Source organism: Aethina tumida, chromosome 1 (genome assembly GCF_024364675.1).
Source record: "Aethina tumida isolate Nest 87 chromosome 1, icAetTumi1.1, whole genome shotgun sequence".
NCBI lineage: Eukaryota > Metazoa > Arthropoda > Insecta > Coleoptera > Nitidulidae > Aethina > Aethina tumida.
The window spans coordinates 11083042-11155130 of record NC_065435.1 but is presented as its reverse complement, the minus strand read 5'-3'; the positions used below and the strand labels follow the sequence as shown (position 1 = coordinate 11155130).

General features: G+C 30.4%; 3 protein-coding genes across 13 annotated transcripts in view; 1 reads left to right on the top strand and 2 right to left on the bottom strand.

The window, feature by feature from the left end:
- LOC109608783 (delta(24)-sterol reductase-like) overlaps positions 1 to 8276 on the bottom strand; it is a 10803-nt gene extending 2527 nt beyond the window's left edge. Inside the window, exons 1-4 of the mRNA XM_020025332.2 lie at positions 8019 to 8276; positions 7574 to 7729; positions 1437 to 1928; positions 862 to 1382 (exon numbers count right to left, since the gene is read on the bottom strand). Of these exons, the coding sequence (XP_019880891.2) occupies positions 862 to 1382; positions 1437 to 1928; positions 7574 to 7729; positions 8019 to 8204 (1355 nt within the window). The 5' untranslated portion in view covers positions 8205 to 8276. The remainder of the gene's footprint in view (positions 1 to 861; positions 1383 to 1436; positions 1929 to 7573; positions 7730 to 8018) is intronic.
- A 12079-nt stretch (positions 8277 to 20355) lies between these two features.
- On the top strand, positions 20356 to 34646 carry LOC109608782 (uncharacterized). Of its 7 annotated transcripts, XR_007548871.1 has the most exons (13): positions 20356 to 20589; positions 25820 to 25973; positions 26376 to 26497; positions 29311 to 29445; positions 29739 to 29943; positions 29998 to 30230; positions 30768 to 31038; positions 31091 to 31264; positions 31316 to 31447; positions 31785 to 31946; positions 32368 to 32592; positions 32649 to 32872; positions 32935 to 34646. XR_007548871.1 is itself a non-coding variant. In XM_049970779.1 (12 exons), exons 1-12 carry the CDS (start codon positions 20533 to 20535, stop codon positions 32771 to 32773), a joined length of 1977 nt encoding a protein of 658 aa, XP_049826736.1. In that variant the 5' UTR covers positions 20356 to 20532; the 3' UTR covers positions 32774 to 34646. The 7 variants fall into 7 exon arrangements, 6 of the variants coding, with proteins under 6 accessions (XP_049826736.1, XP_049826735.1, XP_049826734.1 ...); XM_049970779.1 differs by having other exon boundaries at positions 26394 to 26497; positions 32649 to 34646; XM_049970778.1 differs by having other exon boundaries at positions 31091 to 31249; positions 32649 to 34646.
- A 1548-nt stretch (positions 34647 to 36194) lies between these two features.
- Positions 36195 to 46579, bottom strand: LOC109608815 (F-BAR domain only protein 2). Of its 5 annotated transcripts, none has more exons than XM_049967370.1 (14): positions 46312 to 46579; positions 46147 to 46238; positions 45878 to 46094; positions 45362 to 45815; positions 43001 to 43177; positions 42630 to 42731; positions 40297 to 40393; positions 40078 to 40241; positions 39657 to 40016; positions 37389 to 37695; positions 37183 to 37338; positions 37001 to 37133; positions 36740 to 36942; positions 36195 to 36689 (listed from the first exon to the last, which is right to left on the bottom strand). In XM_049967370.1, exons 1-14 carry the CDS (start codon positions 46339 to 46341, stop codon positions 36350 to 36352), a joined length of 2832 nt encoding a protein of 943 aa, XP_049823327.1. In that variant the 5' UTR covers positions 46342 to 46579; the 3' UTR covers positions 36195 to 36349. The 5 variants fall into 5 exon arrangements, with proteins under 5 accessions (XP_049823327.1, XP_049823330.1, XP_049823332.1 ...); XM_049967373.1 differs by having other exon boundaries at positions 37389 to 37716; positions 39807 to 40016; XM_049967375.1 differs by having other exon boundaries at positions 39807 to 40016.
- Between the last annotated feature and the right edge of the window lie 25510 nt (positions 46580 to 72089).

The window sequence follows — 72089 nt, the reverse complement described above, 5'->3', positions numbered from 1 at the left end:
TAAAAGACTCAAGCAAGAAGAAAATTGGGTATTGTCAAACACCTAACTTTGTTAACCTCACTTAATTTATGTGGGATCCATTTTTCCAACGTTTTGATGAAATTCACTCTTTCTAGTGGCTGAATCATAATAGTTTAATGACTGATCAGTTTCCTATCGTCTTGCAAGATAATTTTGCACGAAATATTGCTTAATTTCTTCATTTATACAGGTTTCAGGACGAGTTTTCATCTTCAAAATATTCATACAATTTTTAATTTTTGAATTTATAAAGCAATTTGAAGGAATTATAGCACTTGAATACACTATTTTTAACCCAAAAAATGATTTAAACACAATGAAGGAATAAATAAATAGTATTGTTAGAAATAGCTTAAAAAGCTTACTTAATTTCTTTGTTGGTACAAGATTCAGGATGACCTTGACGTTGTTCATCTTCAATTCATTCATTAAACCGACGAAACCAAAATAAAGCAAGTTATAAGACTTGAATACATTGCTTTTAATCCAAAAAAGTTGTTATATATGTGTTTATTCAAATAAATTATGGATCAAAAATGTAAATTACTTCTGTCAGTTTCTTCAATTTGAACTCTGAAATCTGTTTTCTAATTCATAATCACTCCTTCATATCAATATTCATTCTTCATCAATGCTTCCAAATCGTTTGATTATCGTTTTGATTAGCTTGTTTATACAAGTTTCAGGATGACATTGATGTTGTTCATCTTCAATTCATTCATTAAAGCCAAAATGAAGCAAGTTATAATACACCACTTTTAACCCAAAAAATGTTTATATGCAGTCTTTATTCAAATAAATCATTCCAGTATCTAATATTGAACTTAAAAGAATACTCACCCATTGCATTTCCTGACAAACTCTTCAATGCGTCTGGTGGTCTTCCTCGGTTCAAAGTCTTCCACTTTTGGCACTCCATAAACCCCAATATCTACGTACAACTCATCCGATTCCCCCTTAGGATGAACCATTCCAGGATTCGATGGCAAGTTGAAGGGACAAAGCCAAATCGGATAGAACTGTACGGTGTCATGGAATATTTCTATGCTTTCCTTGAAATTCTTAATTGGCACCAACATGTCCTGGATGATGTGATGGTTTTCGTACAGTCTTTTGGTGGCAGCCGTTTGGGTGAGCTTCAGTAACGACACTTTCGGAGGCACCATCCAGCCAAACAAGTACCTAAAGATAACGTTGTTGCCGAAGGGGATGATCTCCTGCAGTTCCCAGAATATAGATCTGGTGTGTCTGTGATAGTAGTCCCTCAGGGGTAAATATTCGGTGAAGGTCTTGTCCTTTTCTAGGGCTTGTCGGACGTGCACGAAGAACCAGGGCTTGTACCACTTCCCCAACTCATTCAACTGGAAGGAAGTTAGTTGTGATGTATTTGTAAGATTTGAAATTTTATTAGTTACCTTCTCTTGTTCCACTTCGTCAGTCTGATTCCCTGTCATTACAACAGCCTCATCTTTGGCGTACAACAAACATTCAACAAACTCGTTCTCCTTAACGTTCCTACTGGCAGTCTCGAACTCTTTGGCAATATTATCCAAACCCCTGACAGGTTTGTAGGTCAGTTTGCAATACTTCTTGGCCGGAATTAACTGTATATCGACGGCAGTCAATATGCCCAACGTGCCATACGACCAGGGCACCGAATAAAACAAATCCGTGTTGGTTTCCGGCGTGCATTTCACCACACTTCCATCGCTTAATACGAGCTCGTAACCAACGCAAATGTGCTGGAATAGGCCGTGTCTGTGGGAAGAGCTCTCAATCCCTGTACCCATAACAAGGCCGCCGACTGTAAGGTCGTCTATTTCAGGAAGTACAGGAATTGTCCAGCCCAGGGGGTTTAGTGTTGCCGTTAATTGGCCCATAGTTACCAGGGGTTCGACTCTCACTATCTGAAATTGGATATATTATGGGAACTTTTTCCAGATTTCTTGTTTTTATCCTTTGCTTTTTATTCACGTATAATGGTGAATTATAATTTAACGATACTTTTACTTTAAAATTTGTTGTTGTAAATTTGACCTTTTTAATATGAATTAATGTATGATAAAAAAACTGATAGTACTACGAAATATAAGATATCACTTTTATTGATTGTTTATATCAATTCTGGAAGACTATAATTTAAATATTTTCAGTAGTTTTAGCCACGTTAACTAGTTCAATTTTAAAAATAAGAAATTATAGTTCATATTTTTACTAAATCAAGAGTTTAGGAAAATATTTATTTGTGTTTGGCGTTAAATTATCAGATTTAATCTAAAAATAGTTATACCAGACATTTTCTTCTACTTAAATATGTATGTGTATTCAAAAAATTCATTTCATTTATTTACAGTAAAAAATGTCAAGGTTACGTATATATTCAAAATTATTTAAATTTGAATATTTTGTCTACGTTTTTATAATATAAATATAAAATAATATTTATTTATTTTTATTGTTAAAAAGTGTTTATAATAATATAACATATAGTTCTTTTTGTAAATCAAAAAATATCATTGTTCATAAATATATGTTAATTTGGAAAATGTTTTTATATTATATATTAAAAATTAAATAGTTATTATAGTTTCACACTAACCTAACCTAATTAATGGAAATATTTATTAAAAATGTTATGTAAAGTTGGTAAAAGTAATAAAAAAATTATTGATAAATACTATTAAAACATTAAAGAGGATTTTAAATTTAGTTAATAAATAAATATTAAATTTTATGTCCAATTTAAATGTTGTTTTTATATTCACATATTTATTATATATATTATATAATTTTTTCGTAAGTAAAGCTATAAAAATAGGGAAATTAATTAATTAATTAATTAATGAAAACATTTAGTACATATTGAAAATTATATAAAAATTAACTAATAATATATAAATTACTCTTGTATATAATTAAGAACATAATATTAGTACTAGTTTTGCATATCTACTAACTGTAAAATTCAATTAAATTAATTTGTCACAGGAGATATTAATTAATAAACATTGACATTTCTTAATTCATTATCATAATTCAAATACTGTTTTTGTTAATTACTTGTTACTAATTGTTTAAATTATACAGTTAAAATAAAGTTAACATTGGATACAGTTTTTAAGCATATTATCAAAGTTTTAGTAATAAAAACATCTAATAAACTTTATCTTAAGTTAATTAATGTAATAATATTTTGTGCTTAAATATTTAAAATACTCAGTATTTATAAGATGTATCAATATTGTCTAGAATTAAAATATTTTAAATTAATTTTCTAGTTAACAAAAATATATTTTATCTAAAATATCTTTTCGTCATTTATAACAATATAATTATTATCAACACTTCATGTAATTTATAATAAAACAATAGGTACTTTTAAAATTATTAAAGTGAGGCTTTAAGTATGAAGACAGGCAGATTAAAGTAATTCTCAAAATTGTTGTTGTAGATAATTAACTATTCCATAATGTTCATTTTAAATACATTATACCATTCCTAAATCCACACGTTTTGCTGAGAGATTATCTCTTATCAATATTTACTATTCAATTTTGTTAATTAGTATAAAAATTACTTCTGTTTATCTGAGTTATTCAATGACGTCTATTTTTTCCTAAACCTATATATTTATTTTTTAAAATAATAAAAATTATTTTCTCATAAATAGTATATGAAAAGTATTTAGACAGAAATTTATTAAAAATTTAAATAATATAATAATTAATAACAAAATTTGACAAAAATATATTGACAATTTAAAAATTGTTTAAATAAAATAATTAATTAATTTGACAATTTTTACACATATCGAAGATTCTGTAATGAAAACTTTTATCCTAAATATCAATTTTAATTTTTTTTTAAATTAATATAATTAATATTTTATAGTCAAATAGTTAAATGCTCAATATTTATGAAATGTATTAATGTTGTTTAGAACTAAAATATTTTAAATTAATTTTGTAGTTTATATATATTATATTATATTATTATTTAAATATATTTTATTTAATATAATAATTTAAATTTAGTCGAGCAATAATTCTCAAAATTATTTAGATAATCATTTTATTATTTCTAAATGCACATGTTGTGTTGAGAAATTATCTCTTATCAATATTTAATTGCTATTCAAAACAATTTATACAAATTATACCTTCGTATTTCTAATAAACTGTCTGGTTTTAATTAATGCAAAAATTTATGCAAAACGTTGGCATTTTATAAACATTATCAAAGTCTGAATAATGAACACTTTTAATACTTTTATCCTATATATTTCCGTTTTAAAATTATATAAAATACATTAATGTAATATTTTATGGTAAATAATTAAAATACACACACAATATTTATATTAATATTTAGATTTAATTTTCCCCCAATCAATTAAATAAATGTTTTTTACTTTAGGAAAATATATTTTATCTAATATACTTTATATAATATTATTTATAATAAAAATATTATTAACATTTTATTTATGTACTCAATAGGTATTTTTAAAATCATTAAAGTGGGGCTTTAAAGTCTGGCAGCAAACAATTACAACAATAATTCTTAAAATTGTTTAGATAATTAACAATTATTTCATTTTAATTACATCATGTTATTCCTAAATCTATACGTTTTGTTCAGATATTATTTCTTATCAACACTTATTTACTGTTTAGTACAATTTATACAAACTATAACATTGTTAATTAATTGCAAATATGTTGCTTAATTTTTTTTGTTGGTACAAGTTTCATCTGATCTTGATTTTGTTCATTCTCAATACATTTATTGCCCCTTTTTTACCGACAAAACCAAAAATGATACTATACAATATAAGAAAAATAAATAGCGTAGTTAGAAAGAGCTTAAAAAAGCTTTCAAATAATGTATACAGTTTAGTACAAAAATATTCAATATATGTTTAAATAAATCATGAACATCAGTAAATTACAATTTGCAGTAAAAATATATTTTTGATAAAATTGTTGTTTTTTCCCTTCATTCAGTTACTTCAATTTCAATTCTAAATATAAGAAAAATATTTATAATGAAAATATTATTATTATTATCAACATTTTATTTATGTAATTTATAATAAATAACTCAATGGGTACTTTTAAATTCATTAAAGTGGGGCTTTAAATTTAAAGTCTGTCAGCAAACAATAAGTTTAGAGTAATTCTTTAAATAATTTAGATAATTAACGATTATTTCATTTCATTTTAATTACATTTTATTATTCCTAATTCCATACGTTTTGTTGAGAGATTATCTCTTATCAACATTTATTTACTATTTAATATAATTTATACAAACTATAACTTAACTGTTAATTAACTGGCGGAAAATTTTAGCAGTTAAGTCAAAGTATTTCTATTTAATATAATATTTGTAAAATTTATTGTCAATAACATTTGAGTATAAATATTTACTCTATGTAAACAGTATGAATTCCTTTCGAGTAAATCACTAATATATCAGTAATTAAAAATTTTATTGTATTAGACGTTATATTAATGCAATTTAATATTATAATTCAGAAATATTTATAATAAACTGTCTGATTTTAATTAACACAAAACATTGTCTTATTATAATTATTAATTTTGTAGAAATTACTTGTACTCTTTTAGCCGGAATTATCTATTTTTCAAAAGGTTCCTAATTTAGAACAAAACAATGGGTACTTTGGAAATTAATAAAAATATTCGGGCTTAAACAATAAATAAAGATTTGTGGAGTATCACTTAAAATTTTAATTTAGCAATTATCTTTTCGTCAAATATGTACTCAAATAAATCATGAACATCAGTAAATTACATTTGGGAGAGCCTAATATATTTTCAGTTTCTTCAATTTCAACTCTAAATATACAAATAATATTTATAATGAAAATATTATTATTATCAACATAAAATGATTAAAGTGGAGCTTTAAATTTAAAGTCTGTCAGCAAACAATAAGTTTAAGGTAATTCTTAAAATTATTTAGATAATTAACGATTATTTCATTTCATTTTAATTACATTTTATTATTCCTAATTCCATACGTTTTGTTGAGAGATTATCTCTTATCAACATTTATTTACTATTCAATATAATTTATACAAATTATAACTTTGTTAATTAACTGACGGAATATTTTAGCAGTTAAGTCAAAGTATTTCTATTTAATTTAATATTTGTAAAATTTTTAGTCAATAACATTTGAGTATAAATATTTACTCTATATAAACAGTATGAATTCCTTTCGAGTAAGTCACTAATATATCATTAATTAAAAATTCTATTGTATTAGACGTTATATTAATGCAATTTAATATTATAATTCAGAAATATTTATAATAAACTGTCTGATTTTAATTAACACAAAACATTGTCTTATTATAATTATTAATTTTGTAGAAATTATTTGTACTCTTTTAGCCGGAATTATCTATTTTTTAAAAGGTTCCTAATTTAGAACAAAACAATGGGTACTTTGGAAATTAATAAAAATATTCGGGCTTAAACAATAAATAAAGATTTGTGGAGTATCACTTAAAATTTTAATTTAGCAATTATCTTTTCGTCAAATATGTGCTTAAATAAATCATGAACATCAGTAAATTACATTTGAGAGTACCTAATATATTTTCAGTTTCTTCAATTCCAACTCTAAATATACAAATAATATTTATAATGAAAATATTATTATTATCAACATAAAATGATTAAAGTGGAGCTTTAAATTTAAAGTCTGTCAGCAAACAATAAGTTTAGGGTAATTCTTTAAATAATTTAGATAATTAACAATTATTTCATTTCATTTTAATTACATTTTATTATTCCTAATTCCATACATTTTGTTGAGAGATTATCTCTTATCAACATTTATTTACTATTCAATATAATTTATATAAACTATAACTTAACTGTTAATTAACTGACGGAAAATTTTAGCAGTTAAGTCAAAATATTTCTATTTAATATAATATTTGTAAAATTTATAGTCAATAACATTTGAGTATAAATATTTACTCTATATAAACAGTATGAATTCCTTTCGAGTAAATTACTAGTTAAAAATTATATTGTATTAGACGTTATATTAATTCAATTTAATATTATAATTCAGAAATATTTATTTATAATAAACTGTATGGTTTTAATTAACACAAAACATTGTCTTATTATAATAATTAATTTTGTAGAAATTATTTGTACTCTTTTGGCCAGAAATATCTATTTTTCAAAAGGTTCCTAATTTAGAATAAAACAATAGGTACTTTGAAAATTAATAAAAATATTCGGACAATAAATAAAGATTTGCGGGATATCACTCAAAATTTTAATTTAGCAATTATCTTTTTTATCTGTGTAATTTTTATGATTTACGCATTCGCTTCATTATTTGATAATGACACAGTTAATTTACGATACCAAATAATAAATCAATTTATTGATTTTATTGAAAGTTAAGATTGTGCAACGAAATTCTTTGGTCGCTTGAGGCTGTATCTGTAGTGAGTTGTCTTTAGAGTTAACATACATACAACTAGTTTTTTATTTACCTTTTTCTCGGTATCGACATTCAGGACGTCGACTAAATTCACTTCTATTTTGGTGAACGTTTTTTTATAGAGTGGAGATCTGAAAGACATAGTCTGCCATCCAGGCCTGGCAGTGCACATTTTTGTCCTCCTCCCATTGTCATTCCATTCGCGTATCTGCAACGCAAGACGAACAAAAAAAAGAAGGAATCAATTTAAAAGTACTCTATGAATAAAACAGTAGGTTCGGTTATTTTTAAGTCGTCGAAAAGGCAATAATCCGTTAAATGAAGTAACACCGAGCCGATGCGATAAAACACGCCAAAACAAATCCCATGCCCGACCAACGCACGACGTACAAGAAGCGTCCGCGTGCGAACGGATGCGGACGCGGACGGTTTTTGTGTGCACGTCGAAAATGTGGCAAATTACCGTAATTCTCGAACGTATCGCAAAATGGACGTACCTGCTTTTGCACGTGTCTGACTTTGGCGTCGTGCTGTTTGGGTGCGCTGCTCAATTTGAAGATCACCCAGTTCCTCAAGTACAGCCAACAGTCGAAGAGGAACGACGCCGGCAAAAGGAACAGACACACGAACACCCATCTGTAGTTTATCAATATGTGTTCGACGATTTGATCGAGCCCGCTCATTTTTATTGTTGTTTATTGTTCGATGTGGACCTTGGAACGGAGCGTACGACCGGCCATAGAAATGTTAGGACTGACTAGTCAGTCGGTTGATAAGTACATAATTTGATCTTAGTCTCCGTGCTACTGACCTGCGCGTTTTAAATAATTCATCCACTCAAGCAATTATCATTTTGGACGACGTTGACTCGGTTTGGCTTTCGTTATGATAATTTTTTTAAGGACGGAAGTACTGACAATTTTTTAGCTACTTTTTAGGTACGGTGATATTTTGTGAAGCTAACAAAAACAGTTAATTATACAATTAAAGGAACGTTCTAAATCCTATAAATAGATGTAATAAACAACTCTAACAAAAATAAACGACTTGGAAGCATTAATGGAGGAGAAAACCTACAAAATTTTATCAAAAATATATTATGGACAGTCAATTATAATTTACTTTCTTAGTTCATGATATATCTGACCACATTTTTATCTGTGTATTTTAACTTTTTTGTACTAAACTGTACATATTATTTGAAAGCTTTTTAAGCTCTTTCTAACTGTGTTGTTTATTTCTTCTACACTGTATATTAAATCATTTTTTGGGTAAAACATTATATATCCAAGTGCAAATTTTCTTTATGACTTTAAAAATCAAAGTTGTACGTTTTCGGTTTTGTAGATTTAAAAGGGACAGACAATAAATGCATTGAAGATGAACGAAGTCGAGTTATCCCGAAACGTGTACCACCGAAAAAATTATGCAAAATCTTTGCATAGTGGCTTTGTTTAACAAAAAACAAATGATTTAAAAGCATTGATGGAGAAAAAAATATGATGCATTTTGATGTGGAAGACTAATTATGAATTATAAAACAGATTTTGGAGTTGAAATTGAAGAAACTGAATGAAAGACAAAACATACAACAATTTTAGCAAAAATTTATTAGGGTCAGCCAATTGTAACTTACTTTCTTAGTTCATGATATATTTGAGCACATTTTTGTATGTGTATTTTAACATTTTTGTACTAAACTGTACATATTATTTGAAAGCTTTTTAAGCTCTTTCTAACTGTGTTGTTTATTTCTTCTACACTGTATATTAAATCATTTTTTGGGTAAAACATTATGTATCCAAGTGCAAATTTTCTTTATGACTTTAAAAATCAAAGTTGTACGTTTTCGGTTTTGTAGATTTAAAAGGGACAGACAATAAATGCATTGAAGATGAACGAAGTCGAGTTATCCCGAAACGTGTACCAACGAAAAAATTATGCAAAATCTTTGCATAGTGGCTTTGTTTAACAAAAAACAAACGATTTAAAAGCATTGATGGAGGAAAAAATATGATGCATTTTGATGTGGAAGACTGATTATGAATTATAAAACAGATTTTGGAGTTGAAATTGAAGAAACTGAATGAAAGACAAAACATACAACAATTTTATCAAAAATATATTAGGGACAGTCAATTATAATTTACTTTCTTAGTTCATGATATATTTGAGTACATTTCTATATGTGTATTTTAACATTTTTCTACTAAACTGTATATATTATTTGAAAGCTTTTTAAGCTCTTTCTAACTGTGTTGTTTATTTCTTCTACATTGTATATTAAATCATTTTTTGGGTAAAACTTTATGTATCCAAGTGCAAATTTTCTTTATGACTTTAAAAATCAAAGTTGTACGTTTTCGGTTTTGTAGATTTAAAAGGGACAGACAATAAATGCATTGAAGATGAATGAAGTCGAGTTATCCCGAAACGTGTACCACCGAAAAAATTATGCAAAATCTTTGCATAGTGGCTTTGTTTAACAAAAAACAAATGATTTAAAAGCATTGATGGAGGAAAAAATATGATGCATTTTGATGTGGAAGACTAATTATGAATTATAAAACAGATTTAAGAGTTGAAATTGAAGAAACTGAATGAAAGACAAAACATACAACAATTTTATCAAAAATATATTAGGGACAGTCAATTATAATTTACTTTCTTAGTTCATGATATATTTGAGTACATTTTTATAAGTGTATTTTAACATTTTTGTACTAAACTGTATATATTATTTGAAAGCTTTTTAAGCTCTTTCTAACTGTGTTGTTTATTTCTTCTACACTGTATATTAAATCATTTTTTGGGTAAAACATTATGTATCCAAGTGCAAATTTTCTTTATGACTTTAAAAATCAAAGTTGTACGTTTTCGGTTTTGTAGATTTAAAAGGGACAGACAATAAATGCATTGAAGATGAACGAAGTCGAGTTATCCCGAAACGTGTACCAACGAAAAAATTATGCAAAATCTTTGCATAATGGCTTTGTTTAACAAAAAACAAACGATTTAAAAGCATTGATGAAGGAAAAAATATGATGCATTTTGATGTGGAAGACTAATTATGAATTATAAAACAGATTTAGGAGTTGAAATTGAAGAAACTGAATGAAAGACAAAACATACAACAATTTTATCAAAAATATATTAGGGACAGTCAATTATAATTTACTTTCTTAGTTCATGATATATTTGAGTACATTTTTATAAGTGTATTTTAACATTTTTGTACTAAACTGTATATATTATTTGAAAGCTTTTTAAGCTCTTTCTAACTGTGTTGTTTATTTCTTCTACACTGTATATTAAATCACTTTTTGGGTAAAACATTATATATCCAAGTGCAAATTTTATTTATGACTTTAAAAATCAAAGTTGTACGTTTTCGGTTTTGTAGATTTAAAAGGGACAGACAATAAATGCATTGAAGATGAACGAAGTCGAGTTATCCCGAAACGTGTACCACCGAAAAAATTATGCAAAATCTTTGCATAGTGGCTTTGTTTAACAAAAAACAAACGATTTAAAAACATTGATGGAGGAAAAAATATGATGCATTTTGATGTGGAAGACTGATTATGAATTATAAAACTGATTTTGGAGTTGAAATTGAAGAAACTGAATGAAAGACAAAACATACAACAATTTTATCAAAAATATATTAGGGACAGTCAATTATAATTTACTTTCTTAGTTCATGATATATTTGAGTACATTTCTATATGTGTATTTTAACATTTTTATACTAAACTGTATATATTATTTGAAAGCTTTTTAAGCTCTTTCTAACTGTGTTGTTTATTTCTTCTACACTGTATATTAAATCATTTTTTGGGTAAAACATTATATATCCAAGTGCAAATTTTCTTTATGACTTTAAAAATCAAAGTTGTACGTTTTCGGTTTTGTAGATTTAAAAGGGACAGTCAATAAATGCATTGAAGATGAACGAAGTCGAGTTATCCCGAAACGTGTACCAACGAAAAAATTATGTAAAATCTTTGCATAGTGGCTTTGTTTAACAAAAAACAAACGATTTAAAAGCATTGATGGAGGAAAAAATATGATGCATTTTGATGTGGAAGACTGATTATGAATTATAAAACTGATTTTGGAGTTGAAATTGAAGAAACTGAATGAAAGACAAAACATACAACAATTTTATCAAAAATATATTAGGGACAGTCAATTATAATTTACTTTCTTAGTTCATGATATATTTGAGTCCATTTCTATATGTGTATTATACTAAACTGTATATATTATTTGAAAGCTTTTTAAGCTCTTTCTAACTGTGTTGTTTATTTCTTCTACACTGTATATTAAATCATTTTTTGGGTTAAACATTATGTATCCAAGTGCAAATTTTCTTTATGACTTTAAAAATCAAAGTTGTACGTTTTCGGTTTTGTAGATTTAAAAGGGACAGACAATAAATGCATTGAAGATGAACGAAGTCGAGTTATCCCGAAACGTGTACCACCGAAAAAATTATGCAAAATCTTTGCATAGTGGCTTTGTTTAACAAAAAACAAATGATTTAAAAGCATTGATGGAGGAAAAAATATGATGCATTTTGATGTGGAAGACTAATTATGAATTATAAAACAGATTTTGGAGTTGAAATCGAAGAAACTGAATGAAGGAAAAAACATACAACAATTTTATCAAAAATTTATTAGGGTCAGCCAATTGTAACTTATTTTCTTAGTTCATGATATTTGAGCACATTTTTGTATGTGTATTTTAACATTTTTGTACTAAACTGTATATATTATTTGAAAGCTTTTTAAGCTCTTTCTAACTGTGTTGTTTATTTCTTCTACACTGTATATTAAATCATTTTTTGGGTTAAACATTATGTATCCAAGTGCAAATTTTCTTTATGACTTTAAAAATCAAAGTTGTACGTTTTCGGTTTTGTAGATTTAAAAGGGACAGACAATAAATGCATTGAAGATGAACGAAGTCGAGTTATACCGAAACGTGTACCACCGAAAAAATTATGCAAAATCTTTGCATAGTGGCTTTGTTTAACAAAAAACAAATGATTTAAAAGCATTGATGGAGGAAAAAATATGATGCATTTTGATGTGGAAGACTGATTATGAATTATAAAACTGATTTTGGAGTTGAAATTGAAGAAACTGAATGAAAGACAAAACATACAACAATTTTATCAAAAATATATTAGGGACAGTCAATTATAATTTACTTTCTTAGTTCATGATATATTTGAGTCCATTTCTATATGTGTATTATACTAAACTGTATATATTATTTGAAAGCTTTTTAAGCTCTTTCTAACTGTGTTGTTTATTTCTTCTACACTGTATATTAAATCATTTTTTGGGTAAAACATTATGTATCCAAGTGCAAATTTTCTTTATGACTTTTAAAATCAAAGTTGTACGATTTCGGTTTTGTAGATTTAAAAGGGACAGACAATAAATGCATTGAAGATGAACGAAGTCGAGTTATCCTGAAACGTGTACCAACGAAAAAATTATGCAAAATCTTTGCATAGTGGCTTTGTTTAACAAAAAACAAACGATTCAAAAGCATTGATGGAGGAAAAAATATGATGTATTTTGATGTGGAAGACTGATTATGAATTAGAAAACAGATTTTAGAGTTGAAAATGAAGAAACTGAATGAAAGAAAAAACATACAATTTTATCAAAAATATATTAGGTTGTAATTGTGTAAATGTAATTTACTTCTTTAATTCACGATTTATTTGAAAACCTTTTTATATTGTTTTTTAACATTTTTGTGCTAAATTGTCTAAATTATTTGAAGCTTTTTTAACTATGCTATTTATTTTTCCTACAGAAGTACTGGATGTACGTTTACAACTTTTCAACTATTTTTTATGTACGGTAAGATTATAAAAAGTAAAACCATTATACAATTAAAGAAAGGTTCTAACAAAAAAAAAATGATTTAGAAGCAATTATGGAGGAAAAATATGATGAATTTTGGCGTGGAAGAATGATTATGTATTAGAAAACAGAATTTAGGGATGAAATTGAAGAAACTGAATGAATTTTATCATTCCTTGATCATGATTTTATTGGGGACATTTTTATATTGTATTTTAACATTTTTGTATTAAAGAGTGTATATATTTGAAAGCTTTTTTCAGCACTTTTTATAACTATGCTATTTATTTTTTCCTATATTGCATTTAAAGCATTTTCTGTGATCTAATTCGTGCTAATTTGTTCAAAAATCAAAGTTACACGAATGGATTGAAGATGAGCAAGTCTGTACCAACGAAGAAATTAAACAATATCTCGTTAAATATCCTCTTATAACATTGGAAATTGATTAAACTAAAGTCTCATCAAAAGGTTAAACAAATGGGTTCCACATAAATTAAGTGAGGTTAACAAAGTTAGACGTTTAATAATTGCCAATTCTCTCCCTGCCTTTAAGATGAAGTCAAAATTGAGGATGATATTTTCTTCCATAAATCGTTATTTTTTGAATTAGGTCATAGAACAAATGGTGATTGTTTCAAAGAAAAACGAACATTCTAAATTTAAAATACAATCAAATATTGTCAATAAGGCTGAACAATTTTTCATAACAAAAAAATTATACGAATAAAATTATTGTTTATTCTGTCACTCATTATTTATTAGATTATTAGTTGATTAATGTGACAACATTGTTTATTGTTGCCTCATATTTCTCCGTACAATGTAGACATATGATATAAAAAACAAATTTAAATTTCATTGTTTTTCTTTGAATTTCTATTGACTAAACAAGCAGTAAAACAAATCTACATATTCACCAGGGACAACATTGCAATCACAAATCAATTTATAATTTTAAATTGAGTTAATAACATTTGATGATCACTTTTTTCCATATTGTTACAGTGGTGTAGATTTTTGGAGGGTATCCTCTTTTTCTCGCCCTAATTTTAACAACATTGAATATTTTTTAAAAGTATTAAGCTTTTCATATTATTTGCACAATTTAGAAGAAAAAATGTTCTCTTGATTAATATTGATTATCGCAGCCTTTTTTAAAATATTTCAGCTTTAATGTTTGAAGAACATTAAATCTGAAATATCTGTAAAACGGCTGTGATAATCAAAATTAATGAAAAGTACATTATTTTCCAAATTGTGAAAAGAATATTAAAAGCTTAATAGTTTAAAAAACTATTCAGAGGTGTAGAAAATATGACCCCAATATCAAAGCCACTGTAATAATATGGAAAAGTCTATTAAACTGAATTGTAGGCACACATTTTAGTATAATACATATAAATTTAAACACTATTTGACAAAAAGTTACATAAATACAAGAAAGAAACAATTTTTAAAATTTAAATTTGGGGGTTCTGTTTTCTCAAGGGGAAACTTTAGAAAACAATTATTTAGATTTTCTTCACTATTATACGTGTCCTAAGTGCTCCATTTTACAAAAACTCTGTATATTAAATGTGGACCAAAACTCGAGATAAAATTAAGCCATCACATTGGCATATAATCAGCTGTCTGAGGATAAATCAATCGAGTTAATTTGCAGTTAAATTCCTTTAAGCATTAGGAAGTGAATTCTGATTGAAATTATCTACAAAACAACAGAACGTTAAGATAACGTCAGTCTCCAGTTAGTCGATAATGTTATCAGGTACTGATAATCTGTACCATAAATGCAGATAGTTTTGCACCTGTAAATTTAATAAGCCATAAATACACACAGGTACTATTAAGATATTAATTATAGATTTGAATTCGTCACGCAAACTAGTCACTAGTTACCGTGGACTGTTAATAAAAACTGTGATCAATCAATAAGTTTTTCTCTGGACAAAAATAGATTGAATTAATAATAATCATTTCTAATATTTTGGGGGATCGATAATGAGAACGTGTGATAGTGGTCAATTATGAATCACAAAAAATTGTTATTAAATTTCAAAATTAATAACACCGTTCCAAATTTTGGGTACACACCATCATGGAACTAAAGAAAAATGTCTTAATGGAGTTTGATTTTGTTCGTGTATTAAAAGTGACTTCTCAAAGCAATTATAAATGTATCCTGCGGTATTTACATAAGAAATAACGCTAAATCTACCATAATTATAGGCAAGTGATAAAATTAACATCGTTGAAAAACTACTTTAATTAAATGTAATGACGTGTTGCTATTAATGGTTAATAACGGACAATTATAATTTATATTGTTCCATATTGCTGTCAAGAAGTTTCTGAACAATTTTAAAATCTTGAAGAAATTTTTATTATGATTTATTTGAAGATAAAATTCAGCAGTTTCTTCACTTTAATTTTATTCAAATGTTAAAACTGGAATATCTCAAAAACGGCTGTGTTAATCAAAATTAATCAAGAGCACCTTTTTTCTTCTAATTTGAGCAAAAATATAAAAAGCTTAATAGTTTTGAAAAATAATCAGTGGCGTAGAAAATAGGGCGAGAAAAAGAGGAGAAACACCCAGAATCTACGTTACTGTATCATTATGGATATAGTTTATTATACTGAATTGTAGGCGTATATTTTAGGATAATACATACCAAATTTAAACACGATTGGACTAAGGATGATGGAAATATGAGAAAAAAATAATTACTGAAATTAAATTAAATTTGAGGGGCTGCATTTTCTTCAGGAGTAAAAATTATTAAAAAATTGAACGTGTATTAATTGCCAAACCACTTATTTTAAAAACAAATAAAATAATTGGTCTAATTTATTTCTATGTTCAACGAAATAAAAAAATTTATTATACCATTAAGTTGCTTACGCCAAATAAAAGCTTTTAAAATTTAATTTTTAATATCTACGTTAAACAAAATTGGAAAATAATTACGCCAGTTTATTTAAAATTCAGTAAAATAAGGTAATTTATTAAAATCGTATTTAAATCAATTTTATGACAAAAAGTAATAAAAGTGTTGAGTTGATGTAAAAGCAAATTACTTCCTTCCTCTTCAAGAAATTGAGGAAAACTGAAACGGAATGAATTATGTATAAATACATAACATTCTTTACTTTTTTGCAATCTTCTGCAATGCTGGAAAATGCTAAATTTAAAAAGTAATGTAAAACAACGACTAACTTCCTGACGTTTATGTAAATTTGGACCTAATTTCGTATCAAGAGGGATAAAAACTTTTCCCTTGAGTTTTTCCGATAAGCAACAATTTAATTAGTGAAAAGTAATTATCTATAAGTTAATTGAATAATCAATATTAGTTATCAATAAAAAAATATTTCAAATATTTAGTTAAACATTAATTATTAATTTAAATTACTTTTACGGTAAACGTGGCGTTTAAATATGTAAAGTGAATTTAATTAAATTTTGTAATCCCAATTTGATGGCAATAAAGAACAAAATTTGCATAATGGCTTCATGTAAAAGCGAATATCTTCCTTCCGTGTCGAGGAATTCAGGAAAACCGTTCCATCTTAACTCACACTTTCTTTTTTGTTTTGGTGTGTTCTATAATACTGGAAAATATTTTTAAATTTAAAAAGTAATATGAACCTTAGTTATTCTATCCTTATTTAGGTATATTTAATCAAATATTGTTTGACCTAATTTTTTATCAGAAAGGAAATTTTCACTTTAATATTATCGACAAGGTATACTTTAATTTTCTTAATTTAAGTTATTTTCAGTAACTGCAAATGAATTACAATACTTCTTGTTTATACTTATAATTAGGAGAAACCTTTTAGTTAATGAGACTTCTGAAAGTTGATATTGGAGTAATTTAATAAACTTATTTTTATATCATACGAGTTGATTACATTGAATAAATATTTTATTAAAATTAAATTTACACTCAACATATCAAGGTAAATAAATTTAGAAAACTATAATTGAAGTAACTGATTTCCTAACTCACAAAGTATTTGATTTCGTATAAATTAAATTTGTTTTTAGTAAATAAATTAAAGTTGAGTAAGGTTGAGTGGTTGGTCTCGTTCAAGTAAAAAGTAAATCTGTTCAGTTTTAAAAGCAATGGAAATCTAATTTTAGTTTACTTAATTAAATCTTGTTTATATCAATTTGACAGCTAAATAGAATTGAAGAAAATTGATGAACAAACAGGTTATTCTTTTCTGCATTCAAGTCTTCTGTTAAATTGGGAAATATTTCTAAATATAAGTGATCACAATCAATGTGAGTATAAAAAATAAAAAAAAAAAACATGTTTAATGTGAAATCAGAAGACTTCCCTTCTTAAGAAATTGAAGAAAACAGGTCCAACTTATGAATAGGTAATTTTCTATTTTAAATCCTTCTGTAATATTGGAAAATACTTCTAAATTTGAAAAATATTTGGTAAGCTATTTAATCTAAAGAATTTAGGTAAATTGAATCAAATTTAGCTTGATTTATATTGAATAAACAAAAATGTGTAAATAAAATACCATATCTGTGTTGTTTTACTCAATTTGATAGTAAAAAAAGTAAAAAATGAATAGATGTTTAATGCAAAATCAAAAAACCTTTCTTTTTAAGAAATTGAAGAAAACAGGTCCAACTTATGAATAGGCAATTCTTTTCTACTTTAAATTCTTCTGTAATACTGGAAAATACTTGTAAATTTGAAAAATATTGAGCAAACCATTTAATCTAAGTGAATTTAGGTAAATTGACACAAATTTAGCTTAATTTATATTGAATAAACAAAAATGTGTAAATAAAATACTATATCTGTGTTGTTTTACTCAATTTGATAGTAAAAAAAGTAAAAAATGAATAGATGTTTAATGTAAAATCAAAAAACCTTTCTTCTTAAAAAATTGAAGAAAAGAGGCCCAACTTATGAATAGGCAAATCTTTTCTACTTTAAATTTTTCTGGAATACTGAAAAATACTTCTAAATGTGAAAAATATTGAGTAAACTATTTAATCTAAGTGAATTTAGGTAAATTGGCTCAAATTTATCTTGATTTATATTGAATCAACGAAAATGTGTAAATAAAAAAGAATATCTGTGTTGTTTTACTCAATTTTATAGTAAAAAATGAATAGGTGTTTAATGCAAAATTAAAAAACCTTTCTTCTTAAGAAATTGAAGAAAACAGGCCCATCTTATGAATAGGCAAATCTTTTCTACTTTAAATTCTTCTGCAATACTGGAAAATACTTATAAATTTGAAAAATATTGAGCAAACTATTTAATCTAAGTGAATTTAGATAAATTGACTCAAATTTATCTTGATTTATATTGAATCAACGAAAATGTGTAATATATCTGTCTTATTAAACTCAATTTAATAGTAACAAAGTAAAAATAGAATAGATATTCAATATAAAATCAGAAGACTTTCCTTCTTAAGAAATTGAAAAACCAGGTTAAACTTATGCAATTCTTTGTAATACTGGAAAATAATTCTAAATATGAAAGGTAATGTACAGACCATCTAATTTCTGTAAATTTAGATAAATTGAATCAAATTTAGCTTGATTTATATTGAATCAATGAGAATGTGTAAATAAAATACTATATAACATATAAGTCTTGTTTTGTACAATTTGATAGTAAAAAGAATAAAAATTTAATAGATGTTTATGTAAAATCAGAAGATCTTTCTTCTTAAGAAAGTGAATAGTCAATTCTTTTCCACTTTAAACTCTTCTGTGAAACTGGAAAATACTTCTAAATATGAAAAGTAATATGCAAACGATTTAATTTCTGTGAATTTAGATAAATTGAATTAAATTTAGCTTTATTTATATTGAATCAACGAAAATTTGTAAAAAAGTAAAATTGAAATAAATCTTTAATGTAAAATCAGAAGACATTTCTTCTTAAGAAATTGAAGAACACATATCCCACTGACATATGAGTAGGTTATTCCTTTCTACTTTAAACCCTTCTGTAATACTGAAAAATACTTCTAAATATCAAAAGGAATGTACAAATCGTGTAATCTATGGGAATTTAGATAAATTTAATCAAATCTAGTCTGATTATTATCAACAAGAATGTGAAAGCAAAATAGTATATATAAATTTTGTTTAATTTAAGTTGATGAAGCTTTTCTTATTAAGGAATTAAAGAAAGCAACTGTGACTGATGAACCGGTAATTTTTATCTTCTTCAAGCTCCTCCATAATAGTGGAAAATACGACTAAATATGAAAAGCAATATACAAACCGTTTATTATATATTATTATGTCCTGCTTGTTTCTGTTATTTAAAGAACATGAAATCTAAATGAAGAATCATGAAGTTAGTTAACCAAAACTAACAACGTGAAAACAGTTCTATTTAATGGGAAGACAATTTCATGGTTGAAAATGAAGTTTTCCTGTAAAACAGGCAATAATAAACCAGTGTTGGTATTTATAAATTTTAATTTCCTCATAATTAAACCCCGCATTAATATTAATTGGGCATCTTCACGGTGCATAGAGGAGAATCCCGTAGCGCAAAAGGAAAAAAACCTGAAGACTGCGACGCGAAGAAAAAAAAATCACGCAACGCATAGGAATATTGTTAATGGACCATCCCGGCCATTTGTTACACTTGCACAGACAAACAGAATTCGATGAACTAGTTTTTCAAAGTAACTGTGTATACGATCTAACCCAACATAATACAGGTTACGCAATGTGGATGGCGCCTTGCTAGCGACGACGGCCGGCTGGGGGATGAAAAAGGAGGAAAAACGACCGAAAGGGGAAAATTGAACGTGTGTATATGGAACAAGTGGCGCATAGCTAAGAGACAGGCGCCGCGTTATTGATTTTCGGCCGAGAGTCGGTTTCGGAATCACTGTACAGTGAATTGTCTTGCAAGGTGGGGCACGGGCATGGTACACACGAAGCGAATATTTTGACTTCGTTGTAACCAGTTACGTTGCTCCAGTATCGGCAAAAATCCGCCTACACCCGCAGCGCAAGACTCGCTGTCCGACCGCCGAAACCTCCTCCGTATATGGCTCCCCAGCCCAGTCGAAACTCTTAAGTGTACCAACTATTCACATCCTGATGATTGGCTCATTTTGGAATTTGTGCAGAGCTTGTCCAAGCATGCCAGTGGATAAGGTAATTTCCGCTTTAATTCACACCTCTCTCTACGTTGTAATCACCCTACTTTCATTTTTTTTATTTCATCCGTATTACGTACCACGGAACGTTCCTACCTAATCATATACACCTCTATGTTAGGATTGCTGGTTGTGTTACTGTTATGTTTTTTATTTTTTTACGTAACGAGTAATTGGTCGTATTATTTAATCCATTTTAGTTGGTGGTTTGCGAATTATCTTATCTTATATCACACCCATTGAGTGCCGGTAACCTAACCCCGATTTTCTAAAGCTTCCTGCCCGTCCGGCGCCCAACCAGGACAACCAGGAAACGGAAGTCAAGCCTCAAACGTGCCAATAATACTTTATGTATCAGTTTATCGCAAATTCCAGCAAAAAAAAATCAATATCACCATAAATTTATCTTTTCTTCTGCCCAGTTTTTTAATCACCAGGTGGATTACGGGCTAAATTGTATCGATTCACACTCGCAACACCCCCATGTAGATTATTCCTTATGAATGACGTACAAATTGATCGATATCGTTTTATTTGCTTAGCACCAAAGTGCCAAAGGCACCATCGTACTAATTGCCAGGACGTAATCAAAAGTTCACGACCCTAAAACAAAAAAATAATCGTTTTGCATTTACATTTCGTCCCAAAATCGATATTTGCTGTTGCAAGCTTTATGTAAATTGTCTGTAGTGTTTAGTCACCGTTTAATTTTAACCCCCCGGTTTTGTTTTATTTTGGTAGTTTTGGAGAGATCCGTACTTTTTGACCAAAACCAACGTTTATATGCACAATTTAATTTTAATTGCACACGTTAATGAGTTGTATAATTAACTAAAGTGCCAATTATTGTAATGAATAGAAACGTTTTAAAAAATGTTAAATTATTGTGCAAATTAGCCCTCTAATTATAAAAATATAACTGTGTATCATACATAAAATGAAAACAACTAAAAATTGTTTGTGGCTCACACAAAGCTTTGACTTTAGTTGTTTTTAATATTAAATAACCTTTAATTAAAAGCAGCAACATCTACCCGTATTTTTAAAATCATAATTTATATAAATGAATACTCTTTTAGTAAAAATAAAACGGTTAAGGCCCAGCTTAGATCGATTTAGCTAAGCTTATCTTAGTACAAAGGTGCTACGTCTGGGTTCTATCATATGCGCCATTTTAAATCGATTTTTTGTTGTAAATCTAAATATCAATTAACTGGCTTAAAATTTAATTGGCTAAGGTTTAATAAAGATGGATTAGCTAAGCTTATCTTAGTACAACGGTGCTTCGTTCGGGTGCTACCATATGCGCCATCTTCTAATCGATTTTGTGTTGTAAATTTAAAAGAACTTAACAAATATTAATTAACTAGCTTAAAATTTGAATCTGTTAGTAATTAAACTTTAGTTCTATGCTAATGAAACAAAGATTAGATTTTAGATAAAGTAAATTGATCACCTTATAAAAAAGTCTTGATAACTATCACAGTTCGTTTAAATTTGTGATTTTATTCCTTGACCAATTTGTTATAAAAGTATTTACCTATGTTCCAGATATTCTCTTGATAAAATTAAAACTATTTGACGAACACGCTTCTTCGTGTCAGTGATGATTAAATTAATCGATAAATAAATTAAAATGACCTAATTATAATTATCAAATTGATAGATTTTTTTTGAAAAGTATGAATTCAGTGATTAACTTAAAATAAATCGTTTTAACTAACTTTATCTTAGCACCAAGGTGCTACGTTAGGGTGCTAACGAATACGCCATTTTTAAATTGATTTTTTGTTATAAATTTAAAACAACTTAGTTAATATCAATTAATCGTCATAGAATCTTAATTTTTTAGTACTTATTCCTTTCATTTTCTGTGGAACAAATTTATAGGTATATAATTTTTACAAAAAAAAAAAAATATTAAAAAAAAAAATTAATAATGCAGTTTAAGTTTGTAGTTTTATTCCTTGACAAATTTATAATAAGTTATTTACTATTTTCCAGATATTTTGACTATTTACCAAATATGCTTATTCATGTTAGCGGTAATGAAACTAATTAACAAATAAATATTTCTCTTAAAAATCGACAAAAGGACACGAACTTTATGATAATTGCATTTAAATTGTTTGTCGTTTATTGAAAAATGTGAATTTAACTATTTATTATTTTAAATAACTAGTTTATTTAACAATTAATTAAAATCAGACGTGTTAATTAAAAAAAATGGCAAAATTGTAAATGATAATTTATATTAATTAATATACCTCTTTATGAATAGAAGGAATTTAGTGGTTAGAACTCGAAATAAATCGTTTTAGTTAATCTTATCTTAGCACCAAGGTGCTACGTTAGGGTGCTAACATATACGTCATTTTTAAATTGATTTTTGTTTTAAATTTAAAATAACTTAGCAAATATCAATTTATTGTCATATAATCTTAATTTTTTAGTAATTATTCCTATCATTTTCTATGGAAAAAATACTTATAGGTATAAAATATATACAAAAAAATTATAAAAAACTTATTGCTATGCTGCTTAATAATGCTTTTAAGTTTGTAGTTTTATTTCTTGACAAAATTATGACAAATTATTTTCCAGATATTTTGATAAAATAAAAGCTATTTAGCAAACATGCTTATTCATGTCAGATTCGTGATAATGCAACTAATTAACTAACAAATATTCTTTTTAAAAATCGACAAAAGCAGACGAACTTTATGATAATTGCATATAAAATTGTTTGCAGTTTATTGAAAAATGTAAATTTAACTATTTCTTATCTTAAATATCTGATCTATTAAACAATTAATTAAAAGCAGTGACATCTGTTTATTAAATTAAATTAAAAAATGGCAAAATTGTAAATGATAATTTATATTAATTAATATACCTTTTTATGAAAAGAAATAATTCAATGAAAAAAAGTCGATTTAACTAGCCTTATCTTAGCACCAAGGTGCTACACTTGAGTGCTAAAATTTGCTCCATTTTAAAATAGATTATTTGTTGTAAATTTAAAAAATCTTAATATCGATTAGTCTGAATTTATTCGTAAGTAATCCTTTCATATTTCTATAGAACAAAGTTTTAAGTATAAAGTTTAGACTGAAAAAATTCTTAAAACAAGATTGAATCGTATTTTCCTAGTTTGATTTAAGTTTTTTATTTTATTCCTGGACAAATTTATTATACGTTAGTTACTGTACCAGACTTTTTAATAAAATTAAAATTGTTTATCAAATAGGAGTAATGAAACTAATTAACAAAAATAAAAATATTATCAAAAGTACACGAACTAAAATTTATAAAAATCTAATTTTTATTAAAAAAAAAAGAAATTAAAAAGAAAAAAGCCTGTGGTTACAACTCAAAATAAATCAATTTAGTTTACCTTATCTTAGCACCTTGGTGCTAAGTTTGGGTGCTAACATATGGTGCCATTTTAAATAGAATTATTAAGTAAATTTTAAAAAAATTAGTGATTATCAATCAACTGACATAGAATCTACATTTTTTAGTAAATAATCTAACATTATAAGTATAAAATTTAGACAAAAATTTATAATAAAAAACTGTTTTTAACAAAATGGTGAAAACATTCCAGATCTTCGATAAACTTAAAACTTTTTAACATTAAACACGCCTATTCGTGCCAGTCATAATTAAATTAATCAACAAATAAATATTCCTTCTAAAAAAAAATGACAGCACACGAACTTTATGGAAGCTAAACAAAAACTAATGCATAGTAATTAGCTTATTGATTAAGGTCAACGAATAAAATTCCAATAAGGCATGAGAGTAATTGAGTTTTGCCAAGAGCAGCTTTTTTTTCTCATAAAATCGTTCCACCGCATTGCTGCAAAAATATGGAGGGTGTAATTACTAAGAAATCCAATTTTTACTTCTGTGTATTGGAATTAATTATAACTTTAGCGTTGCAAAAAAATACGTAATTTGGCCAAATCGATTTATTTCGAGGCGGTGGGGCGTCGTAAAGACCTTTAAAGGATTGAACTTTTATTAAAAAAGCCAAAAAATAAGTTTCTTATTAAGCAACTGAACTTTCTGAAAGCAGTTATTTTAAATACATCATTTATAAACATTAATTCATTTCGTAAAACCGTACAATTTTTTATTTTGAAATACTAATTTGTATAATTGTTTAATTTAAATAATAATTACTTACCACTAGTACGTTCCCCGTCGTTTTTTGCTATTTAATATTTAATTGCTATATTCAAAAGCATGAATTTCGTGAGAAAAGAACGACGTGCGTCGCTCAATATAAAGTTTATCAAAGAGTGACAAAATTAATTAAGGTAATAAAACATTTGGGGCGTTTTAAAGTGGAATTTTAAGTGTTTGCGTTATTTCCAATTTCCATACCCTTCAATCAGTTGGTAGAAGTGAATCGATTAGTTCCTTATTAACTGACTGGATTATTTGGAGGAGTTGTGTTAGAATCAAGGTCTTTAGACTTTAACTATTTGACATTTTTAATCTTCTTATACGTAAGCTTCCACGTCAGTTCTTAATTAATTTAGAGCCTAAGCTAAATATAACCACGTATCCTTTAATATCAACACATTTATCAGTAATAATTAATACAATAAGGAGTGCAATTATTGTTAAATGGTCTGAAACTGACATGTGTTTGCAGCAAATAAAATTTCTCACCTCTTGGAAACAACAGATCAATACTTTAAATTAAACCTCCCATTAAATATTTGTTTTGCCCATTTGTATCAATACGAAGACAATATACCGTTTAGCAATGGAATAACAGTGCTGGACGTTCTGGTATATGAGATCTATTGTGTGCTAAATTAAGTCCAGACTCTGTTTCCGTCACGTTAATTACGGCTAAGGATGCGAAAAAGCCATTTCGCTCAGAACAATTATAAATGGATATGCTATTGCATAACTTGCCATCGTCCATAAAACGTGGCTCTAAACAAAAGCCAACGTGAAATTGACAAAGCCAATTTCACTGTCGTTGGCGAAGATCATTTCAAGACCTGACAGGTCTAATTAAAAAAAAAACATGTTGGTGCCACATCGGTTTTACACGTGCTGGTTCCGTTGCACTGTTAACTTGGGTCGTGCCATGGCAAATTCTTTGTCTAATTGCCGGTTTGGTACGGCACAGCCGGTCGCAATTTGTTTGAATCTCATTTGTTCATCGGTGAATGGCGATAAATTTTGTGATTTCGTTTCAGTTGCACTCCGAGTACCGTAGCACTTATAGATGGCATGAATACACCGGCCCTAGGCAGGAGGTGGTTAGGAAACCCCCTCAAGCGACCACCGTAGAAAAATCGAACGACATACACCCAGTGAGAACGAGCGACGATGATTTCCACACCGAATCCTGTAAGTACCACTTAGAAAGGTGTAAGTTAAGAAACAGCCTCTATTTTTTGACTAAACACTGACGTGGCGCATGAATATTGTCTTGGTGTGTGATTAGTTGTTGACTAAACTTGTATTTTAGATTAATCTTGACGAATTTAGATTGATATCTGTATCTGAGTAAAAAGACTGGTCCAAATTGCTTTATTACTTTGGCAAATACGTCTTCCGTTGTTCTGTGTTCGTCAATCAATATTTCACAAATTACGCATTAAACAAGCACTTAAAGGTTACGATAATAAACATCCGGGCCCAACTAATAATAGTTCAAATAATAAACGGATAGATTGTGTGTCGTTGTACGTGTTATTTTTTGGCTTACACCAAATCTAAAGAGTTGTTATATTAAAAAATTTACATTAGTGTCTAAATTGGAACCAGCAATGCCTAGAAGGAAGAAGTACCCGGATTTGGCATACAGGCACCACGAGTTTTTGGTCAGCGATGGAGTGAACGGAGACTGTGGCAGCGTCGATAGGGCCAGGGTAAGTGAACGTTGTTCCAAATTGTGCACGAACTTTACCTACCATTCAGGTCTTTTTTTAACTACATGATCCGCTCAAGTGCTGACAATAATTGTAGAGTCATTCTCACTTGTAGTACACCAAACTCAGCCGACTTGAGACCAAGTACTGTAACGAATAATTCAGCTAGAACACCACCACATTTTTTAATATATATTATCATTGAAAGCACATTACAATGACTCCAAGTCCATGATGTTTTGGGAGCGATTTTCATCCAAATTTAAATTGTACTTTTGCACTGGTTCAATCATCAATCATTGTGTTCCAAACCATGAGACAGCCATTAATCTCGAGCATTTAAATTCGTTTAAAAACTCATGTAGCGGTCGAAAGCTTTGCTGGTTACAAGAATCTCAATGCACTGCCCATTATAAATACAAAGTAAGATCGAAACCAGTTGAATATAATACGGTCCATTATGATGGAAGACGTTAAAACGTTGGAATGTTATAGATCAATAGTGCTACAGTGAATAAACACAAAGATTATTTTCTCCGGGTCCATTGATATCAAGGCCGTCAAAGGTACTCGACTCACGCCAAGTAGTACCATTTAAATTACAAATTAAACCACTCGCACTGGATGTATAACATTTCAACGTTGTTAAATGGCCATTATTTATAATGCGTAGAGTATTTTGTAGTTGATTTAAAGCGGCGTGAAGCTCACATTTTTGCACCCGCTCCCCCCAAAATAAACGCTGGAAGCTAGTTTCAAATGAACAACAAAAAAAAAAGACCAAATGGGTCCCAAAGTAATGTCGCCTTGCCTGCATGAAAAATACCCGACTTACACCTGTGGATATTGATTTGAAATGTTTGCTCACTTCGATATTTACAACATGAAATTACCCCCCTGAGGTAGCCTAGTAATTTTTGAGCCTTGTAAATATTGGAACTGAACAACGATTTCCGTTCCACACATGTTTAATTCATTGATGTGTACTTCTGTCAATGAAAAATTTCGTCACTGTATTTATTGATCGATGCACAGACCTCTCAGGTGTCCGACGTTGTAGCGAAGACGTTGGTAATTCTACGTGTGTCACTTTGGACGAAGCTGCCAAATCAATACGTATGAAATGAGGAGGTGTTAAGACCTAAACATGATAAATGTGTTCCGTCGGGTCACGATGACAAAGACAAAGATGGAATAAACGATGAGCCACCGTTTTATTTCGTTACTTTGTTTTCCAAACTTAATTTTCCTTGTCGTGGACAAACGGCTTCTCGCTTCCCAGCTATTGACGGCGATGCATCTCTTTTATAACGTCCGGAAACATGTTTCCATGTTCCCTAACGAACCCTCTCATTACTTCACGTAATCCTTTCAAAAATTCCACCGGAACACGTCAAAGGCAAACCCGGAGGGTTTTCTAAAGTACTTTTTTTTTTTGCGCCGGTACACGTGTAATTATAACATGTCGCTCCGGCAAACGCTCTTTATCACCTTTGTCTGCCTACATCCCACTTCCTCTTTACGTGTTACGTCGTAAATCTCCGCAATTTATGTTGCGATTAAACTGTTAATTAATTAACACGTTATTAAATTCGGTTTCATAATTAAATTATATAGAACTACCAAGGAACACATTGGCACCGGTACACGTTCTCATTTGAGGGGTCTGATGATAATGAAGCAATGCAGTAAAAATTATTGATCCCACGATGCTATTAAATCAAATTGCATGTGACGAATCCTTTATTAAAATGAATACGTTTCCGTATGACATGTAGAGAACATGCATGTTACGGTGACAGTCCCATCCATAAATTTCATCGATTTCTCATCGAATGAGAATGATTTTGGTTGGGACGAGCCGATACAGGCATTATAGTAGGAGAGTATGATTAAAGAGTCATTAAATTAAATGGATTATACATTAAGCCACATTTATATAACGTTGGAAATTGTCTTGAATAGAGAAATATTGGCTTAATAGTTTTTGCATGTTATATATTTGTGGGTGAATGTAGGGGAAATACTCTGTTGGTGACGTTACAAGCTGCAATGGACAGAGAACTGTAAAATATGAAGACGAAATAGGTTTTAATTGTTGCATGGAGCTTGTTCACATCATTTATTTAGTCATCCACAGAGTATGAGATGAAATATTCGGGCCCTTTTGGATATTTGAAAATGGTATAATGCGGATGAAACCATTCTGGCAGCGATTCAACAAAGCAGGACAATGACGCAATATGGAGAACAATAAGATCGGAATATTATATGACAAAGGGCATATTTTCAAATATACAAAACTGGCTATTCGGATACACAAGAGACTAATGAAAGAGCTCTTCTAATGCTTGCCAATTATTATTTGAACAATGAGGCAATCTGGAAAGTAGTCTACATCCTTGTTGTTTGAAGTTTCCCGTCCACCCATTTAGATAACGATGATAAAATGAAGGAGTTTGCTTAGCTGGTCAGGATTAACTACAGTCAGATAAATTAATGGGGGAAAACATCACATTCATTTCAAATTAGAAAGATAATGAACACAATAGAAGCTAAAACACACTGAAGATGGCATCACTCATTCTGATGTAAGAGATTAAAGATGTAATGTGATAGTAGGATAAACTCTTCGCTCAAACACCATCATCATAGGACTGACCTGACATCCTGCAGACAAAAATCGATTAAGAATAGCTTGTTCAAATGCTCCAAAATAATTGGTAAACATTCGTCGAGTCCAATCTCTGGTGTAGTTGTATCTGCTCTCTCACTATTTAGAGTTGATAGAGATGTATTCATTTTAATTCCAGTCGGAAGAGCGAGGTGGCGCCAACTTCAGACCTTCTCGACGTAGCAAGTCGGAAGGTCCTGCGCGTAATGGCGTCAACGACAGCAAACGGGAGCGGGAACCTCGCAGGGAATCTGACCCTGATGTGGAGAATATGGTAAACATTCGAAAAAAAAAACGCGTCCTCTTTGAACACCTTACATTACCACACCTTATGTCCATTAAAACTCATTGCCGCCCTTCAATTGATCCCCCCGGGACCCCCAGATTGATGACACCCCAAAAATGTAGCCCCACACGACCCCTACCATGAGCAGAGCTAGGTTTGTTTCGTACTCTAGATGAAATCTTCTCATGTGATGGGTATTCCCGCTTCATTTTCTTGATGTTGTCCCACTTTTTAAAAAAGCTTTCACCTTTTCTGTTGAAACTAAACTGTGTCCATTTCAGGGTAAAGATACCGGTCTTTTTAGAAAGGCTATCGAAAAAATTAGTACTGAATACCGTTTACAATTTGCCTGGCCTCAATCTCATATATCCAGACGGGATGCTACCGATTCGGCTCCCAAGAAATCCCAATCTATGGGAGCACTGAAAGCCAATGCTAACGCAGCTATGGTTCATAAAAAACGAATGGACTTAGAAAACAAAGATGGTAAACAGTTTAAACAAATGCTTTGCCAATGTCAAATTTTATCGACGGTTTTAGCTAGTGAATTGGAACCTTTAGTTAGTGACAGAAACAGTCAGGATAAACCAAAGGAAGACTTTAACTCTGAATACAAGAAGAATTATAGGCCATTTACTGAGTACGCAGATAAATGCGTCAAGGCTGGAATGACCAATAATATCGAAGAAAACGGATTGCATCATGATGATACCGAAAAGGACATTTGGTATCGTCAGGTTGTAGCGTTAAGGAAAAAAGCTGGTGAATATAAGGTGAATAATTTGAAGTCCTTGACTGTAGATTACATTTAGTTTAGTCAAATTGTTAAATGAATCAAAAGGTGAAATTGTTGGGAATAGCGTCACTTTCAAAAAGCCATTCGTATTAATAAAATTGGATAATTATTTTTAGTAACATTTTGTGCAACCATAATTTTTCCTGCATAATTGTTTTAAAACTCACACGATTTGCAGGTGTCGAATTTTTCATAAAAATGAACTTAATGTGTAATACATAGCATGTGCTTAGATATTTGTTGTCAATAATACTCAGTACAAAAAAATCAAAATCAACCTTTTGGCAATTAACAAAAAGTATTTTTTGGCAAAATTTCCTAATTGGCTATTCTATTTTACAATAATTTCATGTAAGACTGTCGACATTATTGATAAAAAATTAATTTCTGTGCAAAATTAGAAATATTGTGTTTGAAACATGCATGGTAATGCTTTTGGCACTGAACACCCCTCCATTTGTATATTATCTGTGTTGTGTATCTTCAAAGGGTCATTATTTGAACACTTTTTCAGAATCGTGGATGGGGAAGTGAGCTGGCAACCGATAGACTTTCCGATTTGTATAATAGGCAAGTGGAATTGTGGGATCAAGTCTCGCGTAGAAGTTCATTGTCTGCTCTATCTTTGGCTTCTATGACCCACAAGTCATACACCAAAGAAGAGAAAGAGGAAGACAACAATAAAAAGAGCTCCCCATCAAAAGCTTACAGAAACGCCGAGAATAATGCTCGAATGATTAGAGATATTATACGTCATCATTTAGAAAGAACTACTGGTGGCTCAGGTTGATATTCCAAAAAATTAAATTAGAGCTTGTCCTTACCGTTTAATTTTAGAATTGGATGGTCTAATTTTGTCTCCAACTAGAGAAAAATTAGAGCCAACCATTCCGAGGAAGGACGATGACAGCCGTGGTTCGCAGAAAAATAGCCCCAAGAAAAATTCCCCAATGAAGTCTTCATCTTTAAAGAGAACTAATCAAAAGGCAACTAAAGGTGGGAACAAGAAATGTAAGTATGTTTAATTCGGGTACCAATTATATTGTTGTGTTATTTTTGCAGTACGGTCCCAATCGGTTGGACCAATAACTGATTCTAATGCCGAAAAGAAGTCACCTAAACGTCAGTCTAGGTCCGCAACCGTTAAAGAACGAAAATCTTCGGGTACACCGTCTGCCAAAAGACCCCGACCCTGTAAGAGCACAGCATGTTTCAACTAATCAGTGTGTGCCAAGACTCGTGATATGTTTGCTTGGCTACGTTTCACCAAATAAGTTGCTTAACGTACCAAAATATATCGATTCATTTCACCACTCACAATAAAAAGCCTTTTAGCAACCCGTTGAATGTGTGCTGTATAAAATTACAACATTTTACCATATTTGTGTGTTTATTAATCATTGAATAGTACATTGATAAGATGGTAAAATGGTGTGAGCTTGCTTATGCAATTTTTATATTTAAGTATTGATCGTGATTGGGTGCATGAGAATGATTGACTGATAATGTAACAGATGTTCCGGTTTTTTAGCATCCTTGAACACCACTGTCTCATCCCGGTCTAAAAACAGTACAGTAGCCTCTAAAAACGAAGATGTCCAATTGGCCAAACCAAATACAAAAACGCAAACTAGTAACGATTCATCTAAGCAAAAAGTAGGCGCTAAAGATATCAGAAAAGGAAGTCAAGGAGGTAAGGAAATCTAAGCACGATCCTTGGCACACGCGTGTTATAAGTGTTCAATGTCTCTACAAAACCTAGTGGCCTTCATTTCTTCAATCGTATCGACCTAGAGTGTTTCAGAAATCACCAATATTGGAGCACATTATCACATTATTCGATTTAATGACCGAGGTCTTGTAGATTCTTTATTAAGCTTTATAACAAATACCGCCAAGCTTCTGCCAAAGCTGATAAAATGGTTAAATCGCCAATTAAACTGGTCCAAAATAACTAATCGCTTACTCAACTCAGCACATAAATTAAGTATTTATGAAGCACTCTCTAATAAAACAAGTCAGGTTTAAACCGGTGTGGAGTAAAAACTAAAATCTCTTCTCGTCAATCGATTTTGTTTCGTTGGTCGCATTTCTAACCCGTTAATTTTACATAGCGGATGGAACTAAAGCCGAGAACACCACTACAATAGAAACGAAAATATCAGCCGAGGAATCGCAACTGGACAGTTTGACCTACGAGCCCGTAATCAAGTCACCACCGGAACCTACAAGAGTCAAATCGCCAGAGCAGATCCTGATGAGATCGCCCGATCCCGTCAACTGGACCGTGCCATTAGACACTGGGAAGACCTTCACGGTGACCCAGAACGTCAGGGAAGGTACTAGTGTAGGGAATGGGTTGAAGAAGAACAATTTTACAGAAATTAATTTGTAGGTGACTCAACTAACAGGCCAAGGAGTGAAGTAAACGCTTACACTCCGCCAGATATTCCGCCACCGGTGGCGCAGTCCGCTCCTCCAACTCTTCATGATCAAAATAAAGAACAGGGAATGGCATAAGCAACCCGGTTTCTGCTTACAGTATTCGATTTGGTTATGTTGCTTTAGGTATGGATTTATAGCAGATCAATTCGGGAAAGGCGGATCATCAATGCACAGGCAAGTAAATCCCGGGAAGCATAACCAAGACTAGTCCTAATTTGAACAGTTTGGATTTACAGTATAAGGCCTGTCCTCAAGTTAGAACCAATGATATGTGATAGCCAAGAATAGAGTTCTACAGTTAACTCGACAGGGTAGTAGCCAAACAATGGATATATACGGCTATACCGTGTTACATTGTTAAGGGCCCTTGTTTAATCAAGTAAATTCATTATTCGAAACCTTAATATTTTTTGAAAAATATTCATGTTAGACTAGTTTTTTATCTAATAAGATTTTATAGCGTTTACGTTATTAACGTTGGGCCTTAAAGTTGAGTGATGACCGTTCCTGCTGGAGGCATTTCTTAAAATGTCGCCGTCATGTTGAAAAGTGAATGTTTATAGTTAATTTGCTTAATTAAATAAATCTAAAACAATGCTCGATCCTGAAAACAACCTTTCTGACCTGTATCTCGCTTGACTCATCCAAACTTTCGAAAGCTTCGTTCACTGCCACAATATACAGTGTGATAGTAGGTACTAGACGATAAAGTTTTGGATACGAGTCAACTGACTGCTTCCACAGTCTTACCCAATGATGATCATCATCAGGTATCCATATACGTAATAGAATATTACATATATCGTGACCCACAAGTAAAATTTCTACAACATATCTTAGCAATTGAATATGTCGTAACTATACTGAAGGAAACAGATTCTAAATCTTCTCGTAATCATCTATACATGAGCTTAAGGTCGTCCATTTAGCGTTGTGTCTCCCAGTTCTCCATTGCTGGGAGATCCACAATCATCAGATCGCTATTTTTCTATTGACTGTCAACTGGGACAAGCCGAACAAAGTTTTAACAAATAGCAGTATTAATTTCTGATCTCAAGGAACGTCCATATGTACCTGTTTTACATCAGTACTATTGGTTCATCATTTTTTGGCAAATCCATATTGTCTGGGAGGAATACCATCTGTCCATGACAAACCCGTCCCGTTTAAGTCCTAGACTTCTAAGGTTATCAAATAAGGCAACTCAAAGAAGGCGTCCTGTTCCTGTTGACAGTGTTCGTAGTAGTTTTTCAGAGGGTAATTTTCAGGTGATTGAGTGTCTACTAAAAAGTATAGTTAAACTGTTTTTGTGCTGTCAATACAGTACCAGTTACCAGTGAAAGAACTATATGTGTAAGCTCGTTAATTGAATATATCTTGTAGATAAATTTAGCTTGATAGCGTAATGACTATTCTAAGGATACTTATAAATATGTCCATATTTAATAATGCTATAATAAACAGACTTAACAGAAACACATTCTGCTATATGTCTGTGAATAGGTTCCTACAAGTATTATTGTAATTTGTTTTATTGATTAAACAACCTTAACAGTGAATGTATCATGGTATTTTGCAGTTTTGCTGTCCTCTTTTTGCCATTTTTACGCCCAGCTTTACCATTTTTGTAAACAAAATAAAATTGCTTATGTTCCATGCTGTCCATCTATATACCGAGTCCGTCAAGAATGCAGGAAATTTTGTTCCAAAACTTTACTTCTTAGCTACATGGACGTCCCAATTTTAATAAAAAACGTGATCGATCTCTTATCAGTGCACTGTGTTTCAGCCGCCATAAGACAGAAAATAAACTATTATGGTTGATATATATTCATATATTTTGTGTAGATGCGTTTGCTTTCAACTTATTGTTATTTTAGGGTACATCGAACGCACGTATATTATTTATTATTAAGAACAGTAAAGAGTTATATAAAGTTTCTGTTAATCCTTGTGTTTTATTTCATTCCCCACTTATTTAATCAAAATTATTAATTAAAATAATTCAAGAATGTACATATATTTTTCAAAACCACTTTACTTTTTGTTGATTAAAGCAATCAAAATTTAGTTGCTCACAGAAATAACACACATTTAAAATATATATATATTTATTAAATGATTTATACACAACTTAACAAAATTATTAATCTTTTGTTGGGTACTGTTTATTCGTTGTAACCTCTGTATACGGTGAGGGATACTATTCTTCAATTAATAACCACAATTCACCTAAATTTGATGGTTTTTGGTGTTTTAATCGAGACTTCATGTCGTTTCAAAAGTTTTCAATTGGATTTAGATCCTGACTTTGCGCTGGCCATCGAGAACCTCAACATATCTTTTAAACAATTTTGAACAACTTTGGATCATTATCATGCATAAAAATCCGTGTAACTGGTAAATTATCATTGGTAAATGGTTCCATTACATCTCCAGACTTGTAATGGTCCATTTCACCAATAATTTTCTGTAATGGTTCTATACCATTCCAAGAAAAGGAACCTTAAGCCATAACGTTTCTTCCACCGTGTTTCAATGTCTTTGTAGTGTGGCTAGGGTCCAAACTTCTATTTGGAGGACGATGAACATATTGTTTATGGTACCATCTGATTCTATTTTATTGAACTTAGATTCATCACTCCAAAGTACTCTTCACCAAAATTCTGGAGAATAATAATTGAGTGTGAACCACAATTGCTTTGAAGGCACGAATTTACTTGTAGAACGTTCCTAAAAAATTGTTGATTATAATCAATGAAATGTAAATTACTTTTTGGTACCTAATAATTATTGTAAATTCAGAAAAATTATCAATAATTGAGAAGATAGTTTGATGATTCTGGATCTTCAAGTTCAGTGACAATTTATAATAATACTGGCAAAAAAGCCAACGTAATTTCTTCTTTTATTAACAAAATCTTCATAGACTTATTCATTTTTCTTTATTTGGTCTTTTCAAGTAAACTTAGTAAAATATAATATATAATAATATCAGTAACTTTCTGTATTTATTAATGAAACAACAAGAAAACTTAAATATCTATTAATTTTGTGATCACACCCTAAATAAATGAAAAATATTGCTCAAATAATCTAAAAAAACTGTAGCATGAAATTTTCTCATAATGGTTTGAATTACTTCTGAAATTATTATCTGAGATATATTTTTGGACAATACGTTTCGTCACAATTTTTTAAAATATATATAATCTTACATAACACACCTTCTTTAATTCCAATAGTAACATTTTTTTAGAAAAAGCCCTTTCATAATACGAAGTTAAATCAAATCAGTTTTAGATACCATGTTTGTAAATGTTTCAGAAAAAGCCTTTTCACGTTTATATAATTCGTAACATATACCTATTATTGGGTTTGATCTTAATTCACAGTTACATTAATAATATAAATCCAAAGTTGGATAATTTATTGTATTATTGTAGCATGAATTAAACGTAGATAGGATTGTCATGGTTTTGGACATGAAACATGATTATCCTTTAATTTTTTATTGGTTATAAAATAGCAATTCATAAACTATATAAATTTATATAGGCTATATAACATGGAAATAGTCATAAATAAAAATAGTTGACATAAAACTTTTTGCAGTAGATACGAATATTGCACTAGTGATATGTGGGAATGCTAGCAATTGGGGTCCCCGACGGAGGACACCGTGCTAGCAGCCGCAGAACCAGTGGAAGGAGTGCCGGTACCGGAGCTGTACTTCTGATCCCCATCACATATGTATTTGCCCGAAACGAATCTCCTTTTGACTAGAGACAAACGGTAACCGGGACCGACCAATTGGAAGTCGATTCCCGACAATGTTGTTCCCTCGCAATTGAACGCCGTCGATATTGTCGATGGGTTAGACGGCCCGTTTTCCATGTCGAATCTGGCCAGTATTGAGCCGACACCGTGGTTGTCGGAGTGCTGGGACAGCTCGGTGAACTTCCAAACTATTCGATTGTTGTCTTGAGGCCTAACAAGGTACAGTTTTAATTTTATTCAGCCTCAGGTTCCATAACTTACCATGCTACTGGGGGTTTGCTCTGCATATTCTTGACAACCCCATCAATAGGCACTGCAACAGTAACATTCAACAAGGGCGTGGGGGATCCCATTGCGTGTGAATTGTACTTGTAGTCAATTTTTAGATCTGTATGGGCGTTCGTACACTTCCAATAAGCCACTAATTGGAATGGGCATGAGTTAGCACCAGGTTTTGCTTTAATCTACAAATTATTGGTTAGTTTTGGTTGTAGTACTCAGGAAAATACCTTGTAAACCTACTTGATACTTTAGTATATCTACATTGAAATAAGAAGCACTAGGGTTTTGTTCCGATTGTTTCTTCAGCAGAGAACTCAAGGCAGACATATTAAATTCAACTCCAATATGATCACTAGAAGATTCGATATTGTCTCTGGAAAACGAGTCTTAGTACTGTGCCTAAGTGGGTTACGTATACTTACATAGAAACTAATTGTTTATTAGGCAAAATACTAGTCAATCTTTGAGTATTCTTAACACGGAAGGCCAACTTCGCAGGGTTAGGATTGTTGGCCAAAATGGTGACGATGCCTGCGGGGAAGCTCAACATCATTTCACCAGACATCTTCACCTGACACCTACAATCAAACATCAGTACAACCCCCAACAATACCGACCAGTTACTTACCTAGCTTCATCGGCGCCTCTGAAGTAGGAATGTACGATTTCGTGGAAGGCGACAGCCAATGGAATCGTGTCCGCCATGCCGATGGTGAGGGGCGACGGGCCCCTCGACACGCCGACGGGGACGCAGGCGGTGCGGAACTCCAAACTGCTGATGCTGTCCGCCCTGCTAATACTGCTCTGGCCGATCAGGTTGCGCGAAGCGTCCGATCTTCTCGACGGCGGTCTGGGAATTGACATGTAGCCCGACGTGGGGGTTGGGGTTTGTCTGGCGCTTTGCTTGGCGGGCGGGTGCTGCAGCTCGCCGTCCTCTGAGAACAGGTCTCCCAATTCTAAAATTAATTTTACGATACGGGGTTTATGTTGGATGGGTGAGATTCTTGTAATTAATGCTGGTGACTAAACAATTTACATAATTTTGTGACAGACAGAAGTATCAAAGACTGTGATTTATTGTTTTGATTATTTCGTTGCATTTTGTAACAGCTTAAGAGTTGCTTTAATTACTAAAGTTTAATAAACAGAAGTATCAAACATTATTTGTCTAAGATTTTTTCTTTTATTTTATAATACTGCTTCCTCTGCTAAATCCACAATTTATATTTATTTTATACCTTGATTTTATTATTAAAATGAATAAAGTGTAAGAATATTGTATTTAATAATGTTGGAAAGGTTATTGAATGTCTTACTAAAATTCCTTAGTATATACTATTGTAAAATTAAGTCTGTTTAAATCTGACGACTGGATTACGTTAGCGATCAAAAAATTTACATAGTTTTGTGACAGACAGAAGCATCAAAGACTGTGATTTATCATTTATATTATTTTTTATACTTTATAATACTTCAAGAGTTACTTTATTTGCTAATTCCACAATTTCCATTTATATTATACTTTCATTTTATTATAAAAATTAACGATTTATTTAAAAATTGTGTTTAATATTGTTAAAATAGTTATTCAGTGTTTTACTAAATTTACTCAGTATATACTAATGTAAAATCAAGTCTGTTTCAATCTGATGACTGGATTACGTTAGTGATCAAACAATTTACATAATTTTGTGACAGACAGAAGTATCAAAAACTGTGATTTATCGTTTATATTATTTTCTTATACTTTATAATATTTCAAGAGTTACTTTATTTGCTAAATCCGCAATTTCTATTTATATTATACTTTAATTTTATTATAAAAATTAATGAATTGTATAAAAATTGTGTGTTTAATATTGTTAAAAAAGTTATTCAGAGTTTTACTAAAATTACTCAGTATATACTAATGTAAAATCAAGTCTGTTTCAATCTGATGACTGGATTACGTAAGTGATCAAACAATTTACATAGTTTTGTGACAGACAGAAGCATCAAAGACTGTGATTTATCGTTTATATTATTTTCTTATACTTTATAACTCTTCAAGAGTTACTTTATTTGCTAATTCCATAATTTCTATTTATATTATACTTTAATTTTATTATAAAAATTAATGAATTGTATAAAAATTGTGTGTTTAATATTATTAAAAAAGTTATTCAGTGTTTTACAAAAAATCCTCAGTATATACTAATGTAAAATCAAGTCTGTTTAAATCTGATGACTGGATTACGTTAGTGATCAAACAATTTACATAGTATTGTGACAGATAGAAGTATTCAAGACTATGATTTATCGTTTATATTATTTTTTTATACTTTATAATATTTCAAGAATTACTTTATTTGCTAAATCCACAATTTCTAAATATATTATAATTTATTAATATTGAAATTGAAAATTACTGAAGTGTATATGAATTGTGTCTTTAATATTGTTGGAAATGTCTGTTGTGTGTGTTTTACTTAATTTCTTAGCATATACTAATGTAAATTTAAGTCTGTCTTAAATCTAATAACTAAAAATATGTACGTAGACCACATTTAGTTTTTTTGTTAATTTTGTAAATTGACAGACAGGCGGACAAGCGACATTGCAAATAATACAATTAATTATTATTTACAAAAGTGAAGGACATGAAATAGTAGGGGTTAAAGTTCTCTTCTGTTAGTCATGCACACAAATAAATGCACAATTCTCACCAAAACTGCTGTTTGTCATTATTGCCGCGTATTTCACCTTGCTAATTAATAAAACGACATAAATTGGCTAAGAACAAAATAATATGAAAAATTCGAATTTCAAATCGAATGAACCTCCTCATCTAGAACTTTTATGATATTTATAGATTTTTGTAAGAGGGGCGTAGACTCGAACCACTGACTTGACTCACCGGCATATTTAGAGGAGACCGAGAGTGTTGGTGAATTTAAAGCCAGCTGAGATGGACTTTGGAGCGGTGCATATGGATGAGAGCTAGTTGGTGTGGATGCATTAGAAGCAGTCGGACTCTGCGCGAAATTTAGGCCTAACAAATCAGTACTTGGCTTGCCCAGCTGCTGCGACACGGACTGCGAACGCTTGATCGCCATGTCCTGGTCCAGGTTCGAGCCGCGACGGCCGAATCCGCCGGTCGGCGACAGATAGAGATTCTCCACGGTGGCACGTAGCTCGTCCACCGACGCCGACATCGGGGCCGATCCGTTGTTCAGCGGCTTGATCTCCACGCGTATCTTGCGGCCACCCTCGTCATCTTAAACAACACCACAATCGTTACACGTATGGAGGTTTGGGGGTTGGGCGGGTTGGCTCACCGGAATCGGTGTCCGAAGACGAGTAGAAGCTGTTCTTCTCGTTGTTCCAGGTGTTGGAGACGTTGGGTCTGATCACGTAGCCGTCCTCGTCCAATTCCGGGGCGGCGCTATCGCCCGGAGTGCCCTGAGTACGTTGGTTCCTTTGCGACTCCTCCTTTTCCTCACTAACAAACCATGAATTAAAACACCAACCAATTATTACAGGCTTGTTGGACTTACAGGTCAGATTTCTCCTCCTTATTGCTCTGGTTGTCCGTGTTGTCCTTCTTCTTCTTGGACTTCTTTTTGGCCTTGTCCCTTCGGCTTCTCAAGAACCCTAAAATGTTGACACAGACAAGTGGGTGAATGGACGGATGTGTGATTTGGGGGGGTGAATTAAATGGAAGTAAGGTGTGAAAATAATTGTACAAAGCGTGTGTAGGGTAGTGATTATGTTGTTTACAGAAATCTGCCAACACTGCCAAGTGAGATTTACGTTTAATATCACAGTACGTGCAGGGTGGGAACAAAGTTGACCAAATAGGATCTGAACTACATTCACTACTGCTGTGGCGAAGGCAAAAATACAAAAGGAAAACTCAATTCTGATCAAAAAATCTCTATCAAGCATCCACCACCAAGTAAACAACAAAATATTATGATATGTCGATATTGCCCGGACATGTATTATGCATAAATAATGCCCACACTTTTGATGATCCAACTTGAAAGCTAGTTAAAGAAGATTAGACGTACCTCCCGTTAATTGAAAGTTCTGTGGATCAAAAAGGGCAGACATTTTTAAACATATAATACAGTAAAACATTTCATATCGTTCAACTGTTGATACTAATTGAACAATAATACAAACATTCAACAAAGAGGGAACATTACCAACATGTCACACGTACAAATACTTTATTCCATGCTAAATGATTAGAATGTTTGAGTAAATAATACGACTTTTAATTAAATTATTTAACTTTAAGTCATTAAATTGTAATTTAACTTTATTTGGCTCGTTATACACTGAAAACTGAACTGATAAAAGTAAGAACATCGGTGTGCAAGTATAATTCTAATGTGTAAAAAGCAAAATAATAAAAACTAAGCAAAGTGTATAACAATAGTTTTATTTCGCACATTTTCAGGGTAACTTGGGTGTGCTGAACACGAAAATCTTATTCTTTTCAGGCCATTCATCCAGATAATGACAAATTTGTGTCACTTTTTTCATCTATTTTCTTCTTATTTCCATCACAAGATTGGTTTACAAAAATTCCTCAGTATATACTAATGTAAAATCAAGTCAGTTTAATTTTCATAACTGGATTACGTTAGTGATCAAATAATTTACATAATTTTGTGACAGACAGAAGTATCAAAGACTATGATTTATCGTTTATATTATTTTCTTATAGTTTATAATACTTCAAGAGTCACTTCATTTGCTAAATCCACAATTTCTATTTATATTATATTTTAATTTTATTATAAAAATTAATGAATTGTATAAAAATTGTGAGTCTATTATTGTTAAAAAAGTTATTCAGTGATTTACTAAAATTCCTCAGTGTATACTAATGTAAAATCAAGTCTGTTTAAATCTGATTACTGGATTACGTTAGTGATTAAACAATTTACATAGTTTTGTGACACACAGAAGTATCAAAGACTGTGATTTATCGTTTATATTATTTTCTTATACTTTATAATACTTCAAGAGTTACTTTGTTTGCTAAATCCACAATTTCTATTTATATTATGCTTTAATTTTATTATAAAAATTAATGAATTGTATAAAAATTGTGTTTAATATTACTAAAAAAGTTATTCAGTGTTTTACTGAAATTCCTCAGTGTATAAAAATTGTGTGTTTAATATTGTTGGAAAGGTTATTGAGGGTTTTGCTAAGATTCCTCAGTATACACTAATGTAAAATCAATCTGTTTAAATCTGATAACTGGTTTATGCTAGTGATCAAATAATTTACATAGTTTTATGACAGACAGAAGTACCAAAGACTGTGATTTATTGTTTTTTCATTTTCTTGTACTTACTCAAAAATTACTTAAATGAAATTTCAACTCCATACTTCTGTAACTCAATTATTTTTCTTCTAATCGAGGCGAATTAAATACTGTTAAATGAACAATTTATTGGCCTTTTTAATGTAATACTTTTCGTCTTGAACAGGCTTGCCGTTAATTCATAATCTGAAAAATACAAATTTGCTATTATCTGGGTGAACAGCCCAAACAAAACAACCCTAAAACATGTGTACGAAAATTGATATATGTTACAAGTTGAAACTTGTAAATCAGTGTAAATTAATAATGACAGCACAGAATCTCAGTATGAACTTAATAAACGTAAGTAACCCGCGATTCACTCAATCTTCCATCAATTCGTAACGAAACACCCCCGACTAAACCTCAGAAACAACAAGATAAAAAAATAAACACAATTAAAACGCCTGAACCAACGCCACGGCAGCATGCAGACAAAACTATAATATATAAATATATTTGTAAAAAAATTAAACAGCCAGAGAGAGAAAATTGGAAAATTACACTTAGATCCTCGGTTGGAATGTCTGGTTAGCTGTTGGTCGCCATCTGGACTAGTGGGACTTGATGGGGCGCTGCAAGGCCCTGCTCTGCTCTCGCGAGACCCTGAAATCACAGCCCCATCGTCCGTCGTTAATAAATCACGCACTTCGGTGCTACTGGACCTTTATTTATTTATTATACAGGTACAGGTCCACGATGAGACTGATTTGTTTTTTTGTCACCCACACCCGATTTGAGCCACGCCGCTGAGGAAACTGCGGGTAACCAACGGCTTCCGCTCCCGTTAACCAGAAATAGAAAATGTGGGGGCAAATCGTTTGTCGGTGATGGTAACGTTGGTCTCACCGTGGACGTCAGCGAGGAAGACGTACCCTGCGAATTAGACATGAAGAGATTGAGAAGGGAGGTTGTACGACGGGAAGTTTTGGCATGTGTTGGCACAGTCTGCTCACTATTGCCGTTACCTTCGCGTTTGGCTGGCTTTACTTCGCTACGCTCCGACGAGTCCAGGGTGGGAGACAGGAGGGCATCCTCCAGTTCCAAAACTCCTGGAAATGCGTTACAACAACAACGTTTCAGTCACTCCAATCATCATCAAAATTGTCGCATTTAATCACACTCATTATTATAATTAATCCCATAAGTAAATTCCTCAACAAAACAAAAGATTTCAATTACAAAATGTCTTTCGTACAGACAATTTCGGCCATAAAATAAGTAAGCATAATTAAGATAAAGGAAATTATACAACTTGTTTTGCCTGGGATTACAAAAGCATAAAAACAATTTGAGTAAATGACGAAATACTTAAGAAAAATTATTTATACCTTATCTATAAACCAATAACGACAAATGCACCAATCTTACGTAAAATTTATTTATAGTAAAATGTTCGCAGAAATTTGTGATAAGGGGTAATGCACAAATCTTTTTTTATTGTATAACAATTACGTTGTAATTGTGTATAAAATAAGTGAAGTTAATTGTGTCTTCTACATAATTATGGGCAATAATGTTATTAAATAATTAAGTAATCCAACAGGGAATTAATTATATATCGACTTATGTAATATTAATTATAAATAGACACTTCTTTGTGCGTTCAAACAATCAGAAAATATGATTTAAAACTGCAAATACCTTTATATTTTGGTGTTTTGTTGGTTTTTAATCTGTTACTTAAGTAAAAAAGGGGAGACATCTTATATTCGTATATTATTATTATTATTACTGACACTACAACTACATACTCTCAACACAGGAACATTTAGGCGACTGTGGTTAAGGAAGTGGTGACACCTTGAGATTTTTACTACATAAAAATTACATATTAAAATTCCAGTTAGTCTAAATCAGGATAAGAACATGCCACAAATACTAATCATATCATTTGACAAAATATTAATAATGTTTAAAAAAAATGAAGAGTGGATTTAGTAGTGTTGTGTGGCACATGTTCTTTTTATATCTCTAACTATGAGCAAAATGTTTAAAGGTCACAAAATTCATAAAACAAATAGCTTAACCTTTAAGGAATTACTTATAAGTTTATTAAAGGCAAAACAAGTACAATTAAGTACAGTATGACCCATTCAAAAGGGGGACACCCCCATAAAATTTGTGTTTTTTATTCTGATAAACTAAAATTATTTTTATAGTTTACACTAAAAAGTTGTTTGTTACTGTGTCATATTCATATTAATAATCATAAATTATTATAAGGGGAGACTGTGTTAGAGATTTGTACTCCATCACATTTTAATAACATTAATTTATAATTAGAACCGAAAATTGGTTGAAATGTCAAATATGTGTTTATTTTTTAGTTTTCCTGCATTATTTTCCAAAAGAGCATCACAATTTCCTTTAAATTATATACACAGGAATTTTTTAGTGTTAATTTCAAAGTTTAAAACTGTTGTATATGGTTAAAATACAGTGTGGCCCATTTGAATGTGGGACACCTTTATAAAAGTTAAATAAGTGATGTTCTAGGTATACATACAATCCCTCCTTATAATAATTTATACATTAACATGAGCATAACAATAGTATCAAACAACTTTGTAGTGTAGTAGTTTGTCAGAATCCGACCAAAAATACAAATTTTTTGAGTGTTTTCTTTCAAATGGGCCACACTATATATAATAAACATTAGTGCAGTGCAGGAAATATGTTTATTCTTAAACAATGCAAAAAAAAAGAACAATCAACAAAGAAAACTTCTCACAATGAGATTCGAATTGTTAAATAATAGGAGTCAATTGCTCGTAAATGTGTTTATCATTGCACATGCAAAAGGTTGTCATTAACAACCTTTAATAGCCATTAAAATTAATTTACAATAATCAAGTCGAAATTGAAAGTAAATTTAACATTAAATTTTTCTGAATTCTTATCCCTGATAATAGGATGTGTGTAAAGATCAATATTTAAATTAGGATTGGCACCAAAGGCATGACAAACATGGTATTTGATAATGGTTTAGGAATTTCATGAACTAGCAAATATTAATAAACTTTTGTTATCATTATTGTGTAATAATAAGTTATCTGTGCAATAAAATAGCGACAAATTGATAAAATTACAATAACAATTACACTTAAATGTAATTGTTTGATAATTACTCATAGGTAAACAATTTAAATTACATTATAAATAGTTTGTAACATAAAACATATTTTAAACAACAAAATAAAATATGTCTGGCTGTCAACAAATAAGTATCTCACCTGGTCTTTCTAATCCAGTGGATTTATTAGTCACAAACTGTTCCAAAAGTTGATCAATCGTCAGTTCAACACACTGCTGCCTGAACTCCACATGGACCTTGCCCATTTGATCGTGCGTCCATTCCACAACTTCAGCGTAGGAGTTCAGGAACTCCTTCATGTGTTGCAAATGACTGACCTCGATCTCCTGGAAATTTTTGCATGTAACCGACATTTTCTTCTCGAAGTCCTCCTTAATCGATGCATATTTGTCGACGAAGTTCTTGTAGTCCTCCTGTGCCTTTTTCAGTTTGATTTCGGCCTTCTCGATTTCTCTGGCGGACGCGTTTTCCCGTTTCAGTTTCTCCAGTTCTATGCCCCTTTGGGTGTATGTGTCTTTTGATTTTTGAACGTTCAGTGTTATGTTTTGCATGGACTGCACGGCCTCCTGGGTGCCCGATTCATCTTCTTTTACCTTAAAAATTGGTTTTGGGTCAATAAGTTGTTGGCATGTTTGGGATTTGGGGGCCAACTTACTGTTTTGTGTTTTTTATGCAGCTCCTCGGCATACTTACTGACTTCTTTAACCAAATCGGACACTTTTTGCACCATCTGCATGTGCAGAGATGAGAGGCGTTCTGCCGATGTTTTGAGGACTTGCCATACTGGTGCAAATGTACCATGTACACAGCAACTACTGGCTTGCTTAGCTAATTTGCTTAATAGTTTGGAATTGTTTTCTTCAATGTTAGATCTATAATTAAATTAAGTCAAACTTGATGGGGTTGTAATTGATTTAGTTATACCTTTCCCTGAGAAAATCAGCAAATTCTTTACTAGCAACAAGCCCATATTTCATATTATGGTATAAAACATCGTATCCATTATTTTTCTCACCCTAAATGTTAAAGAGTGGTGAATGATAATTGTAGTGATTTATTTAATTAGGAAATTAGGATAAAATGGCTTACCCAAAAGTAATCATTGAAATCAACCTTCATGTTTATAAGTTAATCATTCCCAATTTAAAATTAAATGATATCTTTAACTAGCACTGCTTGAACTATCAAACAATATAAACAATTAAATTGATAACAATTCAACGTTCTAAATAAGAAATGCTCGTCAACAACATAACACCAAGTAAACCTGTCACTAACATAAAATAAACTAATTTATTATTGTTCAAGTATTATCATAAAATAATTAAAAATATTTCCCTTTAACGCAATGACAGTACAAACTCAACAAACTTGACAATACTAGATTATATAGGGGGCGGATCCACACAATTTTGTTGTGACGGCACGAAAATCCGCTCAAGAAACCTTCGTTAAGTTGACTACAGGGCACCACCGATAGATGACGCCACCAATTTGCGGGAAAATTTTAACGTATTTGGATAACGTTTCTCCCATTTATTAACGGGGTAGTTTTATTTAACCGCTGGGAAAATTGTTGAAAAAGAAATTTGTCAGTTTTTATTCGTATTGACCGATTGTGAAATTTAAAATATAAATCGTTGGCGCTTTGGGTGTTGGCAGTTATTTTAAATGTGGCCGTTTGAAATTTACAACGGTCATACAATAAAAAAATATTATTTGTTTAATTTAATCATGAAGAAGTCAAATTAACTTACTGAAATGGAACTAGTTAATTAATATTATTCATATTTAGCTTTGAGCACTTTAGTAAATTAATTTGGATATATTGTATGTATCTCGTGGATACAATTAATTTAATTAAATATTTTTGTTTGTCTAAATGGTTGAAAACAAATAGGCAATAACAACAACTGAAAATTTCTTCAATTATTTTCTTAATTATCAAAGTACAATAATATTTAGTTTTTTTTTAATAAAATCAACATTTTGCGTGTGTATATTTAATATAAAGTAATTACACAGTATTCTTTGTACTATTAATCATTTTGTACTTAAGTCAAAATAATTTGTACTTAAGTCTAATCTTAAACAAAATAAATAGCGTAATGTGGCTGCTCACAGAAATAGCACACATAAAATATATAGTTATTAAATAATTTACTCATTATTTAAAAAAAAATGTTAATATTTTGTTGGGTATTCTTTATTCATTATAATTGCAACGGACGTTTTAAATTAAATTCCACGACTCTTCAATTAATAACCACAATTCATCTAAATTTGATGGATTTTGGTGTTTTAATTGTGAGTTCACGTCGTTCCATAAGTTTTCAATTGGATTTAAATCCGGATTTTGCACTGGCCAATCGAGAACTTCCAACATGATTATCTTTTAACCAGTTTTGAACAACCTTGGATGCTGCTTTGGATCATTATCATGCATAAAATTATATGTAACTGATAAATTGTCGTTGGTAAATGATTCCATTACATCCGTCATGATATCTTTATACATGAAATGGTTCAATAATTTTCTGAAATGGTCTTCAAATCATAACGTTTCCTTCACCGTGTTTTTGTAGTGTATCTAGAGTCCAAACTTTTATCTGGATAACGAGGAACGAATTGTTTACCATCTAAACCTAATCTATTGAATTTGGATTCATCACTCCAAAGTACTCTTCGCCAAAATTCTGGAGAATAATTAATATATTTTTGTGCAAACTTTAGTCTAGTTCGATTATTGTTTTTTGATACCAATGGTTTCTTTATTGAAATACATTCTTGCAAGTTTTGTTCATTCAATCGACGACTGATTGTTCCACTAGGCACATTGCTATTGTATGACTCAATTAATTCATTTTTTATTAGCCTAAAGCCAAGAAAGGATATCGTTTACTTATTCTTCCAATTTATCAGTCTATAAAAGGAATTGTTTTTTGTTAGGACGTTTTCTTATTGTATTTTCAATTGAGTGTGTTGTTTCATATGTGTTAATAACATTGTAAACTAATTTTTAACAGCATCTTAAGTTTTTAATGATGTCAGTAATTTTTAGTCCTTAATGTTTCATGTTAATTATCAATTCCCTTTTCTCTGGAGTCCAAAGTTTCTTTCTTCCCAATAAAATAATACAAATCATACTAAGAACAGATTCTTACTATTAAGAGACATTTCTTTGGTTAGTCAAATCTGATTAATATGTACGATTAAAGTAAATTTCCGTCGTTATTAAGATGTGTTATATTTTTTATACTGACTAGACAAAATTTGAATTAAACCCATTTATGAAATATCTCATAAAATGTTTGATTTCAAATTTATCTGGCCACCCCTGGAAATATTAATGAGTAAAATTTCAGTTTATATCTTGTAGATATTACTGAACCTTTTCAAATAGTTTTTACTACTTATAATAAATAAATGCATTTACTCTTGAAAAACAGACAATAAAAATAACCGAAACATTTTTTGTAATTTATTTTTCTTAATAATCAGTGTATAATAGAAACATAGTTTTTTAACGAAAATCAGCGTATTATGCGCGTCCTGCTTGGACGCTCTTTTTGTGGTTATGTTTTATTTTGTGCGCGACACTCACTAAATGTAGTAAATTATTTTTGAATTTAAAAAAGTGAAATTAATTGGTCCGCGGGAACATTATAGTTTTACTAAATCTAATCAGATTTTAAAAACCTTTACAATGAAACATATAGACGAAGAGCATTGACTTTTATTGGTGAGTAAAATTTTCAGTTTATTTCTTATAACTATTGCTGAACCTTTTTAATTCATTTTTACTACTTATAATAAATAAATTAATTTACTCTCGAGAAACAGAAAAAACCAATAGAAAAAGTCTTTGTAATTTGTTTTTCTTAATTTTTTAACGAAAATCAGCGTATTGTGCGCGTCCTGCTTAGACGCCAATTTTTGTGGTTAAGTATTATTTTGTGAGCGACGCGCACTGAGTGTAGTAAATTTAAAATTTGAAAAAGTGAAATAAATTGATCCGCGGGAACATTATTGTTTTGTTAAACCTGATCAGATGTTAAAAACCTTTAAAATGAAACATGCAGATGTAGGAATATTGAAGAGCATTGACTTGTGAGTAAAATTTACAGTTTATTCCTGAATATTACTGAACCTTTTTAAATCATTTCTACTACTTATAATAAATAAATTAATTTACGTTTGAGAAACATACAACAAGAACAACAACCGAAAAATTCTCTGTAACTTGTTTTTCTTAATAATCAGTGTATAGTATAAACTCAGCTTTTTTAATTGAAACCAGCATATTGCGGACGTCCTGCTTGGACGCTTTTTTTGTGGTTATGTTTTATTGTGTGAGCGACGCCCATTAAGTGTAGTAAATTATTTTCAAATTTAAAAAAGTGAAATAAATTGATTCGCGGGAACATTATTGTTTTGCTAAATCTGATCAGGTGTTAGAAACCTTTAAAATAAACATGCTGATGTAGGAATATTGTACAGCATTGATTTGTATGGGTGAGTAAAATTTTCAGTTTATTCCTGAATATTACCGAACCCTTTTAAATCATTTCTACTACTTATAATAAATAAATTAATTTACGCTTAAGAAACAGTCAACAAGAACAACCGTCAGTAATTTATTTTTCTTAATAATCATTGCAAATATATTAGAAAATCAGCGTAAAATAAAAAATTCAGATGTGGTAATATTGGGCATCATTAACTTGTACTGGTGAGTAGAATTTTCAGTTTAATCATTCCTATTAAAATTTGACATAGGTCACTAAAAATACAATTAAATCTTTGTATAGGACCTCTATTATTATTTATTTACATTATAATTTTTATAGTTTAAAACGAATGTGAATTCTACACATTAGTGTGAACAATTATCACATGAACCAGCATCGACATTATCATACCTACTGTAAACTATTAAAGACAAATCATAACCTAATGAAATATTCCCGGATGAATTAAATTTTCGTTATGTTGTTGCCTGAAGCAACTGGATAATGGTGAATGTTACTGTTGTCTCAAAATGCAAATTCAGTTAATTATCCTATCTCAAGTTCTCATCAACAGACAGCTAGTTGTCGACTAACTAAATAAATACGATTCTGTTTTATTTATTAAATACACAACCTGGTTCGTATTTATTGGAGTATAGAAACGTATAAAATTGCTGACTTGTAAAATTGATTGTAGTTTACACTACATAGTTGTTTGTTACAGTTGTCATGCTCATATTAATGTGTAAATCATTATAAGGGGAGATTGTGCTTCAGATTTGTACTCCTAGAACACATTTTAACCACATTAATTTATAATTAGAACCGAAAATTGGTTGGAATCTGGAAAATAATGTTAATTACTATTAATTAGTTTGCCTGCATTATTTTCCACAAGAGCTAAACAATTTTCATTAAATTATATACAGTCTGGCCCATTAGGATGTCTTCCTAAAATTTGAATGTTTGGTCCTATTTTGACATTTTTTTTCAAAACTATGTACTAAGATGATAATATTTTAGACATTAAGTTTGAAGTGATCATGCCAGCCATTTTTTTAGAGCAAATCTAACTAAACCACTGCATTAATCACCCCCTGAAACGGGGGTGATATGCATATTCATAATTCTGTGGAAAATTTAAAAATCATATTCTTCTTATTAATTTATTTTTTTAATTAAGTCTATGGAATAAATTGTCAAAAATATAAATATGCCACACTATATATAATTTGGCCTATAAAAATCTTAGGGTGTATTATAATTGGTACAATTTCTAGATTTAATTCATCAGTTAAAAATAAACCATTTAGGAAACGATAAGTTTTACTCTGTTCCTTAATTGGACGTTCTCTTGTTCCTTAAAAAACTCAACAATTAAAACCAAAAACACAAAACGTTATAATTATTCTAAATATTACAGTATTTATATTTAACACGTACGTTTAAATAATATCTGTATGTAATTAATTAATGTGAAACTTAACCTTTCACCTAATTTTTATCTTTAGTGCTTTGCTTGCCCATAAAACGTGTTAATAATCTCTTATAATATTGTGTTTTATTTATTTATTTAAAACGTCACGTTCATGTGTGAATTTGACTTTTTTATTTAATTGTAACTTTGGGTTTGAGGGTGATTCCCACAGGCTAGGAGCGTTTGAAAGGGAATAAAAAATCTTTGAAAGGTTCAACATCCATCTGATACATTTATTGTATTATTTATTTTTATATAATTTGTTCTGAGACAAATTAGTAACAGTAAAGAAATTCCTTTTTTTCAAATGAAGGTGTAGACCTTGGATACAACCCCTGGGACCTGATTTTAACAAATTATATACAAAAGAATACATATTACTTGGTAACAATATTAAATATTTAAAGTTATAAATTATTATTACATATAATATTTAATAAAGTTTGTGGGCAAGGATGTTGGTTATTCATTATTCTCTAAATTCTAATCTTTTAAATCATGGAAATTTTGTTATTAAGGGCGGTTTTACGCAGCACTTCCATTGACGGTTATAAAATGACTTAATAGGAGGTTTTTAGTATCTAACTTGCTGTCCTTTGGCAATGTACAAGCGACAAAATACCTTAATTTTCATGTTTTGAATATGCAATGAGTTGACGTCTTCACTACAAAATTCGTAAACGTGGGCAATCTAATTTCGACCTATTTTACCGCTACAATATAATTATTCTTTCGTCTCGTAAAACAGCATACAGGGTGTCTGAAAATGGTCCATCAGATAAAGTGGGGCTCAAACTGACAAACTTGAATGACGTCGTGACTGATTGTTAGTGTCAAATTATATATTATAAAAACAAATATCTAGAAAAAGTTATTTAGAATACTTTCTTTTCTTTACTGAAAAGTTTGGATGGGCAATATTTTTATAAAAAATTAATACATACCATTTTTATTAAAATTTGAAGGTTTCAATAGAAATTAATACAAAAATTAATTTTTTAGTGTGAACATTTACAGGGTGATTCACTTAAATTAATTATTAGAAGTTTATGGAGACGAATAAAGATATTGATTTCAAATTTTTATAGCTATTATGTCTTGATTTGGATTACTTTTGTAACTTATTTTGAACAAAATTTTATTTCCGGTTTTGCCGGAAGTGACATCAATTTTGCTATTTTTTATGGAACTCCCTGTATATTTTTGGACGTATTCATTCAACATGAAGTTCCAAATAAAATAGCTAGAACATGCCCTATATATATTTCCAATAGTTTTTGAGTTATTAATTTTTTTCCAAAAATTTTGACAGATTGATGGTGTAACTAAAATATTTCTAAAGTCACTAATTTTGATGTTGTAAAGTTCATTTGTGGCATACACGTTAATCAAGGACCATACTATAAGGAACCATTATAATTATTCACCAATTTTATACAGGATGTTCATTATGTACATTTAATTAGAAATCACTTTGTTATTTTCAGTGTAACACCATGTATGTTTTAGCATACTTTAATTGAATATTAAAAAACCTTTAGATTGGTATAAGCATTTTCTATAAATAAAATGAATATTAACAGAGATATTACCAAATATGATTACCATTATTCCTAAAAAAGTGGGACAAATCTTTTCGACTATAAAATAAAAAACACGTTTAATAAATTACTGGAATTATCTTACAATTAATCAAAGTTTAAAAATCCCCAATTTAAATAATAGAAACATAAATTAACAATTTAGAGCGCTTTTGAATTATAATCCGATGACCGTCCGCGTCGCATTTTTTTTTATTTTGATATTCTTTCCGCCAAGCTGAGTAATGTGATTAATTTTCAAAATAAGTAAAAAATTAAAGTCCAAATGAGAATTTAATGGGTGTTCCCATTTTGGAAGTTTTCTGTTCCGGAGTGTAAAGTAAGAAATTGTTTTAATGATTAATTACAGTATAATCGTCGGTAGCGTTGAGGGATTATCTATAATTTTTATTTCTTGACAACCATTGTGTGGGTGGAAAGCTGTGACGTTCCATCAAAACGAATAATAGTTTTATTGTGCACCAATTTGGGGATATTTTAAACACTCGGTGTGGAATTTGGCTATTAAGTGAAGAAAGTGACCATAAACTTAGGTATAAAATTATAACACACAGCATGATTTAGTGTTGTGCTAAAGTTGAATCACGATATTTTCATTGCAGAGAGTATGCAGATATGGAAAGTTAAATTAGGATTTAAATTATAGGGTGCATTTTATATGCATTTTGCACAATTAATGCAAATTTTTACTTAACCAAATACTCTAATAGATTTTAATTTATTTGATTAAAAGTAATCACATAAATAAATAGATAAAAATGATGGAAAAATAACAGGAGTGACTAATATTGTGCATCCACACGTGTGTTATTAATTCAAGCAGCTTTTCATGTCATGTACTTCAAATTTACATTCTGTCAATAACCTGCAACCACGTCGCAATTAAATATACGAGGTCCGTACTTTAATACCACCATATTAATACAGTGTAGGTGTTAAAGATTACACTTCATTAATTGTTTTATTTGACTCAGTTTTAAAGAATAATAACTATATAAAGCTTATTGTTTTTTCTGTTATTTACTATGTAAATGGTCAATCAAATTTTTTGAAAAATCTGCCCACCTTTTTATTTTCCATTAGACAAAGTTATATTAGCTTTTTTACTTTATGGTCTTCCATTGCTTTCTGTGAATTTAAATCGATTATTTACTTGAAAAAATGTCTTAGTTCGAAAAACTTGAAAGAAAATAGATAACTAGATTATTCGAATGTCAAAAAACAATCCAATTTTATCGTTAACTGAAGTTAAAGCCAATCTGGGGGAAAGGAGATTTGGTGAAATTAGTTGAAGGACTGTGAGAAGATGGTTAGTGGATGTGAAAGTCCAATTTTGACTTGCTTAGGATCACATTCACTGGACCACAGAACAATGGGGACGAATAGTTTTTAGTGACGAGTCTAAACTTAATTTATTAAAAAAGTGATGGTTCTGCTTATGTTAAACATACTACAGGGACAAAACTACACACAAAGTTTGTTATATTCACAGTAAAACATGGTGGTTGTTCAATTATACTATTGGGATGCCTGAATTCTTCTAATGTAGGCCCCCTTAGACTGATTTATGAACAGGAATATATTAAACAATAATTTGATTATATATATTGAAGAAATGATGCTCTTAATAAATGTGTTTCAACATAAAAACTATCCCAAACACAAATCCACAATTGTGACGGATTGGTTAAAAGACCAAAGCATCGAAGTTTTGTCCTGTCCGTTCCAATCTCCAAATATCAACCCTATAGAAAACATGGCGGATCACGTTTATAACCAAATTCGACAAAAATTGTACAAATTTGAATAAACTCATAACAGTAATTCAAGAAGCTTGAAGGAATATAGACTTGTCGTATATTAGGAAAATGGTCGAGTCTATGCCACAGAAATGGGCCAAAATAATTAAATAGAAAGGATATTATATAAAGTATTAATGTTAAATTAAATAACACAGATTTAATCATTAAAAATCACTGATGAATCTAGATACACATGACATTACTTGGAGGTATCATGAGCAAAACATGGCTGCAACTGTTACTTTTGGAGGCGATTCTGTAACAGAGTGGGGTGGATATCTATAATTGTTCAGGTCTACGTTTGTTGGAATTATTTCTTGACGTTTCGCTAGCACGAGTGGCTAGCATCTTCAGAGGTCTGATGTGGTTCGTGCCTCTTTCACATCTGATTGACAACTAAATGACAACATAGACAACTAATGTTCTAGAAATTTCATTCAGTTCGTTGCAGTTGTTATCTGCTTACCGATTTTGGTGTTTTTGATCACTGATGTCCATATTTTATGAAGCTTCGATGCTTCTTCTTTTCTGTTGAAGTCATTTTCGTGTTTATGGATTTCAGTTGCTTCCCTAATCATTCTGTTGTGATGTCCAGTTGTCGAGGCAAACAATTGTGGATCTTGGAATTCTATCTTATGATTTCCATCTAACAGTGCATGTTCAGCTGCAGTAGACTGGTCTGATTGTCCTAGTTTGCAATTTCGTTTGTGTTCCTTAATCCTAGTCCCTACTGAACGTTTTGTGGTACCGATGTACACTTCCCTGCAAGAGCATGGTATGGGGTATATCCCAGAAGCTGTTTAAGGGTCTCTCCTATCTTTGCCAGATCTGAGACTGTGTTGAATCTTCCTTGTTGGTATAAAAACAGTATGAATGTTATGTTTTAATAAGATTTGTCCAATTTTATCGGTAACTTTAGATATATATGGGAGAAAAGCTTCACCAATCATGGGCTCACTGGGTGGATCTTTATTATGAGTGTCAGGTCTCATTGTACGTCTTATTTCTGAGCGCTCGTATTCGTTGACCTCTAGTGTATTTTGTAAGTGTTCCTGTTCTTCAGCGAGGTGGTGTCTGGCACATACCATTTTGGCTGGTTAGGTTAGTGTTTTAATGACCCCTTGTTTTTGACCAGGATGATGGTTAGATAGTTTATGAAGATACCGATCGGTGAGTGTAGGTTTTCAGTATACTGTATGGTTTAAATGTTCATCCATCTTTTTTAGTAGGACATCCAAAACAGGATATTATATAAAGTATTAATGTTAAATTAAATAACACAGACTTAATCATTAAAAATCCTTTTCAAAATTGAAATTGTCCAGCTCAATTACATTAAAAAATGTGTCATACAGTGTCTTTTTTATATTTATTTATGTTATTTTATAATTTATAAGTTAAATTAATTTTTTAATTAAATTCGATTATTCTGGGTGTTCCCTAGACACTTTGAATGTGTATATATATATATATATATATATATATATATATATATACACATTTTATATAATAAGAATATAGTAGTTTTTATAGTATTGTATAAAACAACAATATTAAATTAATATTATTTTAACAGTTCACTGATGAGTTTAGGTACATACACATGACATCACATGGGGGGTATCATGAGCAAAACGTACCTACAACTGTTGCTTTTGGAGGCAATTCTGTAACAGAGTGGGGTGGATATCAATATTCGTTCAGGTCTACGTTTGTTGGAATTATTTCTTGACGTTTCGCTAGCACGAGTGGCTAGCATCTTCAGAGGTCTGATGTGGTTCGTGCCTCTTTCACATCTGATTGACAACTAAATGACAACATAAACAACTAATATTTTAGAAATTTCATTCAGTTCGTTGCAGTTGTTATCTGCTTACCGATTTTGGTGTTTTTGATCACCGATGTCCATATTTTATGAAGCTTCGATGCTTCTTCTTTTCTGTTGAAGTTATTTCCGTGTTTATGGATTTCAGTTGCTTCCCTAATGATTCTGTTGTGATATCCAGTCGAGGCCAACAATTGTGTATCTTGGAATTCTATCTTATGATTTCCATCTAACAGTGCAGTGTTCAGCTGCAGCAGACTGGTCTGATTGTCCTAGTTTGCAATTTCGTTTGTGTTCCTTAATCCTAGTCCCTACTGAACGTTTTGTGGTACCGATGTACACTTCCCTGCAAGAGCATGGTATGGGGTATATCCCAGAAGCTGTTTAAGGGTCTCTCCTATCTTTGGCAGATCTGAGACTGTGTTGAATCTTCCTTGTTGGTATAAAAACAGTATGAATATTATGTTTTAATAAGATTTGTCCAATTTTATCGGTAACTTTAGATATATATGGGAGAAAAGCTTCACCAATCATGGGCTCACTGGGTGGATCTTTATTATGAGTGTCAGGTCTCATTGTACGTTTTATTTCTGAGCGTTCGTATTCGTTGACCTCTAGTGTTTTTTGTAAGTGTTCCTGTTCTTCAGCGAGGTGGTGTCTGGCACATACCCTTTTGGCTGGTTAGGTTAGTGTTTTAATGACCCCTTGTTTTTGACCAGGATGATGGTTAGATAGTTTATGAAGATACCGATCGGTGAGTGTAGGTTTTCAGTATACTGTATGGTCTAAATGTTCACCCATCTTTTTTAGTAGGACATCCAAAAAAGGATATTATATAAAGTATTAATGTTAAATTAAATAACACAGATTTAATCATTAAAAATCCCTTTCAAAATTGAAATTGCTATATTTATGTCCAGCTCAATTACATTAAAAAATGTGTCATACAGTGTCTTTTTTATATTTATTTATGTTATTTTATAATTTATAAGACAAATTAATTTTTTAATTAAAATAATTCGATTGTTCTGGGTCTTCCTTAGACACTTTGACTGTGTATATATATATATATATATATATATATATATATATATATAACATTTTATATAATAAGAATATAGTAGTTTTTATAGTATTGTATAAAACAACAATATTAAATTAATATTATTTGAACAGTACACATTGAATAAAAGAGTTATGACTAAAATATTTATCGTTTTAAAAAGTTGCTTCTAAAATGTACACCGAAAATCAATGAAATCTGACCACCGGATCTATTTTTGACAAAATAATGAACAGCGTTTTGAATACACAATAAAAGATTGTAGTGTGTAATTCATTACAGTGACAATGACTTAATTCACGGCGCGTTTCCTGTGAATTTAATCCGTTCTAATCTAAAATCTCAATTGCCTTTAGTTTGGAAAATCCGGCGGTTAAAATTTATTCAGCTGCATTTCACACATTCGTTTATTTTAATTAAAAAATATTGTGGCAATTTAATTTCGCGGTTAAATTCGTTCCGATGCCGGAATGCATCTGCATACTTTGGCCAACTACGACATTTGATTAAATAAATAAACGGGGACGGTCCTCATTTTCATGTTACAATAATGTTACGTTTAAAAGTTTTAATGCAATAATGGTTTCGTGCGCTTCCCGAATAGCGTGAATGGCTAATTGTAAAATTTGCCTTTTTCTCAACTTTCTAAATTCCTAATTTTATTATTATTCATCTTTCCTTAAATGGAATCTTCGGCGAAAAAAACACGTAACTCATCAGTCATTACTAATAAATTTTAAAACAATATTACAATAATAATAATGAAATATAAACGAATAAATCCGAAAGTAGTTCAAGTTAGGTGTTAACAGGAGTATTTGGAGCGGAGATTCGCCAGTCTACTTATCAGCGAAAACACAGCCTTGAGGGATAAGAAATCTTGAGCTGGCGTTTTGTGAAGTGGTAAAACGGTTCGGAAACTTTCGTCCTGACCCAGTCAGGAACGTCCATGATTCACCGGGCGTCTGTTTTGATCCATCTCCTTATTATTGCATTTTCACAGAAATAAAATAACAAAAAACAAAAAAAAAAAAACATCTTTAGCCCTTAGCTACATAAAGTGATTAGTTGATTTAATGAGGGTAAATTTGATAATGCGATCGGAACAATCCGGAGTACGATTGAGAAATGGGTAAAAACTGAAAGTCAGCTGTCGACGTCGGATTTTACGATTCGCTCCGTCCATCCAATTACGGCATAATTGATATTTAATGCTGGAGAAGATTTGAGGGGCTAAAAATGGTTACCTACCGGAAACAAGTGATGTGTTTGTGGTTCATGATTTATTCGAATACATTTTTATATTTATTTTAATCGTTTATATTTTTTGAAAGCTTTTTCATGCTCTTTCTAACTGTGCTATTTATTTAGTTCCTACACTGTATTTAAAACAGTATTTGGATTAAAAATAGTTTATTCAAGGGATGTAGTTCTATTAAATTTGCTTTATGAGTTCAAAAATCAGTTTAAAGCAACAGAAGTGACTTGGAAAATGTGCTGAGAAGAGATAAACAACGTCAAAGTCGTCCTGGAGCTGTACCAACGAAGTACCAACCTCTTTTGAAGTGATTAAAATAAATTTCTTAGATTAAATTAGTTTCAAAATTGGTTTCAATGTATTATTTTGACCAGTAATATGGTTTGAACATTTGCTGCCCATAAAATTAAATAACATTCCATTTTTTATAAAATTTTTATTTCCAAAAAACCTATTTTATGGATTTGAACACATTTTTTTGGATTAAAAATTGTTTATTCAAGGGGTGTAGTTCTAGTAAATTTGCTTTATGAGTTCAAAATCAGCTTAATGCAACAGAAGTGACTTGGAGAAGATGCTGTGAAGACATGAACAACGTTACGGTCGTCCTGGAGCTGTACCACTGAAGAACCAACCTCCTTTAAAGTGATAAAGTAAAATGAATTTCTTAGATTAAATTGGTTTAAAAAAATTTCAATGTATTATTTTGAATATTTGCAGCCCATAAAAATAAAGAACATTCTATTCCTTGTAAAATTTTTATTTACAAAAAACGCATTTTATGAATTTGAACACATTTTATTCGGTTTATTTTTAATTTACCTGTTGTTTAGCGCCGTAAAATGCCTCAAAGAAGACTTTCTTCTGAAGATTTTGCTGCTAAAATTGTAATTTTGGAAATCTGAGTCAACAAAAAGCCCAAATGTATGTCTCACAAATTGTAATAAGTCGCCCTTGGAATCATTATTGCCAAACTGGTCAATAAACAACATGGTGGTGGTCGACAACGGGCTACGACCTAAAGACAGGATCTTTTTCTGATTATTTTTTTTTCAACACCCTCTGTTAAACAGGAAGCATCGGTTTACCTACAGAGCATGAGCCCAATAATCACCACCTAAGGACTGCAGCCGAATGGCATAATTATTTGTTCACTGATGAGTCTAGGTACACATGACATCAGTTGGGGGTATCATAAGCAAAACGTGGCTGCAACTGTTGCTTTTGGAGGCGATTCTGTAACATAGTGGGGTGGATATCTATATTTGTTCAAGTCTACGTTTGTTGGAATTATTTCTTGACGTTTCGCTAGCACGAGTGGCTAGCATCTTCAGAAGTCTGATTTGGTTCGAGCCTCTTTCACATCTGATTGACAACTAAATGACAACATAGACAACTAATGTTCTAGAAATTTCATCATGTTCGTTGCCAGTTCTTATCTGCTTAGCGAGTTTGATGTTTTTGAGCACTGATGTCCATATTTTATCAAGCTTCAATGCTTCTTCTTTTCTGTTGAAGTTATTTCCGTGTTTATGGATTTCAGTTGCTTCCCTAATCATTCTGTTGTGATGTCCAGTTGTTGAGGCAAACAATTGTGCATCTTGGAATTCTATCTTATGATTTCCATCTAACAGTGCATGTTCAGCTGCAGCAGACTGGTCTGATTGTCCTAGTTTGCAGTTTTATTTGTGTTCCTTAATCCTAGTCTCTACTGAACGTTTTGTGGTACCGATGTACACTTCCCTGCAAGAGCATGGTATGGGGTATATCCCAGAAGCTGTTTGAGGGTCTCTCCTATCTTTGGCAGATCTGAGACTGTGTTGAATCTTCCTTGTTAGTATAAAAACAGTATGGATGTTATGTTATAATAAGATTTGTCCAATTCTGTCGGCAACTTTAGATATATATGGGAGAAAAGCTTCACCAATCATGGGCTCACTGGGTGGGTCTTTATTATGAGTATCAGGTCTCATTGTACGTCTTATTTCTGAGCACTCGTATTCGTTGACCTCTAGTGTTTTTTCTAAGTGTTCTTGTTCTTCAGCGAAGTGGTGTGTGGAACATACCCTTTTGGCTTGTTACGTTAGTGTTTTAATGACCCCTTGTTTTTGACCAGGATGATGGTTAGATAGTTTGTGCAGATACCGGTCGGTGTGTGCAGGTTTTCGGTATACTGTATGATCCAAATGTTCATCCATCTTTTTTACTAGGACATCCAAAAAAGGATATTATATAAAGTATTAATGTTAAATTAAATAACACAGATTTAATCATTAAAAATCCCTTTTAAAATTGAAATTGCTATATTTATGTCTAGCTCAATTACATTAAAAAATGTGTCATAGTTTTTATAGGGCATCCAAAAAAGGTATTTGGTTTTCCTTCTCCAATACCATTGTGAATTTTATATTTTTATGGTGAGAGTTTAGGTGTTTTAAAAACTGATCTAGTTTTTCTTGTCCATGGTTCCATAACACGAAAGTATCATCCACATAACAATACCAAACAGAAGGTTTATGTTTGGAAGTCTCTTTGTTCAAATTTTTCTATAAAGAAATTGTAGATCACATGACTAAGAGGACTGCCTATCGCTAATTCCTTCAGTCAGTGCCCCCCCGTTCACCAGACTATAATTCAATTGAACACGTATGGGACCATCTTCAAAGACAAATTTACACTCGAAACCATCAACTCCAAAATTTGGACGAGGTTGTTAATGCTCTTAGTGAAGAATTTAGTCGGTCACTAATTTTGAGTATGCCAAGGAGGGTGGAAGCTGTACGTAGGGATAAATGTAGGTGTTAATATTATGTTTTTTACTTAATTTCAATTAATTTTATTCATTAATTTCCCAAGGAATTTGGTGACATAAATTTTATTACTGGTTTAAAGTTCTGTTGGTGATGTAATTTTGTTAAATTAATGCAGGAGATTACATCGTTTAATAAAACTTACTTTGATAACACATTCGTGGCAATATAATGCCTCCGGCATTTTGATTTTTGAATCAACTCGCATTATCCACATCAAGAGACGCGCCAGCGTTGTTTCCCTGGCCGTGTACGCAACACTCGCTGACCGCCGCATATGAATAAATACATCGCCGACAAACATAAAAAACGGCCATTCAGAACGCAATAAAGGCACAATGCCATCGGTTAGTTCCCCGCGAATAAACAGCCCCCATTGTGCCGGCATCGACTGGGTGGTACATGTTTAAAAAATAGACCATTCGAAAGATAGACATCGGAAGGTGAATTGGCACGGCGTCGTACATAAATCTAAGCGAATATATCCTTTGAAATTTTGATGTGTACATGCCCGTTTTTTCCTCTCTCCGCCGCTTATTTATAGATAGTGCCAAAACGTGATTGTTCCACGGACGCCCAGCTATTAGCCAAGCCGAAAGGTCACGGAGAAGTTGTGAACGCATCCCAATAATCTACGTGGGCTGCGTCAAATATTGACGGACTTGGATGCAGTGCACTAGCTGTTTTATCCTGTCACCCGTCTCGTTTGCATAGAAAGTGGAAGAAGCTTCCATGAAGTTAAATAGAGAAATAAGAAAATTAGATAGAATAAAGTAAAAAAATTAAGAAGAATATTTAGTGTTTAATTTTGTTAAAAAAAATTGTTTCTAATAATATTTTTGCTTATTTCAAGTAATTATTGATAAATTACATTATTTTATGTTTAGAAGAATAAACCGGAAATCTACTGAATACAAATAAAATAATTTTTTTGTATTCACTCCTTTTTATTTAATAATATTATTTTTTTATAATTAATTATCGAATTTTTAATTAACGTGAAGAATTTAATACAATCAATACAGTTAAGAGTAGAAATCTCCAGATATATATATATGCAATTTTTATTTTTCTGTTTAATTTTGTTAAAAATTTATTTTCTAACAATATTTTTTTCTTACTGAATTACTTTTATCGAAGTGTACAAAAATAAGCCTAAATTTAGAGACAATCCCGTGAATAGAGAAAAAATGTTTTTTGTATTCAGTCATTTTTAATTAATAATATAATTTTTTTTTTAATTAATTATAGAATTTTTAATGAATGTGAAGAAGTTACAAATAAATTCATTATATAAAAAAAAATAAAATAAAAGTAAAAATCTCTAATAATCTAAGTAAGTTTGCATATATACAGTTTTTATTTTTCTATTTAATTTTGTTAAAAATTTCTCTTTTATTAATATTTTTTATTATTGCAATTAATTGTTGATGAATTACTTTATTGTAAGTGTAGAAAAATATACCTAAATTTAGAGATAATCCAGTGAATAGAGAAAAAAATTTTAATTACTAATATTTATATTTTTCTAATTATTTATCGATTATTTAATGAATGAGAAGGTATAAGAAAATTTATTTTTATAAAAAAAAGTAAAATAAATTTATACAAGAGTAAAAATCTCCAGATAGTCTAAGAAAATGATTACTCAATAAGTTTCATATATACAATTTTTATTTTTCTGTTTAATTTTGTCAAAAATTTCTCTATTGACTATATTTTTTCTTACTACAATTAATTGTAGATGAATTACTTTATTGTAAGTGTAGAAAAATAAGCCTAAATTTAGAGACAATCCCGTGAATAAAGAAAAAATGTTTTTTGTATTCAGTCATTTTTAATTAATAATATATTTTTTTTTTAATTAATTATAGAATTTTTAATGAATGTGAAGAAGTTACAAGTAAATTCATTATATAAAAAAAAATAAAATAAAAGTAAAAATCTCTAATAATCTAAGAAAATGATTACTCAGTAAGTTTGCATATATACAGTTTTTATTTTTCTATTTAATTTTGTTAAAAATTTCTCTTTTATTAATATTTTTTATTATTGCAATTAACTGTTGATGAATTACTTTATTGTAAGTGTAGAAAAATAAACCTAAATTTAGAGATAATCCAGTGAATAGAGAAAAAAATTTTAATTACTAATATTTATATTTTTCTAATTATTTATTGATTATTCAATGAATGAGAATGTATAAGAAAATTTATTTTTATAAAAAAAAGTAAAATAAATTTATACAAGAGTAAAAATCTCCAGATAGTCTAAGAAAATGATTACTCAATAAGTTTTCTGTTTAATTTTGTCAAAAATTTCTCTACTGACTAAATTTTTTCTTACTACAATTAATTGTAGATGAATTACTTTATTGTAAGTGTAGAAAAATAAGCCTAAATTTAGAAACAATCCACTGAATAGAAAAAAAAAATATATTTTTTTTGGACTCAATCTTTTTTAATTAAATATTTATTTTTTTCTAATTATTTGTCAATTATTTAATGATTGAGAAGAAGGTACAAGAAAATTTATTTTATAAAAAAAGTAAAATAAATTTATACAAAATATAGCCAAGAGTAAAAATCTCCAGATAGTCTAAGAAAATGATTACTCAATAAGTTTCATATATACAATTTTTATTTTTCTATTTAATTTTGTCAAAAATTTCTCTTTTAACTATATTTTTTCTTACTGCAATTAATTGTAGATAAATTACTTTATTGTAAGTATAGAAAAATAAACCTAAATTTAGAGATAATCCACTGAATAGAGAAAAAATATTGTTTTTTGGACTTAATCTTTTTTAATTACTAATATTTATATTTTTCTAATTGTTTCTTGATTATTTAATGAATGAGAAGAAGGTAGAAGAAAATTCATTTTATAAAAAAATAAAATAAATTTATACAAGATATAGTCAAGAGTAAAAATCTCCAGATAGTCTAAGAAAATAATTACTCAATAAGTTTCATATATACAATTTTTATTTTTCTGTTTAATTTTTTCAAAAATTTTTCTTTTAACTATATTTTTTCTTACTGCACTTAATTGTAGATGAATTACTTTACTGTAAGTGTAGAAACATAAGCCTAAATTTAGAAACAATCCACTGAATAGAGAAAAAAATATTGTTTTTTGGATTCAGTCGTGTTTAATTATTAATATTTATTTTTTTCTAATTATTTATCGATTATTTAATGAATGAGAAGCTACAAGAAAATTCATTTTATAAAAAAAGTAAAATAAATTTATACAAAATATTGCCAAGAGTAAAAATCTCCAGATAGTCTAAGAAAATGATTACTCAATAAGTATCATATATACAGTTTTTATTGTTCTGTTTAATTTTGTCAAAAATTTCTCTTTTAAGTATATTTTTTCTTACTGCAATTAATTGTAGATGAATTACTTTATTGTAAGTGTAGAAAAATGAGCCTAAATTTAGAGACAATCCACTGAATAGAGAAAAAAATATTGTTTTTTGGATTCAGTCATTTTTAATTAATATTTATTTTTTTCTAATTATTTATCGATTATTTAATGAATGACAAGAAAGTACAAGAAAATTTATTTTATACAAAAATTAAAATAAATTTATATAAAATATAGCCGAGAGTAAAAATATCAAGATAGTCTAACAAAATGATTACTCAAAAAGTTTCATATATACAATTTTTATTTTCTGTTTAATTTTGTCAAAAATTTCTCTTTTAACTATATTTTTTCTTACTGCAATTAATTGTAGATGAATTACTTTATTGTAAGCGTAGAAAAATGAGCCTAAATTTAGAGACAATCCACTGAATAGAGAAAAAAATATTGTTTTTTGGATTCAGTCATTTTTAATTAAATATTTATTTTTTTTCTAATTATTTATCGATTATTTAATGAATGACAAGAAAGTACAAGAAAATTTATTTTATAAAAAATTAAAATAAATTTATATAAAATATAGCCGAGAGTAAAAATCTCAAGATAGTCTAACAAAATGATTACTCAATGAGTTTCATATATGCAATTTTTATTTTCTGTTTAATTTTGTCAAAAATTTCTCTTTTAACTATATTTTTTCTTACTGAAATCAATTGTAGATGAACTACTTTATTGTAAGTGAAGAAAAATAAGCCTAAATTTAGAGATAATCCTCTGAATAGAGAAGAAATATTATTTTTTTAATTGAGTCATTTTTAATTATTAATATTTAAATTGTTTCTAATTAATTATCGATTATGAGAACGAATGAGAAGAAATTACAAGAAAATTAATTTTATAATAAACGTAATTTTTAATTATTATTTTTTGTTAATTAATTATCGAGTTTATAATGAGAGTGAAGTTATTATAAGTAATGTAGAATTACTAAAAATAAAAATAAATTATATTTTTGTGCTTTCTCCAGTGATTAGCCAAACCAAAAGGTCATGGAGAAGTCGCGAAAGCATTCCCATAATCTACGTGGGCTGCGTCAAAAATTGACGGACTCAGATGCGGTGCACTAGCCGTTTTATCACTGCCCCGTTTTATCACCCGTTTCCGTCCGTGTTGTGCGGGGATTTGATAGTTAAATCCTACTTTGGTTTATTCTTGGCAAAGAAAATTAATTTAAAAATTTTAATACGCCAAAGCTCTTTTTACAGATGCTATAGACGGTTTCCCATATTTTGTTCGACGTGACATTCTAAAAGGATTAAACGGGACATTTCATTCATGAGCAAAATAAACGAAGCGAAAATCTCTAATCAGAACTTTAATTAATAAAAAAGGTCTTCTGCAAGATTTAATCTTACAAAATGATAAATAAAAATGTACATAATCATACGTGTGTGTGGTATAAATATATGTACTTTTCACCACTCAAATCATATATCAAAAAGTTTACACGAACTAAAAACAAAATGTTGAAGTAGAAATTACTTTGTGCTACCGAATTGTCATGAAATTACTCCATAAACTTCATTGTAGGTTACATCAAAACACACTCCACGCGTTATTACGACAACTTATTGTAATTTATAATATAGTTTGGTACAAAACAGTAAAGCTAAGAACATTCGAACTACTTGCATACCCGAAAACTAAAAATAAAAGTCATACTAATAAGGTTTTATGTAGTGTCTGCCATCTGTGAGTTAACAATTTAATCATTTATTAATTTAGTTATGTTTGTGATCTATATTATCTATTTAAACATTGTAATTTGCATTTGTTTCTATAAAAAACAATTTAATACTTTATAATTCTTTTTCTTTAATTTTTTACTGCAGTTCTTGTTATCTTTTTGTTCAACATGGTACATACGGAAATTCAATTTTTTATTACCACTCAAGTTTCCATCGAAAAATGCCAAATAAAAAAGGTGTTTTAAAACAAACAACAAAGGTCCATACGATATATTAAAGACAATTTTCCGATACCATAGTAAAAAAGTACACTTCACTTTCAGGTGCGGACGAACACGAAGTAATATCCATATAGGTCGGTAGTTTCCTTTTGACAAAACGATCGTCAGCTCAAGGATATCCGACTCTGATAGAGTCAAAATACAAAGAAAGACATAATGAAAGTGATGGCACGTCTCATGTCTGCTCTATATTATCCATTGTTTTTTGTGGCCACGGGACGGACTTTTACGCACAGAAAGCTTTCAATTCTAAATTGTTTTTATTTATCAGTAAAAATTCTAAATCAACATTGAAATTATTTAACGTTATGGATAAATAATTTACTTTTTATAAACGAAGAAACTGAAGAAAGTTTTAACCTCCCTTTTAGAATTGAACTTTTTAGTGTGTAAAAAACTGAATAATGACTAAAATAAATAATAGACATATGGAACAATATCTGGACTTGAACTTCCCATTTAATAATTTAAAATTTCCTTTGATTCTTCTACTGACTAAAGAAACTCGTATTTAAGTATTTCACAGATCGTTTGGCCTCTTACTAGAGTCAATAAATAAAATACAACCAGTTTTTCACCATATAGTCATCAAAATCTTCTTAGATTAAGGCTCAAGGACGAACCTTTAAGGTTTACTTTTAAAATGGCATGACTTTATTTGAGATAACTTTTTTTCAACGAATTTATCACTATTACAATCATTCATATATTATTATAATTAATAATTATTACAAATGAGCAAATTCATGCCTGGAGGAAAACATTCTGTGATGTGGGATCTGTGGAAAAGATTAAGCTCAGTTTTCACCTCTTCTTCAGGATTAAACCATTTATTACCTAAAAAAAGTACCATGACAAAAATAAATAATAGTCCCATGGAGAAATATCTGGACTCTATGGTGGATGAGGTAGAGCTTCCCATTTAACATTTTGAAGCTTCCTTTGAGTCTATAATGGGATGTGTGGTTATTGCCATTAAGAACCAAAACACCTCTTCTACTGACTAAAGAAACTCGTCTTTAAGTATTTTTTAAGAACTTGATCAATTTGGACTGTGGATAGTTTGGATAGGGAGTCAATAAATAAAATACACCCAGTTTTTCACCATATAGTCATCAAAATCTTCTGAGGTTAAGGACGGACCTTTAAGGTTTACTTTTAAAAGTAAATGACTTTATTTAAGATAACTTTTTTCCAACTGATTAATCATTATTATAATTAATCATGTATTATTATAATTAATCATTATTACAAATGAGCAAATTTATGCCTGGAGGAAAACATTCTGAGATCTGGAATCTGAGGAAAAGATTAAGCTCAGTTTTGACCTCTTCTTCATGATTAAAATGTTTATTACCTAAAAAATGTACCATGAAAAAAATAAATAATAGTCACATGGAGACGTATCTGGACTATATAATGGATGAGGTTGAACTTTCCATATGACATTTTGAATTTTCCTTTGATGTTATAAAGGGATACGTAGTTTTGCACTGTCATGAAGAAGCCAGAAGCCTTTTCTTTGGATTAAGAAGCTTGTCTATGAGTAAGTTTTTCATGAACTTGGTCAATTTGAGCAGTAGACACTTGCATTGATCGTTTGGCCTTTTGGAAGTTAGTCAATACATTAAATTCCTCAAGTTTTACACCATAAACTCATCAAAATCTTCTTCGGTTAAGATTCTTTTAACTTAAATTGAAATAGATTTCGCTGCAAGACGAGGAGTTGTATCCTCTAGCCACGATGGGTTTGCCAATAAATTTCTGTAGAATCACAGCGTTCTTTTATCCACTGATGTGTGTCTTCAGGGATGATGGTGGCTCACACATTGAACATAATAGATTTCAACTCATTAAAAGGGTAAAAATTTAAATTTTTACTTTATTTTAAATATAAAATTTGTTCATCTCAGATTAGTTTTTTGTGATTATGGTCAATTTCTGTTCTCAGTGAAGTTTTTTCTGTTGTTTTCTTAGGTTAAAACTTCTTTTAACCACTGTTCCATTAGATTTACTAGCTTCAATCTATTGTCCAGATCAACCCAGTTTTTTCGCATATTTCAATAAGGTTAATAATCGGCAATTGTTAAACGTTCAACTTTGTTTTTCTTACTTATTTATACGAGAGGCATTTGTCCAACTTTCTGATGAAATTCGTTGCTTGAAGCCTCTTTTCAATGGTTAATTCATCGCAATTTATTGACTGGCATATTTCCCAACATGTTACAGAAGGATGTTGCAGGAAATATTGCTTAATTTCTTTGTTGCTACAGATTTCAGGACGACCTTGACGTTGTTCATCTTCAATGCATTCATTTTCAGCACTTTCTCTAAAGATATTGGGATGAGATATGTCACCTGTGTCGTTTTTCTTAGCTTTTTTGTCCAAATTTTTGATGTCCAGTTTAATGACAGGACATATTGCTTAATTTCTTCGTTGATACGGGATTCAGTATGAACTTGAAGTTGCCCATCTTCTCTTTCTCGGAGCTTTGGTCTAATTTTTGAGGTATCAAAAACAATGTAGAAAATAAATATCATAGTCAAAAAGCCAGAAAAAGGCTTCCAATAATACATAGGGCTGAGCTTAGACGTATCTGGGATATAGTGGTTGAGGTGAAACTTTATAATTAACATTTTGAAACCTCCTTTCAGTCTCTAATCCGACATGTGGTCTTGCGTTATCATGAAGAAGCAGAATGCCTTTTCTATTGACTGAAAAACCTCGTTCTTGAGTAAGTTTTTCATAAACTTGGTCAATTGGCCAACATGGGAGCTTAATTTTTTCGTTGGTACAGGTTTCAGGACAACCTTGATGTTGTTCATCTTCAATGCATTCACTTTCAGCACTTTCTCCAAAGATATTGGGATGAGATATGTCACCTGTGTCGTTTTTCTCAGCTTTTTTGCCCACATTTTTGATGTCCAGTTTAATGACAGGACATATTGCTTAATTTCTTCGTTGGTACAGGATTCAGGATAAACTTGAAGTTGTCCATCTTCTTTTTCTCGGAGCTTTGATCCAATTTTTGAGGTATCGAAAACAATATAGAAAATAAATATCATAGTCAGAAATCCAGAAAGAGGCTTCCAATAATATATAGGGCTGAGCTTAGACGTATCTGGGATATAGTGGTTGAGGTGAAACTTTATAATTAACATTTTGAAACCTCCTTTCAGTCTCTAATCCGACATGTGGTCTTGCGTTATCATGAAGAAGTAGAATGCCTTTTCTATTGACTGAAAAACCTCGTTCTTGAGTAAGTTTTTCATAAACTTGGTCAATTGGCCAACATGGGAGCTTAATTTTTTCGTTGGTACAGGTTTCAGGACAACCTTGATGTTGTTCATTTTCAATGCATTCACTTTCAGCACTTTCTCCAAAGATATTGGGATGAGATATGTCACCTGTGTCGTTTTTCTCAGCTTTTTTGCCCACATTTTTGATATCCAGTTTAATGACAGGACATATTGCTTAATTTCTTCGTTGGTTCAGGATTCAGGATAAACTTGAAGTTGTCCATCTTCTTTTTCTCGGAGCTTTGATCCAATTTTTGAGGTATCGAAAACAATATAGAAAATAAATATCATAGTCAGAAATCCAGAAAAAGGCTTCCAATAATATATAGGGCTGAGCTTAGACGTATCTGGACTATAGTGGTTGAGATGAAACTTTATAATTAACATTTTGAAACCTCCTTTCAGTCTCTAATCCGACATGTGGTCTTGCGTTATCATGAAGAAGCAGAATGCCTTTTCTATTGACTGAAAAACCTCGTTCTTGAGTAAGTTTTTCATAAACTTGGTCAATTGGCCAACATGGGAGCTTAATTTTTTCGTTGGTACAGGTTTCAGGACAACCTTGATGTTGTTCATCTTCAATGCATTCACTTTCAGCACTTTCTCCAAAGATATTGGGATGAGATATGTCACCTGTGTCGTTTTTCTCAGCTTTTTTGCCCACATTTTTGATGTCCAGTTTAATGACAGGACATATTGCTTAATTTCTTCGTTGGTACAGGATTCAGGATAAACTTGAAGTTGTCCATCTTCTTTTTCTCGGAGCTTTGATCCAATTTTTGAGGTATCGAAAACAATATAGAAAATAAATATCATAGTCAGAAATCCAGAAAGAGGCTTCCAATAATATATAGGGCTGAGCTTAGACGTATCTGGGATATAGTGGTTGAGGTGAAACTTTATAATTAACATTTTGAAACCTCCTTTCAGTCTCTAATCCGACATGTGGTCTTGCGTTATCATGAAGAAGCAGAATGCCTTTTCTATTGACTGAAAAACCTCGTTCTTGAGTAAGTTTTTCATAAACTTGGTCAATTGGCCAACATGGGAGCTTAATTTTTTCGTTGGTACAGGTTTCAGGACAACCTTGATGTTGTTCATTTTCAATGCATTCACTTTCAGCACTTTCTCCAAAGATATTGGGATGAGATATGTCACCTGTGTCGTTTTTCTCAGCTTTTTTGCCCACATTTTTGATATCCAGTTTAATGACAGGACATATTGCTTAATTTCTTCGTTGGTTCAGGATTCAGGATAAACTTGAAGTTGTCCATCTTCTTTTTCTCGGAGCTTTGATCCAATTTTTGAGGTATCGAAAACAATATAGAAAATAAATATCATAGTCAGAAATCCAGAAAAAGGCTTCCAATAATATATAGGGCTGAGCTTAGACGTATCTGGACTATAGTGGTTGAGATGAAACTTTATAATTAACATTTTGAAACCTCCTGTCAGTCTCTAATCCGACATGTGGTCTTGCGTTATCATGAAGAAGCAGAATGCCTTTTCTATTGACTGAAAAACCTCGTCCTTGAGTAAGTTTTTCATAAACTTGGTCAATTGGCCAATATGGGAGCTTAATTTTTCCGTTGGTACAGGTTGCAGGATAACCTTGATGTTGTTCATCTTCAATGCATTCACTTTCAGCACTTTCTCCAAACGTATTGGGATGAGATATGTCACCTGTGTCGTTTTTCTCAGCCTTTTTGCCCACATTTTTGATGTCCAGTTTAATGACAGGACATATTGCTTAATTTCTTCGTTGGTACAGGATTCAGGATAAACTTGAAGTTGCCCATCTTCTTTTTCTCGGAGC

What these genes read in the sequence shown, in the direction of transcription:
- LOC109608782 (XM_049970777.1), top strand. Translation starts at nt 20,533, where the DNA reads ATGATTGGCTCATTTTGGAATTTGTGCAGAGCTTGTCCAAGCATGCCA. An exon ending in AAGAACTACTGGTGGCTCAG is followed by an intron (nt 31,039 to 31,090) that starts GTTGATATTCCA and finishes GTTTAATTTTAG; the next exon opens with AATTGGATGGTCTAATTTTG. An exon ending in GACCCAGAACGTCAGGGAAG is followed by an intron (nt 32,593 to 32,648) that starts GTACTAGTGTAG and finishes ATTAATTTGTAG; the next exon opens with GTGACTCAACTAACAGGCCA.
- LOC109608815 (XM_020025364.2), bottom strand. Translation starts at nt 46,341, where the DNA reads ATGAAGGTTGATTTCAATGATTACTTTTGG. An exon ending in GCTGATTTTCTCAGGGAAAG is followed by an intron (nt 46,095 to 46,146) that starts GTATAACTAAAT and finishes ATTTAATTATAG; the next exon opens with ATCTAACATTGAAGAAAACA. An exon ending in GGTCTCCTCTAAATATGCCG is followed by an intron (nt 37,717 to 39,656) that starts GTGAGTCAAGTC and finishes AATTAATTTTAG; the next exon opens with AATTGGGAGACCTGTTCTCA.